This window comes from Euleptes europaea, chromosome 8, assembly GCF_029931775.1.
Source record: "Euleptes europaea isolate rEulEur1 chromosome 8, rEulEur1.hap1, whole genome shotgun sequence".
In the NCBI taxonomy this organism is placed as follows: domain Eukaryota; kingdom Metazoa; phylum Chordata; class Lepidosauria; order Squamata; family Sphaerodactylidae; genus Euleptes; species Euleptes europaea.
The window spans coordinates 1,680,870-1,743,451 of NC_079319.1; the positions used below are offsets into that span (position 1 = coordinate 1,680,870).

General features: G+C 50.4%; 1 protein-coding gene across 1 annotated transcript; it reads right to left on the reverse strand.

The window, feature by feature from the left end:
* Nucleotides 1-4,869: 4,869 nt before the first annotated feature.
* PPP1R16A (protein phosphatase 1 regulatory subunit 16A) lies at nt 4,870-50,425 on the reverse strand. Its single transcript, XM_056854145.1, has 10 exons — nt 50,173-50,425; nt 28,813-28,883; nt 26,655-26,800; nt 20,747-20,850; nt 12,444-12,568; nt 10,202-10,327; nt 8,761-8,836; nt 7,499-7,628; nt 7,093-7,255; nt 4,870-5,235 (listed from the first exon to the last, which is right to left on the reverse strand). Exons 1-10 carry the CDS (start codon nt 50,420-50,422, stop codon nt 4,870-4,872), a joined length of 1,557 nt encoding a protein of 518 aa, XP_056710123.1. The 5' UTR covers nt 50,423-50,425.
* Nucleotides 50,426-62,582: the final 12,157 nt, after the last annotated feature.

A 62,582-nucleotide genomic window follows, 5' to 3' on the forward strand; every position in this document is an offset into this window, starting at 1 on the left:
ATCGTGGTACCCATGAGAACCATGTTGGGGCCCCTGGATTAGAGTTAGGGGTGCCAGGTTTCTCTTTGCCACTGGTGGGAGGTTTTTGGGGCGGAGCCTGAGGAGGGCAGGGTTTGGGGAGGGACTTCAATGCCATAGAGTCCAATCTCCAAAGCAGCCATTTTCTCCAAGTGATCTGATCTCTATTGGCTGGAGATCAGTTGTAATTGTTGGAAAACTATCTCCAGCTAGGACCTGGAGGTTGGCGACCGTAGTTGGAGTGTCAGACTAGGATCTGGGAGTCAGGTTTAAATCCCCACTCTCTTAGCCTAACCTGACTCCCATGGTTCTTGTGAGGATGAAAGGAGAATTATGTAAACTGCTTTGGCACCCCGTCTGGGAGACAAAACGGATATAAATGAAGTAAAAAATAATAATAAAAATCACACAAAAAAATAAAAATAAATCAAAATCTGAAAACAACAAAAGTTTGATGGGAAACTGCAGTGATGTTATGGCCACCTGCCAATCGATCCTTTGAATGTTAGTATCACTGCATGCCAGACAGCACTAAGCTGAGGTGTGTTGTGTGTGTGTTGTGTGTGTGAGTGAGAGAGCACAGCTTCCCAGGGAAAAGCAGCCTCCCCTTACAAAAGCACTCCTGGCAAGGAAGGATCTGCCCCCTGAAAACTGACCGGCCCCCAAGTTCAAGCCACCTCCAAGAGCTGCTCACTGGCCAACGGCCTGCCCCCCACCCACCCACCCCCAGCTTCCCCAGCACCCAGAGACAGGGAACTGGAACCCAGCCCCCTTAGCTGCATGGGTTCTTGGCCCCAAAGGGAGCCTCCCCCTCCCGCACAGCACCACACCGAAGCTCGATGCTGCCCCCTGGAGGCTGCTTCGAGCTCTCTAAGCAGCATCTTGCGGAGATTTGGCCACCGGAGGGAGGGTTGCTCCCAACTCACAACAGTGGGTGATAAAAGGGTGGTCGCTCGGGGGTTTCTCTTCCCTCATCTACACCTACCAAGCCCCCCCCTTTTACCAGTGGCTGAAAGCAGAGCCTCAAGCCTCCAAGGGAAGCCAGACAGACACCTGCATCTCAGGAGGGCTTCGCTTGAGGTTAGATGGAGCTCCCAAGGCCGACCGCAGGATGGGGGGTGGCAGGAAGGCAGCCCCTCCCCCAAGGCATGCAACACCCATGGGTCCAGGGCACCAGCCCTCAACTCACCTCCCCATGTTGGTTCAGGAGGTTGCCTTGGGGGGTGGAGGAATGAATGTCCCAAAGACAGCCTTGCCCCTTGCTTTGAAGCCAGAGAACAGGAAAGGAGGCAGGCTGTGTTCTGCTTACCTGACAAGCCAGCTTCAGCTCCCCTCCAAGCTCTGCTTCTTCGGAAACCCCTTGCAGGCCATGGAGGGGGCACACAGATATGCCCGGTTCTCTCCAGCATCCCCCTCAAGTATGGCAGACTGGCACACTAAGCTCCCCCATGGATTGACGGTGTGTGGGGGGGGAATCTTTGCCTGGTGCATCGTACCTGCCCACCCCCGCCTGCTTCCTCATAACCAATGGATCACTTGAGTTTCAAAGATAGTCTCAGAGGGTAGCCATGTTGTACAAGCAGTAGAACAGCTAGGTTCGAGTTCAAGATAATCTTCGAGACCAAGAAGATTTTCAGGGCATGAGTTTTCGGGAGTGCCTCATGAAGGTCTCAAAGATGCTCCTGGGCTTGAATATAGCTAATTTTAAAAAAATGCTTGCTATTAGCACCCTTCCTAAAAGGTCAAAGCACAGTGCCCTCAAGCCGATTTCACCACCCCACAAACAAAAGGCGTGTGGCAGGCAGGCATATTGCTAAGGTTGCAGCAGAGGCCTACACAGAAGACAGCCAGGTGGTTTTTACAAGAACACTTTTATTGGTAGAAGAGTCCATCAGAAGCCTCCCCTCCTCCCTGCCCCCAAACAGCAACCCTGGGAGAAGCATCCCCATGCTAGAGATGGGGGCAGGCGACATGGCCCAAGATTGAAAGGGCTACCTGTATGTGGTACGATCCGTCAGAAAGCTCTCCTCCTGCGAGAGCCTCACTAGGAATTGAGGGCCTGCTTGGGTTGCCAGCTTTGGGTTGGGAAATACCTGGAGATTTTTTTGGGGGGGGGGAGCCTGGGAGAGTGCGGTTTGGGGGAGGGACCTCAGCTGGATATAATGCCATAGAGTCCACCCTCCAAAGCAGCCATTTTCTCCAAGGGAACTGACCTCAGTCATCTGGAGATCAACTGTAACAACGGGAGATCTCCAGGTGCTACCTGGAGGTTGGCAACCCTATGCTTGCCCTTGCTCTGAGTTTCAGGAGGCCAGCCACGTTGGTCTGCAGTAGAAGAGCAAGATTCGAGTCCAGCAACACCATAGAGACAAAGCTCCCTTCGTCAGATATGCTGGACTCTCAAAACCTCATGCCCTGAAAATCTCGTTGGCCTGCAAGATGTTACTACCGTGGCCCTGGCTCGTGCATTGCTGTGCAGGAGAATTTCCCCTCAGGGCACCCAGTATCTGCTGCTTGAAGCCCTCCAGCTGGAGCCGCTTCAAATGGGGCAAAAGGGAAACGTCCAGGGCCCCAGCATGTACCTAGGGTTGCCAGCCTCCAGGTGGTTGCTGGAGATCTCTCACTATTACAACTGATCTCCAGGTGATAGAGATCAGTTCCCCTGGAGAAAATGGCCGATTTGGCCATTGGACTCTAGGGCATTTAAGTCCCTCCCCTCCCCAAACCCCACCCTCCTTCAGCTCCGCCCTCAATATCTCCAGGGTCTCAGGCAGAGGTCTTTCACATCACCTACTTGCCTCATCCCTTTAACTGGAGATGTCGGGGATTGAACCTGGGACCTTCTGCATGCCAAGCAGATGCTCTACCACTGAGCCACAGTCCCCTTTTCCCAGTGGGTTTGGGAGGTTACCAAGGAGCCCTCATTTCTTTAAGGAGGAAGGTGCAACAGGAAAAAGAGTGGGGCAAACAGGTAGCCATGAGCCATGCCTGGGTATTTTCCTTTATGCCATCTAACCTGGAGGTGGAGAAGACCAGCCCCGCCTGTGACCCAGAAGAGCAACCCTCCTCCCACAATTGATTCTTCTGCGGTCCTGGAATGAGTGAGGATTGGGGGGGGGAGGAATACTTACTTTGGTCCTCACTAGATTGGGTGGATTTCCAGCCCCACCCCCCAGCCCATGCTCTGCGGCCAGTGGGTCGAGGGACACCAGGGGGGAGCAGGCCACTCAATGTATTGCTTTATCAATAAGAAAGTCTCAGGATGAGAAACAAGAGGTTAGGGGGGAAAACACTGACAAAATTTTAAGAAAAAGATGACGCAAAAGAGAACAGAAAATATTTGCTGTGCAAAATCACTTGGGGGGGGAGAGAGAAAATTCTTGATTGGGCTGGGGGAATCCGATGCAACGTGGCCACCTTGCGCATGATCAAAACAGGAATACTTCGTAGAAAACAGTCCGTCCCTCTTCCCACCCCCCACCCCTCCCCGCAAAGAGAAAGTCTGGCTGGCTTGCCTGCAAGGGGGCCCACAAACAGTTGGGAAAAGGACCACCCCAGGAGCACAAAATGGCTGGATGTCCCCGAGTCAAAGTCCCAGGCAAGACCTTTCCTGGGGAGGGGGGGAGTCCAATCTCAGCCAGAAGGGATTCTTCTTGGTGGCTCCCTGCACTGTGGGCAGCCTGGCCCACCACTCCGGCTGCCCCTTAAGGCCGGCGTCACCCGGTCCTGAGCAACGCAGCCCTAGAGGGGGTGGGGAGGGTCACAGCTGCCCCCCCAAAGCCAGAGCGTTCTGCTGGGCAGCGCCAGCTGGAGGAGAGGAAACTGGGCTGTTTGCTCCGTGATGGCAAATGGCTCAGCCACAAACCATTTCTGCCCACTCAGCTGGTCCCCCCTACCCTTAAAAGCCCCCGCAGAAACAAACAGCCCCCCTCCCGTTTGACAGCTGAGCCTGAAGAGAGACCCCCTTTTGAGAGGAGAAACCAGAAAATTCTTCTCCCCAGCTTGACTTCCCAGGAGGCCTTTCTCTGAGGAGCAGAAGATGGAGCAGAGGAGCAGAGGCCTGCCCTTAGGGGGAAGAGGTGCTCCGCTCTGCCCTCAGCTGGAGCAGCTCACCATTCTAGGGAGAGCCAGGGCGGGAAGGAGCAAAGAAGGGCACCCGCGAATCAAACCTGAGAAAACAGAGCTGGTGCCGGCAGCTCACGCCTCCACCCCCAATTGATGCCGGGAGGCAGAGGCCGGGTGTAGCGCTTGACTTTCATCACAGAGCTACAGAAAAGCCCAGACACAGAATCATTCTGCACACAAGGAGACTAGAAAGCCCTCAACCCCCCCGCCCAGGGCACCCTTCCTTGGCAGCCCTGCCCTCCCCGAGTCTAAAGCAGCACAACCACCTGCCATGCTGGAAGGCTGGCCTTCTTTGCCAGTGCCCCAGGGGGCAACGCCAACACCACAGGACTGCCAGAAGCCTGATGCAGAACCACCGCCTGGTCCTTCCCTGAGATCCTTGAAGCCTGCAAGGTTAACCCGATAGCTGCAGGGGACCCTTCCTCAACAGCCAAGGGAGCCAGTGTGCAGCCAAACAGCCGTTGTCCCCCAACATCACCCATGGAGGCGACAGCTCCCAGAAGAGGACGGAATGCTGGGAATTGTAGTCTGGCCAGACATGGCCCTGTGCCTGTAGCAAAAGACACTGTGGTGAGCTTCTATTTTTGCACCAGGAAGGAGCACCGGCTCCCCTACGGATCCGCTCTCGAAGAGGAGGCAGCAGGTGGCAGCAGCCCCTGCCCATGGGAGAAGCAAAGGCCCTGCCCCAAACGGACATTCACAGCTTGGTTGGGAGGCCACCCTGGCTCACATCACGTTGCAGCAACGCTTCTTCTCCACCGGGCTCTCTTCAGCGGGGGCCGTCAGCTTGAGGAGCGGGGGCTCCCCGCTGGCTGCCGTGAAGTACACTGAGTTGGGGGCTTCCCCCGGGCCGGCCGAGGACTCCTCGGTTTGAAGTCTCTGCAGCTTGGCGGCCGCCCGCTGGCGCTTCAGGTCAGCCAGGGTGTGGTGGGCCTTCTCCGTGCTGAGCTCCTCCTGGGTGGCCAGCTGGTAAGAGACGCTGCGGTCCAGCCGCTTGGAGTACAGGTGCTTGGGGTGGGCGGTGCCGTTGCGCTGGGATGCCTCCTCCCCCGGCAAGCCCCCCGGCCTCACGGCCTTGGCTGCAGGAACCTGCTGGACACAAGAGAGAAAGGATAACGAGTCGAGGCTCTCCTGGACTTGTGCTCCCCTTAACCCACAGAAGCAAGGTAAACCCTGGGAGCTCCACATACAGAAAATACTACACCTTGGCAACCAAAGATCAAGTTAATTTGTGCCATTGTATTCCCTATTACTATATATGAATGTGAAAGCTGGACAATGAAGCTCATAGGAACAAAGTAGATTCCTTTGAAATGTGGTGTTGGAGGAGAGTGTTACGAATACCGCGGACCACCAAAAAAACCAAATCAGTGGGTTCTAGATCAAGTTAAGCCTGAACTGACCCTAAAAGCTAAAACGACTAAACCGAAGCTATCATATTTTGGTCACATTATGAGAAGACAAGAGTCACTGGAAAAGACAGTCAGGCTAGGAAACGTTGAAGGCAGCAGGAAAAGAGGAAGACCCAACATGAGATGGATTGACTATAAAGGAAGCCATGGCCCTCAGTCTGCAAGACCTGAGCAAGGCTGTTAAAGATAGGATGTTCTGGAGGACATTGATTCATAGGGTCGCCCTAAGTTGGAAAGGACTTGACGGCACTTCACACACACACACACAACCCCCCAGGACCCACCACACTAGGGGGACTGAGAGAGGCAGAGGCATTTGCTCCCCTGCCTCCCCACTCCCCACCCCCGCTTGGCATTTTTAGGATGGTTTCCTGCTGGGCCCGTTTTTCTCCTTTCCAGGGAGTGGGGGTTTTCTGGCCCATGTCTCCATAGGGAGTGTGACAAGCTCTAGCTAGGACACTGATCGACTGCAGTTTTTTGCTCACTAATCGCCCGATTCTGCCATTTTTGGTTCCAGGGAGCTAAAGAAACAATCCAACAAAGAATCCGGGAGAAAGCTATTCAGGTTGATAACAGCCTGGGTCCTTTCTTAACCGGCAGTAGGGAATCAGTCAAAATTTTGCTCTATCCCTTGGAATTTCCTAAATACTGCAGAGCATTTACTTTGGCCCATTTCAACGTTCTACCTTCAGCTCTGCCACAAGATAAATATCTAGGTTACCTTCATTCATACCGTGTGTTTTTGCCAATTGAATGCCAAGGAAACAGTTGAACATGTATTTCTTCACTGTTCGTTTTATAAGGATATTGGTTCCCTGTACATTACCCTTGTTTTATCCAAATTTGTAGGCAGATGCAATAAATTTTATATATCCATTCTCCTTGCAGATTGCCCTAATGAAATCATGTTTAAGCAGGCCAAATTTTGCACTTTGGCTCAGCTGATAAGGGAGCAGAAGCTTCCGTCCTTTCATTAACTGCCTTGTATTGTCAAAATTAGTGCCTAACTAAGTTACGAATCATAGCATCACAGAGTTGGAAGGGACCACCAGGGTCATCTAGTCCAACCCCCTGCACAATGCAGGAAATTCACAACTGCCTCCCTTACCACACCCCCAGTGACCCCGTGCTCCACACTCAGAAGATGGAAAAAAAAAACAAAAAAACAATCTCCAGGATCCCTGGCCAATCTGGCCTGGAGAAAAATTGCTTCCTGACCCCAAAGTAGCAATCATCACTACCCTGGGCATGCAAGAAAGGGCCTTTTTTATTGGTTTTGTATGTTTTATTTATGTTTAGCTTGTCCCCTTAATTTGGCTGGTTTTGGATTGTAATAAATGAAATGAATTTTCTTGTAATCCCCAGAGAACCAGCGAGGGCCAGTTTTAAGAGGTGGGACTGAGAGTTCACGGCACTTCTGAGACAGTCCTGCTTCCAGCCCCAGTGGAGAAAGATGGCAGGGCGGCTGTCAACACCCACCCAGCAAAAGGGGCTCCCCCCTCCCGTGGCAAGGTCTAGGGTCTGCACCCTGACTCACGGGAACCGGCTGCTGGAGTTCGGCATCCGTCTGGCGGTCCTCGTCTTCCCCCTCCCCTTCGCTCTCGCGCTGCTCCATCCGCTGCCAGACGATGGCTTCCTTCTCATGCTCTTTGCGGTAAAGGTTGGTGCGCTCCGTCACGCTCACCCGCCGCACCACTTTCCTGCGGAGGTGGGAAAAGAGTGCAGCATGTGGGGTTGGGCTGGCCTACGTCCGGGCTCAGCCACAGCCAAGGACCGCACAGCCAAGGACCGCACACTGTGGCTCTCGCACAAGTGGCTGCAGCTGGATCGTACCCCTAGTCCCAACCAGGGTTTGGCCGGTCCTTCTCCCCCCTTCCCCCCTTGGGACAGCACAAAGCCCAGGACCAGCGCACCCCCCCCCCCCCGGTATCTCTGCATCATACCCTCGGCTGCTCGCGCTGGAGGTGCGGCGCTGGAGAAGAGACTTGTGCTTGTCGTGCGACTTCATGATGGCATCATGCTTGTGCTTCAGCTCCAGGAGTTTGGCACGCACCTCCTCGTCTGAGCAGACATCTTGCAAGAAGAGGGAGCACATGAGGGGACCCTGTTACCTTGTGCCTCTGACCCATCTTGCCCTGATCCCCTCTCCAAAAGAAGGCAGAGACTACCCTACGTCTCCCCACCCATCGCTCTTTTGGCTAATATATTCAGCAAGGTACCGCCATCTACTGATAATGCAGTAGAACCAAACAGCAACCAAGCTAGCTCTGAATACCTCTCTCTCCAACCCCTGCCGTCCCTCCTACCTGGCTCATCAAGGCTCAGTTGGTCTCCCAATTCTCCTGGGATCCACTGTGCAATTTATTTATGAAAGACACTTCTATCGGAGCTTTCCTGGATCAAAAATGGGCTGAGAAAAAGAAGGGAAAGGAAAGGAAGGGGCTTCTGGGCCATGCTGTGGGGCGGCGGGGGGGACGGGACGCTGGCATAATCTATGTCACGTCTGCACAGAACAGAATGGGGGGGGGGCTTGCCAACTGCAGCGATGATGTAGGTAAGGGGCATGTGAATGCCATTCCTGCCCTGCTCCTTGATAGTGCTGTGGCAGCAGTCGTACGTTTTTGTCGTCTGGTGTGGAAGCAGCTAAAAAGCACCCAAAAGATACAAAGCACCTGAGCTCTTCCAGGAACTCCTTTTCTTTGCATTACCCATCTTGCTTCTGCTCATCCACCTCTGCAAGGAAACTGACCCGTTCTACCAAAGGCGAGCGAGTGTTAGGGGCAAGCAGCCATGCGCTGCCTTTGGAGATTTAACCAGATGCTGCCAAATTCTGTCTACACAACCACTGGGACTCAGAAACTTTAAAAAAAGAAATAAACAAAAGCAAAGGCTTTGAGTGCTAAATTGTGTCCTCAAGAGCACGGAAATCTACCAGCTCCCCTCACGAAGCCTCTCCACATGGAGTGCTGTGTTCACAGTTGTTGGTAGTGCAACCCAGGACCACCACCACCCCAGCCTCAGGACCAGGCTCAGCTGTTTCTGGAGGAGGAGGCAGCAGCAGCGCGGAACAGCCACATGGAAGTAGCCCAGTAGCCCAGGACGAAGGAGGCCTGCTCCGAAGGTGGCTGAGGCCACTGAGCACAGCTTGCCGGGAACCCAGGGGCCCAAACAGCCACCCCGCTTCTGCTGCTCTTCTCCCACTCACCTAGTGGGGTCTCATCCAGGACAGACTTCCCGTTGAGGTCTGCTCCGTGGGCCACCAGGAGCTCCACCAGATGGATCTGCCAGCAAGAGGGGAAGAGGCTTCAGCCAAGCATGGAGGACATGGCAAGGAGAGAACTGCCCTGCTGGAGCAGCCCATCACCTGGCCCCCAAGCCCTAAGCCTGCCACAGCACTGGCACGGACATGAATGGAACCGGGGAGTGGGCCTGCCCCCAGAGCAGAGGGTGTGTCTCCTGCTCTGCCACCTTGAAAGGTGTTGAAAAGCTGCCCTTGCTTGAGGGCTGCTCCTTTCGCCTGAGCTTCCTCCACGGGAGGCCAGTTGCCGCTCTCCCCCCCCCCCCTCTGGAGAAGGTCAACGGTCTCTCCTTGCCCACCCAGGAGTTTCCTTCGCTGAAGGAGAAGCAGCAAACCGCAGAAGACCAGTGCTAGGAGGCCGGGAGAGCAGTCATGGCGTAGTGGATACAGTGTTGGACTAGGGTCCCTGGGAGACCTGGGTTTGAATAACCACTTCTACCATGGAAGCTTGCAGTGCGAATTTGGGCTTGTCACAAACTCTCCACCTGGCCTACCTCACAGGGTTGTTGTGACAGACTGAAGGAGGGGAGAACAATGAGTCCCAATTGGGGAGAACAGCAGATATAAATAAACTCAAATGCACCCAGCCACTCCCTAATGTGATGCTTGCCTTTAATGTATGTGTGGATAATATGCGGGGGAAGGGAGGCACTTGGCCTCTCCGCCTTGTCTGTTGGCCCTCCAGGGCAGCAGGTTTGACTGCTGTATGAAAGAGGATGCTGGAGTAGGTGGACACCTGGTCTGATCCAGCAGGGCTCTTCTGATGAGCTCCGTTGGCTCCACATTTCCCTACAGGACTGGTAGACACCCAGCTACCAAGTGCCAGCCTGCTCCAGAGAAGTTGCACAGAATCTCACACGCCCTCCCACACTGCCGCTGCCACCACAGCCGTGACAGATTGTCCCTCTGACTGCTGGCTGCTTTATGAATTCCTTTGCTTGGATCCTCACAAGGACCATCTGGTCTCTCAGCAGATTGAACACATGAACACATGAAGCTGCCTTATAATGAATCAGACTCTCAGTTCGTCAAAGTCAGTATTGTCTACTCAAACGGGCAGCGGCTCTCCAAGGTCTCAGGCAGAGGTCTATTCACATCACCTACTTGCCCGGTCCCTTTAACTGGAGATGGCAGGGATTGAACCTGTGACCTTCTGCATGCCAAGCAGATACTCTACCAACGAGCCACGGCCCTTCAGATTAAGGAGACGGCTGCGCAAATATTCCACGAAGCAGGAGGGCCAAAGTCATCTTGACCACAAGGGGGCAGCACCCAACCATGAACGATCAATCTGGGGCTGCCTATTTCCCAGGACGGGGGGGGGGGTCTGTTAAGCCGGACCACTCACCTGGCCCCAGCAAGCAGCCGCATGGAGGGGCTGCCACCCATCACTATCCTGGACGCTCATGCTGGCTTTGTGTTCGAGCAGCAACTCAGCAGCCTCCTGGTAGCCATTGGCAGAAGCGATGTGCAGCTGTAGGCAGAAAGGGAAAGGGGGGGCGGAGGTGTGCTCAGAGGAGAGGGAGGGGCTCATAACCAGCCCTCCTCCGATGCAGCCCCAACCACTGCTGGGCAAACCTCTGCTCACGGAAGAGCAGGCCCGGCTGTGGAATGGGTTAACAGTCCCAACTGGGGTGGTCCAAGAGGCCCCCCCCTCCCCACCAAGCTAACCTCAGTGACTTCTGATGCTCGAGGGCCCCCTCCTCACTTCTAGCCCACTGCTCTAGGAAGGGGCATGCTTTCTTGACTCCCGCCAGACACATTCAGAGCTCAAACGGTGCCCACTGTGAACCTGACCTGGCTCCATTTTCATCTCTAGTTCTTACACAGAGGTAGAGCTGGAATAGGACTGGCTAGATCTGGGGGTGGGAGTCATGGAGTGGGAGTTTGGGAGGGGCCTTCTAGCCCACCCCCCTGCTCCACGCAGGACATCCAAAGCTAGGGCAACCCCATCCAGCCTGTGGTGGAAGACCTATGGCAAGGGAGAGCCCCCTTCCCCTTTCCAGGAAACTGGTTCCACTGCAGAATTGCTGTCACCATTGAGCAGTCACCACCCCATATCTCCCCTCCTCGAAAGTATGGCCCTGAGATCCCACAGAATCCTAGAGTTGGAAGGGGCCATACAGGCCATCTAGTCCAACCCCCTGCTCAATGCAGGATCAGCGTAGAGCACCCCCGACCAAGTGTTCGCCCAGCCGCTGGCAGTGAGGGGGAGCTAATCACCTCCCTGGGAAGCTGATTCTCCTGTCGAACAACTCTTACTGTGAAAAACTTTTCCTAATATCCAGCCAATACCTTTCCGCCTGCAATTTAAAACCATTATTGCAAGGCCTATCCTCTGCGGCCAACGTAACAGCTCCCTGCCCTCCTCTAATCTGCAGCAGCTTTCCATGTCTCGGCCCCCTTCTGCGGGACAGCCCTTCAGAGCGGGACCGTTCCTCAGGCTTTTCTCCTCCAGACTTTTTCTCCGCCCTGCCCCCAACCTTTCACCACAAGACTTGTTTTCCAGACACACACACACACACACACACACACACCGCTGTCTTCCCCATCCTCCTCTGAATGTGCTCCAATTTGCCTGGACCTTTCTTAAGTTGCAGCAGACAGAACTGGGCCCCGGGCCCCAGATGAGCTCTGCAGAGGGGAAATATAACTTCTTGTGACTCAAGACATTAGGCTTCTAGTAAAGCTTCATGGCTGCCTCTCCTGGTACACCCCCCCCCCCCCCCGGCAAGAGCTCTACACTCCACTGGTAATAATCTGCTGGTGGTCCCCGGCCTGAAGAGTGTGCAGCTGACCTCAACAAGGGCCAGAGCTTTTTCGGCCCTGGCCCTGGCCTGGTGGAATAGCCTTCCCAGTGACATCAGGGCCCTGTGAGACCTTAAGGAGTTATGCAGGGCCTGCAAATCGGAGATATTCCGCCAGGCCTACAACGGAGGGCAGCCGCAAGTTTATCCATCATTACAGGCCTTCCCCATCCTCCCCACCCCCCACTCTTGACGTCTGCGGGGGGTTGACCTGCCCAAACCCCGTACACTGTGGCGTCTGAGTTGTTTTTAAGGCCACCTGGTTTACGGTTTTAACATGGGGTTTTAATTATTGTTCCATGGTTTTATGCATTTTAAAGGTTGTTGCCCACCCTGAACCCGGCCAATGGGCAATAAATTTGAAAACAAAATAAAGCTATCTTTGGGACCAGTAGCACCTTAAATCGTGTGTCTCTTAAGGTGCTACTGGACCCAAAACTCGCTGTTCTACTGCAGACCAACACAGGGCCACCCTCTGAATCTAAGCTTCTATGAGGGCGGCCTCAAGGAGGTAAGACAAGGAGGTAAGAAGTGTGTTTGGATATTTAAGTCCAGAAGGTATCGAGGTCCAGAAGCGGACCTCTGAGTCACCTTCAGCTCTCCGCAGTCCATTCTGTGGGGTCAAAAGAAAGCCCCGAGAGCCTTCCTCTAGACTCCGTACTGGGGACAGACCTATCGCTGAGACGGAGGTGGGGGGGGGGGGAGAGAGGATGTCTCCTCCTCATTCCCCATCCTCGGCCAGTCTCTCTCTCCAGAAGCAGGGGCTCCCGGCAGGCCTCTCACCAGAGTTGCTCTGTGGTCCAGCGGCGTGTTCAGATCAACCCCTTCCTTCAGCAGCCGGTGGATGTCGTCCACCATAGCTCGCTCCACCGCCGAACGGGCCTCCTCGATGGTCTCCTGAGTGATGCCTGGGGAGGGACGTTGCAAAGGGGAAGGGGCCTGCCGTGAACAGGACGGATGCCCTTGGCTGGCTCCAGAAATAAATGCAAATTATACTGAATGTATACCAACTGTGTATGAGATTTTTGTTAACTGATATTTTTATATGTAGCCTGCATTCCAGGCCCTCTGTTTTAAACAAATGTATAGTGTACACCTTGTTATAAATATAATTATTTTGTTATAGCAGTTTGCAGCTCAACCTTTGAAGCTCCTTCCAGAAATGAACACATGAAGCTGCCTTATACTGAATCAGACCATCAAGGTCCATCAAAGGCAGTATTGTCTACTCAGACCAGCAGCGGCTCTCCAGGGTCTCAGACAGGGGTCTTTCACATCACCTACTTGCCTAGTCCCTTTAACTGGAGATGGTGGGGATTGAACCTGGGACCTTCTGCACACCACGCAGATGCTCTACCACTGAGCCACAGCCCCTCCCCTGGCCATTTTGCGCCAGGGAGACTAGTGGTTACCCAGGGCTGCTCTCCTCCAGATTCAGAGGCTCTCTTCTCCATCTTCCCCACCTGTCCGGTCACTCTCCTGCTCACCGGCTCTGAGGCCATCAGCTCAAACACCCACCTGCACTGCCCCACCAGCTCCTGCGCAGCAGCTTGCTCAGGCCGGGCAGAAGCCACAAGGGCACGAGCGAGTGCGGCAAGTCTCTGCTCCTTGACCCGATGGCCCACATCCAGCTCTTGCTCTGCACCCTTTCCACACCCAACGGCTGCTAGTGCCAAAATGCCCCCAGCCACGCTTCCTAATAAGCATATAGTATCCCAAGGAAGGAGGGCCCCAGACTGACCTTCCGTGGCCACTAGGAACAGCAGAGAAACCAGTAGAGTGGGGAGGAGTAGGAGAGAGCCACTGTGGGGCTTTGGAGAGATTCCAGAGGCCTCCTCAGGAGTGGCCATTTCCTGCATCCCTCCATGTGAGAGCAGAGGAGGGTCTGTGGCTCAGTGGTAGAGCACCTGCTTGGCATGCAGAAGGTCCCAGGTTCACATGAACACACATGAAGCTGCCTTATACTGAATCAGACCCTCGGTCCATCGAAGTCAGTATTGTCTACTCAGACTGGCAGCGGCTCTCCAGGGTCTCAGGCTGAGGTCTTTCACATCACCTACTTGCCTCGTCCCTTTTTTTTTATATATATAAATTTTATTGGGTTTTATGATAGAAATTTTCCATTGCATTAAACAACATCTATAACAATATCGAATTTCAATTCTAACCTAAAGTTGTTATAGTTCCATATCATATAATAAAAAAGAGAAAAGAAAAAAGAAAAAAAGAAATGGAAAATTTTTTGACTTCCCCATCACCTCTATCTGCCTCTTAATAAAAAGTTCCTCCCGTCATAGGTAATCTAATCTTGATAAAATATCAATACCATATATAAAAAACCATAATCTGTTAGTAAATATAATTATGCTTATTCAATATAAAAAAAAAATCAAAAATAATCCTCTGGATCAGATTAGAAAATATTCTTCCATTCTTCCCAATTTTAACTCATATTCACAATAATGCATCCACGCCCCCCATTCCCCCAAAAACCGAACGTCATTTTCTTCATTTAGAATAGCTGTGAGTTTTGCCATTTCTGCCACTTCAAACATTTTAACAATCCAGTCTTTTTTCTCTGGAGTTTCTAGCCCTTTCCATTTCGCTGCATAAAGCAGTCTCGCAGCTGTTGTGGCATATATCAAAAAGGTTCTTTGTGTTGCTAAGTCGTCTGGAATCATACTCAATAACATCATTTCTGGTGTTTTGGATATATTCTTTTGTAGTATTAATCTCAGTTCGTTATAAATCATGTCCCAGAAGTCTTTGGCTTTGTCACAGGTCCACCACATGTGATAAAAGGAACCAATTTCTTTGTTACATTTCCAACAAGTAGGGGACATCGTTTTATAAATCTTTGCAATTTTCTTGGGTGTTAGATACCATCTATACATCATTTTATAGATGTTTTCTCGCACTGACTGTGCTTTTATTCCTTTTAAATCTTTAGACCATAATCTTTCCCATTTATTTAAAACAATATCATGTCCCACATTTTGAGCCCAATCGATCATAGTTGGTTTAATCGTGTCCTGCTCACAGTATATTGTTAAAAGGAGATTATACATTTTAGAAATCAGCTTTGTATTATTGTCTAGTAGAATCCTTTGAAAAGGAGATTTTTCTTTAGAGAAACCTTTTTTTGCATCTTGTACAAAAACTGATTTGATTTGGTAATATTGAAGCCATTGTAAATCATCCTTAAGCAGTTGAAAGTCTTTTAGTGAGCATTTCTTTCCTTCCCAATTAATTAGATCTTGATAAGTAATAAATTTGTCTGGTCTAAGTGGGCGCAAAGTTAGCATTTCTTGGGGCGATATCCACATCGGTGTTTCTGGTTCCAAAATGTGTTTATATCTCATCCAAATACGAAGTAGAGAGGACCTGATTATATGATTACGGAATGTTGCTTGTAATTTAATTTTATCATACCACAAATAACCATGCCATCCACTTAAGTTATTATAACCTTCCAAGTCTAGCAAACGTACATTTGACAAATTCATCCAGTCTTTTAGCCATACTAAAGCTACCGCTTCAGCATAGAGTTGAAAGTTAGGCAGTGCTAAACCTCCTCTAGTTTTTAGATCCACCAAGTATTTATAAGCAGTCCTTGGTTTTTTTCCTTGCCAGATGAAGTTTGAAATGTCTTTCCTCCAAGTTTCAAAATATTTTGTTTGTGATATTATTGGTAAATTTTGGAATAAGAAGAGCATCCTCGGTAAGACATTCATTTGGATCGTTGAGATACGTCCCATTAATGACAATTTTTTGTTTGACCATATATTCATATCAGTTTTAATCTTACCCCATAACTTGAGGTAATTGTTGGTTAACAGATCTTTATTCTTTGCAGTGATCCAAATTCCCAGGTATTTAACTTTGTTAGCTTTCTCCCAGCCAGTATATGATATAAATTCCTGTTGTTGTATTTCCGATAAATTTTTAAATATTATCTTTGTTTTTTCTTGATTCACTTTAAAGCCTGATACTTTTCCAAAATCATCCAAAGTCTCCTGAAGTATATTCATTGACTGTGTTGGGTTTTCCAAAATTAGCAGTAGGTCATCCGCGAATGCTCTCAACTTAAATTCATGTTTTTTAATTCTTAGCCCGCGGATGTCCTCCATACTTCTTAGTTTCACACATAGCGGTTCCAACACCAACAAAAATAAAAGTGGATACAAGGGACATCCCTGTCTAGTCCCTTTCGTGATTTGGCAGTTATCTGACATTGATTCATTAACCAAAATTTTAGCTTGTTGGGAGGTATAAATAGCCGATATACCTTTCTGAAAACGATCTCCAAAATTCAATTTATCCAAAATCCGTTTCAAAAAATTCCAAGAGACCATATCAAAGGCTTTTTCTGCATCCAAAAATACAAAAGCCGCAGTTTGTTGAATATTATGGTCATAATATTCCAGTGAATCTAGTAAAATTCTTACATTGTCTTTTATTTGCCTTCCTGGTATAAAACCTGCTTGGTCCTCATGTATAAGATCCTTAATAAATTGCTTTATCCTACATGCCAAAACCGAAGCAAAAATTTTGTAATCCACATTTAAGAGCGATATAGGTCTGTAATTAGATGTTTTTTCTGGATCTCTTCCTTCTTTGGGTATCAGTGATATAAATGCGTGTGACCAAGTCTCCGGGGATGTTCCCTCGTCCAAAATTGCATTGTAAAGTGAACCAAAAAATCCAACTAAATTGTCACTAAATGTTCTATAAAATAGTGCAGTAATTCCATCTGGTCCAGGTGTTTTATCCGTTTTTTGTCTCAGTATTGCTTCTTGTATTTCTTCCCTTGTTACTGGAGCTTCAATACATTCTCTCTGGGTCATTGACAAAGCTTTCATCTGTATTGAGTTTAGAAATTTATCTATTTTCTGTTTTGGAGTATTTTCTTTCTGATATAGCTTAGAGTAAAATGAAACAAATTCTTTCTGAATTTCTGAAGTTGAATAAACTGGTCCTTTAGCAGTTTGGATTTTTGTTATAATCTTCTTTTGAAATGAGTCCTTCAGTTGTGTTGCTAAAAATTTTCCTGGTTTATTTGCATATTCAAAATACTTTTGTTTAGCAAGTTTCAGATTTTTATTCATTTCCTCCATTATTACCAAATTTAATTGGTGTTTAGATGCAGAAATCTGTATTTGAATTTCTCTTCTCTCCTCTTCCTGTGTTACCATTACCAATTTCTGCTCCAAATTTTGTAAATTCCAAAGTATGTTGTTTGTAAATTGCAATTGAGTCTTCTTCCAGGCCGAGTGTTTCTGTATCATAAAACCTCTCAGAACAGCTTTGAATGCGTCCCAAACTGTATTTAAAGAAGTTTCCCCATTAAGGTTAATTTCAAAAAAGTCTTTCATTAAAACCTGTAATTCCTTTTGTATCTTGTTGTCTTTTAAAAGTTTATCGTTCATTCGCCATCTAAATGCTTGTTTATTGTTCCAATCAAAGGTAACAGGGTTGTGATCAGAAAAAGTTCTAGGTAAAATATGAATTTTACGTAGTTGCGTGAAAATTGATTTACTGGCCCATATCATATCGATTCTGGAGTGTGAATCGTGTCTTGCTGAATAAAAGGTGTATTCTTTAGCTGTTGTATTCATTGTTCTCCAAATGTCTTGTAATTCTAATTCTGAAGCCATGGCAAAGAAAGTTTTAGGCAAGCATCCATCATTGATATCTTTTGCTTTTGATTTTTTGTCCAGAGATGGGAGAATAATTCCATTGAAGTCGCCCATCAATAAAATTTGGTCTTGTGCGTACTGGGTTATCAGGTCATGTAATTTTTCATAGAAGGATTTTTTCCCTTCATTGGGTGCATAGATTCCAACCACTATTGTCCTTTGTCCCAATATTTTAGTTCTGATAATTACAATTCTTCCTTCATTGTCTTTATATACTAGTTCTGGACAGAGACTGGGGTGGGCATAGATTACCACTCCCTTTGTTTTAGTTTTAGCAGAAGCAATAAATGCTTGTCCAAGCACCTGTTTCTCCAAGTATTTTTTATGCTTTGAAGCTATATGGGTTTCTTGTAGGCAAATTAGGGAGTATTTATATTTCTGTAGATATTTGAAGATTCTGGCCCTTTTAGTTTTCTCATTCAGTCCATTTACATTCCAAGAAATTGCTTTTGCCATAATGTAGTATTTTTTAGCAAAATAAAAAGTCTATAGTTTAGTACCACCTTCTGCACCCTGTACCTCTTCTTCTTCCTCTTCTTCTTCCTCCTTCTCTCCAGGTAATTCTTTAAGGTCCATTTTATATTTTCTCAAAAATTTCCCCACATCTGCTTGGGATAAAATTGTCGTTTTCACTTCCTTATAGGTGAAAGCCAAACCTTGTGGCATAATCCAACGATATTTGATGCCATTAGCTTTCAGTATAGACACAAAGTCTTTGTAGTTATTCCTCTGTGAAAGTAGATGCCTTGGAATATCCTTCAGTAGTATAAGAGAGGAGTCTCCTGCTGACACTGGATTTTCATAATGAATCTTCATAATCTTGTCTTTAACTCTGGTGTCATAGAACACTATCATCAAATCTCTTGGCTTAGATCTTCTCATTCTAGCAGGTAGTGGTATCCTGTATATTCTATGAATGGCTTGTTTTAATTCTTGTTCATCTATCTGAAAAAAGTAGGCCAAATTTGGTATTGCAGATTCTTTATTATCTCCCATCATATCTGGAAAATTGCGTATACGAAGGTTGGTCTCTTTCACTCTCATCTCCATCATTGCCATTTGATTTTTTGCCGCCATCTGATCCGCTTGTATTGTTTCAATCTGTTTTTCTTGGCTTGTTAATTTTTTCTTTGTGTCCTTGTGCTCATCCATCACTTTCTTAATTGATACATCCATCGCTTGCATATCTGTCTTCATAACAATCATTTGAGTTTTTACTTCTTTCAAGTCTCCAGTGACCACATCCAACTTCTGATTAATAGCTTGGGATGCTTGACCAAGATTTGTCATCATAGAAGTCAACTGTGCCATCTGTGTAGACATCTGTTCAAACTGTTTATTTGTTGCCTCAGTTTGTTTAGTTAGCATATCCTGTAACTTTTTTTCCATGGTCGAGGTTTGTAAAGAGTCCCTTAGTTTAGTATAGGCAGGGCTATGTAGTGAGCCAGAGCGGGGTCGAGACATTTACATTCAAAAAAAGCTGGTAAAATACATGTCCACCGACAGGGCCTTTAAGGTGCTGGTTAAAAGATGATAGTTCAAAGATCAGCCTAATAATTTTTTCGGGTTGAAAAGAGTCGAAATTGGCTTTAAAATTGCATTTTAAAGTTTTAAAATACCAGTGAGTTTTTTCGGTCGCTCTAGATCGGATTAATCAGGAAGTAAACAGGAAGTTACTAGTGCTGCAGACCTTCTATCGCCTCTTCTCGATGGTTATTCCTTCAGGAATGATTTGAAAGTAACTCGAGTGCGACGGATATTCAGTCCCGCGGCTACTTCCTGTTGTTTTAGTTCCAATGGTAGAGAGGGTGTTATAGAGAGTCTTCCGTTCCAGGCACTCCCTTACTGCAAACGTGGCAGGAATTCGCCGGAAAATCAGGAAGAGAAATCACCCTCCCCTTCCTTCGGACCTTCTCATTGGTGATAATTCTTGTCAGTCTAAAAGGTATCCTTCCGACTCTTTGTTATGGTTTAGGCTGATCGATCCGATAAGGCTCCTGTCGCTAATCCCGATGACTAACTCAGATCAAACTTTTTCAGTTCGGATTATGGAGGGGTGGGGGTCCCAGAAATATTCTTATCAGCCTCCCGTCTGTTCAAATTTCTAGTAAGTAGACGAAGAGTTCTTTTGTACTCACTTGGGTGTCAAGAGGTGAGGTTCTTTTCTTTATGTAGTCCTTATGTTGGTATTAAGGCGGTGGAGGGTAGAGCTTGCTGCCAAAGTTGCGTTTTGGCGATGTCCTTCCCTAGTGCCCTCGCAGGACCGGCGTCTAGGACTCCGAGGGGCTTAAAAAAGCCCCCTCAGAGTACCTAGGAGGTCAAACCGCGTTTGCGGGCTGCAGGGAGTTCCTGCTTTCCAACCCACTTGCAAGGGTCGGATTGGGGTATCTATGTACCCCAAAAATAACGCAAACTTGGATTTCTCCCAGGACAACCTGGGGAAATGGAGTGCTCTCTCCAACGGCACCACCGGAAGTCCTTGCCTCGTCCCTTTAACTGGAGATGCCGGGGATTGAACCTGGGACCTTCTGCATGCCGAGCATATGGTCTACCACTGAGCCACAGCACCTCCCCATGGCTCTCCAGGGTCTCAGGCAGAGAAGAAGAAGAAGAACGCTCTCTCCTCTTTGAGCGGGGAGGAGGAGTTGGTTGTTATATACCGACTTTTTCTACCACTTAAGGGAGAATCAGACCGGCTTACAATCACCTCCCCTTCCCCTCCCCACAACAGACATCCTGGCAGGTAGACCAGGGAGAGTGTGTGAGTGTGTGTGACTAGAGACTGAGAGTGTGTGACTAGCCCAAGGTCACCCTGCTGGCCTCGTGTGTAGGAGTGAGGAAACAAATCCAGTTCACCAGATTAGCCTCCGCTACTCATGTGGAGGAGTGGGGAATCAAACCCGGTTCTCCAGATCAGAGTCCACCACTCCAAACCACTGCTCTTAACCACTACACTATGCTGGCTCTCTTACACCTCTGCCTGAGACCCTGGAGAGCCACTGCCAGTCTGAGTAGATGATACTGACCTCAAAGGACCAACAGTCCAACCCAGTATAAGGCAGCTTCATATGCTGGGCTGGCTCTGCTTGCCAAGAGGCTCACGGTTGCGGGGGGGAGCGCAAGTGGACAGATGGACACGTGAGCATGAACACATGAAGCTGCCTTATGCTGAATCAGGCCCTTGGTCCACCAAAGTCAGTGCTGTCTACTCAGACTGGCAGCAGCTTCTCCAGGGTCCCAGGCCGAGGTCTTTCCCATCACCTACTACTTGATCCTTTTAGTTGGAGAGGCCCACGGGGATTGAACCTGGGACCTTCTGCATGCCAAGCAGGAGCTCTTCTGCTGAGCCACGGCTCCTCCCCAATTCAGAAACAAGGAAAGCCTCACCTTGGTCAGCCATGGCCGTCTCAATGTAGTCCAGCGTCACGTCATCCTCGCAGAGGTCGTACGGCATGTTCCCATCAGAGTTGACGGTGAGCAGGTTGGCACCTCTGGGGAAGGGGGAGAGGAGAGGTGAGCATCTGTCTCCGCTGCGCCCAACTCATCTGCCCGCACGGCACAGCCAAGTGAGTCGCTGGGTGCCAGGTGTAACAGATACAAGGAGTTATTTTCGCTCGAGAGCAGCCGGGCATGCTTGGAAAACACAGAGCTACGGCCACTAGCTCCTCTGAGCACGTTGCGGATTGGGTTTCTCCCTCTCCTCCTCACGTCAAGGGACAGTGACTGAAACCAGATCCCGCCCCCCTCCACCCAGCACCTCTCCACTCCTTCACAAGCCCCCCCCCCATACCAGCCTTCAGGAAGAAGCAAGACACCAGTCCTCAAGGAGTTTAGCGGGTGTAGGAACGGCACCAAGATGAGTGCCTGGCTCAGAATCGCCTTGGCCTTTAGGGGCTCCCTGGAAGTTGCAGCCAAGCATTCTCTTAATTAACAGTTAGCTATACGTTATGCCACAATGGAAGTTTGGATTTTCCACAGTAATCCACCTAGATTTATTGCTAGCGGGCGGCCATCTGATTGGCTGCTTCTGTTAAATCCTTGAGCATGTACTCCTCTGCAAATACAACTTGGGGCATACAGGGGCAATACTCAAAGGCTACTGTGAAGGCAACCCTTAATTTTCTCAAAAAGGCAAGGGAGTGCATGATGCCTTTAAAGGTTTTTGAAATGTGGTTACCGCACACAGGCAAAGCCCAGGGTGGGTACGGAAACAGCTTTCTTAGAGCCTCAGTCCTTCCACCAGGTAAGGTTTCATTGGCCCTAGGTTTGGGTTTTCTTGGGAATTTCAGGTACAGTAAGATTACTTTGAGCAGATGCCCCAGGGAACTTCACAAGCTGGTCCTAAGGATGACAGCCCCTCTGTCGTTCCCAGGGAGACCATCTGTGAAAATGGCCTCCCCCTCCCCCGAACACACGGCAATAGCTGTCTTCCACCATTGCACATCTGTGGCTGCACACCTCTCTCAGCATGGTGTACTGGTTAAGAGCGGAGGACTCTAATCTGGAGAACCAGGTTAGATTCCCCATTCCTCCACATGAAGCCTGCTGGGTGACCTTGGGCCAGACACAGTTCTCTCCAAACTCACTCAGCCTCACCTCCCTCACAAGGTGCCTGTTGTGTGGGGGTGGGGGTGGAAAGGAAGGTGATTGTAAGCCACTTGAGACTCCTTAAAGGCAGAGAAAAGCAGGGTATAAAACCCAACTCTTCTTCTTTTCATGCATTTGTCAAGCCATTCATCCCAGCAGCATCTCAACATCCTGGGGCCATAAGCTGCTTACCGCCATTCCCTTTTCTCGTTAAGGAACCCATAAGTCCCAAAGAATCTCCCAAACAGTTGAGTTTTGAGAGGGTGAGTACATTTTTCCTATTTCAACCCATTCATGATCTTGCACCCAAAATTTCTACCATGTCCCCTGGATGGTTTAAAGCAGCGGTTCCCAAACTTTTCGGGCCACCGCCCCGTTGGTTCCACAAACTCAACCCCAGCGCCCCCTACCCTATCCAAAAACAGCATTATTCAAAATAGGGGTTTGCATGACTCACTAAAGAAGATAATAACAATAAAATTTTAAAACAGTAACAATTAATTGCACAGCTATTCAAAATCAAATTAAAACTTTTTAGTTGAAATTTATTCAGCAAAACTGATGAACTTGATCCAGTGGTACCAGCTCTTCAAAGCCTGGGGGAAAATTCTGATAGTTTCCACCAAATTTGCCAGCATGGTGCCATAGCTTGAGCTATTGTAAATTAGTGAACAACACAGTTGAAGGGGCCCACCTCTAGAGCCCCCCTGCTGCCCCTTTGCCTCTTATTGCCCCCCTAGGTAATCCCACCACCCCTCAGGGGGTGGTACTGCCCACTTTGGGAACCACTGGTTTAAAGCCTTTCTGTATCACTCTGCAGGAATGACTGATGCTCAGCTAAGTAGTGGAAATCAGCAAGTGGTGCCAATCCACAGGCAGGGAGATCCACACCAAAGGCACAGCAACTGGGGAACTCCCTGCCACAGGACGAAGGCTCAGACAGCTGCAAACTCTGGCTGCAGCATGCACTCATCCTGAGCCACGTGCTGAAAGATCTCTTGTTGCAGAGCCAAAGCCATGCTTACAGGAGATCCCTGCAGGCCTCCAGCAGCACCAAGGACTCAGTTACTGATCAACAATACAGCCCCGTTAAATATTTACAGCCCTACAAGCAGGATCTGAGCAGTTACCCAGAGCCTGAAAAGACGACCTCAATTCCAGGTGAGGTGAGCAGCGGGGCACCCGAGTTCAGGCTGTGTGTTCAGGCTCTGCTGTAATGGCTTTGGAGGGTTTCCTGAGGATGCCGTCTCCTCCACTTTGGGGGGGGGATGTCTTTCCTCCCACAGAGGTGATGGATGAGAAGAAGAAGAAGAGTTGGTCTTTATACGCCAATGTTCTCTACCACTTAAGGGAGAATCCAACCGGCTTACAATCACCTTCCCTTCCTCTCCCCACAACAGACACACCCTGTGAGGTAGGTGGGGCTGAGAGAGCTCTAAGAGAGCTGTGACTAGCCCAAGGACACCCAGCTGGTTTCGTGTGTAGGAGTGGGGAATCAAACCCGGTTCTCCAGATCAGAGTCCACTGCTCCAAACCACCGTTCTTAACCACTATACCACGAGGGCTGTGAAAGCAGATAATTCATTCCTGCAATAGCTGAAAAGCAACGAGAGCTCCCTTGGCTGAACTTCTCAAGAGGTGCCGGTTAAAAGGTATAGGAACGATGGGCCAGAACACAGACCAGAAACTCTTGGGGGTTGGGAGCAAAGAGATGGGGCAAGTCCTGCGGGGTTCCAGTCAAGGCACCTGGCCCCACTGAGAAGGGGCACTCTTAAAAACACGTGAAGCCGTCTTATGCATAGTCAGCCCATCCCAGCCAGTCTTTCCCAGGGCAGTTTCTGGACATCCAGAACCACTGATCGTACTGGCTGGCCTCCACAGAGGTTGTTGCCAGCAGACGTGATGGAGTTTGCTTGGGGCGGGCAGAGACAGCTTCTCGGTGTCAACCAAGCAGAAACACCACAGAGTCTCTTGGCCAATCAGCCGAAGACCCCCACTTCGCTTGCAATCGCTTGCACAGCCCAGAGCCCACTCGTGTGGTCAGGGGCTTCTGATGAACCCGGCTCTTGCCCACAGACACGCATGGGACAGGTACTGCGTTCACCTTTATGGATTTGTCTACAACAAACACAGCACCCAGTTTGAGCATCAGAAGCAGCCGGGCTGGATGAGACCCAGCTTAGCACCCCCTTGAGAATAGCGGCCAACCAGATGCCCCCAGAAATCCTCCCAAAAGAGGCCAAAGCCACCCTGTTGTTGACCCCCAGCACTCAGAGGGTTACGGCCTCTGGACATGGGGTTCCATTTGGGCCAGCGGCCATTTATGGACCTCCCCTTGATGAATGTGTCTGACCTATACTCTCCAGGATCAGAGGAGCAGGCCTATTACATGAGGTGCTGTAAAGGAACACAGGCAGGATGCTGCTGCTGCAGTCGTCTTGTTTGTGGGCTTCCTGGAGGCACCTGGTTGGCCACTGAACAGACTGCTGGACTTGATGGGCCTGGGTCTGATCCAGCAGGACTTTTCTTATGTTCTTATGTGGATAGGGCTATCCGTGGCTACTAGTCCAAATGGATACTAGTCATGATGCATACATGTTCTCTCCAGGATCAGAGGAGCATGCCCATTATATTAGGTGCTGAGGAACGCAGGCAGGACAATGCTGCTGCAGTTGTCTTGTTTAGGGGCTTCCTAGAGGCACCTGGTTGGCAACTGTGCGAACAGACTGCTGGACTTGATGGGCCTGGGTCTGATCCAGCAGGTCTTTTCCTATGTTCTTATCCTCTCTTGAATATTTTATCTGGCTTCTATTAATTGCTTATTTTTTATTTATAATGTATTGTATATAATGTATATTTGTACTCTTTTTACTGGCAATTGCTGTAATAAATCTGACTAATGACTATCCCTTCTTATAATCAGCAAAATTAGCTCTGCTTGCTGCATCCTGTTGCAGAGAATTCCACAAATTAATTAGCCTTTGGACTGGAAGCTGTCATTGTCCATATGTGAACAGGAGCCCATCCGGTCAGGAAAACGCTCTTTCCCAGCCGACAGGAGCTCTGTCCTTGGCTACCGATGAGAGGACTGCCGGGCAATCAATATTCTGTTAAGGGCGGTCAACACCACTGGCACTGCACAGGAGGTCCTAGCCAAGACTGGCTGGATCTGGGGGCAGAATAATTTCCCTGACACATCCGGCCCTATCAGAGCAGGCGGGGGGCTCATGCCCTCCAGGTGGCCAAAGGCTCCTGAGAAAATCCAGTAACCTCTCTGAGAATTACTGGATTCTAGGGTCAGTTCAGGATTGATTTGATCTATAACCCACTCGTTTTTTTCTTTTTGTTTTGAAAGTCCACGATATCCGTAACACTCTCCTCCCAACACCACATTTCAAAGGAATCTACTTTCTTCCTAGACCTATTATGTACAATAAGCAAGCTTTACGCATAAATCACTTGGCTTTTCTGGGCACAGAATTTCACCCCACCCACCCCTCAACTGCTCCTGCACACTCATCTGATGCTGTCCATTAGGGCTGTTGAAAAAAAAAATCAGTATAATTCAGATTCGGCAAAATTGGGCCCGTTTTGATTCGGGCCGTGCCAAAGTCCGAACTCTCCCGCTTCGGATCCCCGAAATTCAGGCGAGATCCAGAGTTCGGGGGAAAATTGCCCCCCCCCCGCGCGCCTTCAGGGGACTCCCCTGAAGGCGCGCAGGGGGCCCTTTAAATAGATCTGTGCCTCCCGGCCGGGAGGCACATCTCTATTCCAAGCCCAGGAGGGCTACTCCCGGCTGGGAGGCGCAGATCTATTCCAAGCCCTCCCCGCGTGCCTTCAGGGGACTTCGTGCAGTGAAGGCACGGGGGGGGGGGCACAGGGGTTTAAAGACCCCCGCCCCTCTTCCCGGGACTCCCGGGAAGAGGGTGGGTGGGTTGTCAAGCCCCTCTGCGCTGTCTGCACAGGCAGGGCAGAGGGGTTTAAAGACCCCCGCCCCTCTTCCCGGGACTCCTGGGAAGAGGGGGGGTGGGTTGTCAAGCCCCTCTGCGCTGTCTGCGCAGGCAGGGCAGAGGGGTTTAAAGACCCCCGCCCCTCTTCCCGGGACTTCCCTGAAGGCGCGCGGGGGGGGCTTTAAATAGATCTGTGCCTCCCGGCCAGGAGGCACAAATCTCCCCCACCCACCTGCCTTCAGGGAGCTTCCCTGAAGGCGTGCGGGGGGGTCTTTTAACAGATTTGTGCCACCCGGCCGGGAGGCACAAATCTATTTAAAGGGCCCCCCGCGCGCCTTCAGGGAAGCTCCCTGAAGGCACGCGCACAAGGGGGGGGAACAGATCTGCGCCTTCCAGCTGGAAGGCGCAGATCTGTTTAAAGGACCCAACTCGCCGAATTTATTCGGGAACACCCCGAACTCGCCGAATTCGGCTCCCTGTTTTCCCTCCTTTTTTGAGTTCGGTTCAATACAAACCGAAAAACCACCGAATCGGGGGAATTTGGCTGTTTTTCGGTTTGGGCCAAACCGAATCGACAGCCCTACTGTCCATGGCAAGACCAGCCCCTCTGGATCAGAGCAAAGTCCAACCAGGATCCCCCTACAGAGGTTGGCAAACCACACACCCCGCCCTGCAACGCTGTTGCCTGATATTCAGCATTCTTCTGCCTCTGAGCCCCAGCACAGATGCCACCTGCCCATCCACACCCTTCCTCTTACTTTTCAATGAGGAGCTCCACCAAATGCAGGTGCCCACAGGTGGCGGCGGCGTGCAGCGGGGTCCAGAGCTCACTGTCGCAGGCATTGACATCGGCACCGGCTTCCAGCAGCAGCTGAGCGATGTCCCCGTAGTCATCGATGCAGCACTGGAGCAAGAGAGGAGAAAGGCAGGGGGGCAAGATGGAGAGGAGGTACTCGATGCCCAGAGCAGCAGAGAAGACTGCCGGGGGCTCCAAGGGCAGGAGCTTTATCTGAACCTTTAAGAGGGGAGTGGACATATTCATGGAGGAGAGGGATATTCATGGCTATTAGTTAGAATGGATACTGGTCATGCTGCATACCTATTTTCTCTAGTATCAGAAGAGCATGCCTATTATTTTGGGTGCGGTGGAACACAGGTAGGATGGTGCTGCTGCAGTCGTCTTGTTTGTAGCTTCCTAAAGGCACCTGGTTGGCCACTGTGTGAACAGACTGCTGGACCTGATGGGCCTTGGTCTGATCCAGCAGGGCCTTTCTTATGTTCTTAACCCGGAGCTCAACTAGCTGGCCAGCAGGAGCAGCAATTCACGGTGCTGCTCTGGAGCTCCCGTGGCCAAGAGCTGGCCTCTGCCCTGCCCTCTCTTCATGCAAGAGCCCTCCTCTGCCGTCAGCCTATCCCAACACATCTGGGCCCAGGGTCCAACTGCCAGGGCACGTGGGGAAGCCCTCTTGGCAGCTTACCAGCCAGTGCCAAATGCCCTCCTCCCCCCTTCTGAGCATCTCTCAGAATTTCTCCAGCCTGCCTTCAGAATGTGGGACTCTGCGTTCCGTTTTGATTTATGTGCTGACATGGTGCAATTGACATGCAGAAGATCCCAGGTTTGATCACCAGCATCTCCTGTTAGAAAGGACCAGACAGCAGGTAAAGGACCTCTGCCTGAGACCCTGGAGAGCCGCTACCCCTCTGACTAGACCATAATGGCTCTGATGGATCGACGATCTGATTCAGTGTAAGGCTGCTTCAATATGATCAACTGGGGGGCGGGAGGCAGCACTGGTCAGCCTAGCAGCCCACTCTGCGCAAGAGTTACAGCTGTAGCCCCTCTCCCTCCACCTTCATTTTGCAAAAGGGGGGGAAAGAAACAAGAGGGTCAGGATTAAAGGCTCAGTGGGGGCCTCTTCTGAACAAGAGTTCTCAGCACGATGGGGATCAGTGGAAAGAAACATTCCAGCCATTTGGCAGGGAGGCTGGTGCATTCCGGAACTCTGCGTGGCAGAGGCAGCAAGGAGCCAGCGGGAAAGTAAACAAAGCAGAGAGGGAGGGTCGGGGAGCATCCCTGGCAGGACTGGTGTGTGTGTGTGTGTGGGCACGAGCGCCATGATGGGCATTAGAAGGCTGAGGAGAAGACCCCTCAGATGGCATGCAGCCAGCCCCTGGTGCGACACAGCAATCTCCTCCTCAGAACTACCTGCCACTAGCATAAGAGCATGCATACTTTTGAGCCCTGCCAGGATGAAGAATTGAGCACGAAAAGGGGCCATGGCTCAGTGGCAGAGCCTCTGTTTGGCGTCTCCAGTTAAAAGGACCAGGTAGGAGGTGATGTGAAAGACCTCTCCACCTAAGACCCCGGAGAACAGTCTGCGTAAACAATACTGAGCTTGATGGACCCATGGTCTGATGAAGGCAATTTCATGTGTCAGTGCTCTGCCTCATGCCAGAGTTCGCATGCTCCTGTGCCACTCTAAACTGCCCTGCTCATTTTTCTGCTCCTTGGTTCTCAACGGCAGCCAGAACCAAACCCATTCAGCAGCTCATACCTCTGGAAAGAGCCCAAAACACTCCTGCGGGCAATTTGGAGCTCCAGTGCACCAGCCCATTCACTGACGGTCGTCGCTCCTATGCGAAGAGGAGCCCTTTGCCTGCACTGAAACCCCCCTGCTTTGACTGCCAGGAGGACTTCCGCTGTCCCCTGAAGCACAGCCCCTGCTCTTCTGGAAGGGGAGTGTGCTGCGGTTTGAAAGAGGCTCCCCTGGGATCGTGGCAGGCAGACACCACCAACACTGCTCAATGGGGAGGGACAAAGAGCTTCCAAAGGAAAGCGCTCCAAGCTCTGGGCACACAACCCCCGACCAGAGGGGGCTGGTGCAGAAGAACTGGGAAAGTAAGCCTTCGACTCACCTGGTGTAACGCGGTGAGGCCATCTTCGTTGCACAGGTTGGGATTGACGCCGCTCAAGAGGAACTGCCGAACTGTGAGGGGGGAAAGAACTTTTGAGAAATGGAGCTGTGGACTCTCTGCTCAGTCAACGGGCTGGGAGACAGGGTGGGCGAGAGGGGGCTTTGACAGGAAAGACAGTGGAGAGCCCCAGCCCCCAGAGACTCTGCACCAGGGCTGCCTTTCGACCAACACGGGGGCTAGGCAGCCTGGGGAAGGCCACTGAGCGCCACATCAGCTCTCTGCTTCACCCTCCACAATAAAAGTGACAGGCCGTGGCCCAGCATTTCATCCAAGGGCCACTGGCCCTCAAGAGGAAGATGGTTTTTAAAAAAAACACACAACAACTCTGAAGCATCTGGTGGCGGCCACACCTTCGTGCAGGTCTGTTTCACCCCAGTGAAGGAGAAGCCCTTTCCAGAGGATTGCACCCCTGCTCCAGTTTGCTCTCCCCACCCCCACCCCCTTTTACGGCATCTCAAATTCACCATCGAAATGTGGCTGCATCACCTGGCTTCATAGCAGGCCCGCCTCTGTCTTTCAGGCCCTGCCGCCCCACTTCAGCTTTTGACAAGGCAGCTTTGCGTTCCTTTTATTCCCTCCACCTCTTTCCCTCCCAAAGATCTAGAAATGCCCAGCCCTTCCCAAATGGTGCACATGCGCGTGCGCACACACACACACACACAGCACAACACCCTTGTTGTCTTCCCTGCCACAAGTCATGGTAAGACATGGCCTAGTCTGCAGCACCTCCAAGTTGACCTCCAAAGTGGTCTGCAGCACCTCAAAAGTGGTTAATGCCCTTGTGGGGTCCTGCTTCTTCTCCACCCAGCCATGGGCACACTGTTCAGACCCCTTGAGGCTGCAAGCTTTGGCCAGAAGAGCCCAATCTCCCGCATGGGCTGTAACTGAAGTCCCAGGTTGGGGTGGAGACAGGCAAGGGCAGGGTTTTAACTGAAACATCAGCCACGGAGAGGAGGAGGAAGAAGAAGAGTTGGGTTTTATACCTCAATTTTCTCTACCTTTTAAGGAGACTCAAACCATCTTACAATCGCCTTCCCTTCCTCTCCCCACAACAGACACTTTGTGAGGCTGGTGGGGCTGAGAGTTTTCAGGGAGAACTATAACTGGCCCAAGGTCACCCAGCTGGCTTCATGTAGAAGAGTGGGGAAACCAACCAGGCTCACCAGATTAGAGTCCACTGCTCAAGTGGAGGAGTGGGGGAATCAAACCCGGTTCCCCAGACTAGAGTCCACCTCTCCTAACTACTACACCATGCTGGCTCTCTGGGAGAAAGAAGCCAACAGTTTAAGATGCATTTAACCAGGAAATTAGGCAATCAGGCTCCACCTGCAGAACCAGCGGTTCTACCTACAACAAAACCAGGGCAGCTTGCCAGGGCTGAGCGAGCCAAGGGAGGGGAGGGTGAAACTTAGTCCTCTTGGGGAGTGGGGGAGCAAGCTTCATCCAGGGCAACACGGGGCAGGCGTGTTTACTTAAGAATGACGCGGCAGCTCTCGGAGGTGCAGAGCAACAGCCTCGCCAGCCTCATCACTGCACAGCTCCAGGAAGGAGAGCTGGAAAGGCCCCGTCTCGTCACGGGTGGGGGTGCAGCTCTTTGTAAGCGTGCAATATGATCTAAGGTGCTGGATCCGGCTTCTTGGAAGTCACGGTCCGTTTAATTTTAAAGCACAATTCTGTTATCCATGGCTGAGACGCAAAACTTAGAAACCCACAAGCAGGATTCGGTGACAAAAACTCAGCAACCCTCAAGGCCGCCAAACTCCAGCTTCTGTCCCCTCCTGCCCTTCAGTCTCCCCCCACCCAACTTTGCAGGAAAAAATCCCAACTGTTTAAAAGCCCAATTCGCAGGACAGTGCCTGCAAATTAGATTAAGCCTGCATAATTTATTTTGAACGCAGCACCTGCAATTCCAAGAGGCAACCCACCTGGCAGCCTGGCACTCCATGGGGAGGGGCCGTGGCTCAGAGGCAGAGTATCTGCTTGGCATGCACAAGGTCCCAGGTTCAATCCACGGCATCACCAGTTAAAGGGACTAGGCAAGTAGGTGACGTGAAAGACCTCTGCCTGAGACCCTGGAGAGCCGCTGCCGGTCTAAGTAGACAATACTGACTTTGATGGACCAAGGGTCTGATTCAGTATATGGCAGCTTCACGCGTTCACTCTGTGAGGCATCCTCTGCTGTGTATCTTCGGAGAAGGCAGCAGGAAACTTCCCTGACCCCAGACACATACCACGAAAGCAAACACTACCCGTGGGCTGCTTTCTCACCCTGTTCTCAGTTTGGGGGTCACCCTGATGAACTGGCTTTGGTGCAACCAAGCAGCCCCCCTGCACAAATCAGTTTCCCTTTGAGCAGACAGGGAGCACCGCAAGTCAGTCCTCTGGTTGCTGGTTTCTAAACTGCAGCTGCATTATTATTTTTAGCTTCATTTATAATCCACCTTTCTCACTGGGATTCAAGGCAGATTACAAACTAATGAGTATATTTGGTTCAAATGGCAGAGTTTTGCCCTGTTATGGGAGCATGATATTGAGTACAGTAAATAATCCTTCCAAAAAGTAAATCGCAAAAAGTAAAGCTTACATTTATTCAAGTAGATTCTGTTCACACTCTTGTGGCAGTCAACAGAAAGCTAGAAACCTAATCTAAAGAGTATATTTCCCTATCACAAGTGGCCAGCTGGTCCGGCATCATGTGTGTGCAGTTATGGGATATTGTTTCTAAAGGTAAGACCTGCAGAAAAGTCTGTCTCCATTCAAGTCCATGTGGAGAAGGGACAAAGAAACGAGGCTACCGAGAGAGGAGGAGGGGTCAGAGGGCAGCTCCCAGATTCAGACAAAAAGAGGAACATCTCATTCACATACTTATACACTTAGAGCGGTTTTGGTGCCCCCCCCCCCCATGTCCAGGCCTGCTGAGTCGCTCACTCCAACATGAACATGCTAAGAACTATGCAGTCAATCAACAAACTAATTACAAACAGCAAAGATTCCCAGGAAGATAGAACAATGCAGTGGGGCTGGACAGATTACAGGATTGAGATAGTCTCTTCAGTCAATCAGTAAGCAAGACACAAAATAGGATAAAGCAATTCAAAGATAACGAAATGAAATAATGCAGTGGGGCTGGGATTTATTTACGTTGTTTATTGACCACCTTTTTTGAGGAGACAAGGCAGACAGAGTAAGTCAAATACAATCAAGAGGATGGGATGGCCAATGAACGGCATAAGAGGGATTGGACTACAGGAATCTGAAAGCAAACGAAAATCTAAATCAGAGCTGATTCTATTATTCTAAGTATTTAAATGTGACGTGTTCAGTAGTGTAGAATGACCTAGTCTGGAACACACCCAAAAGTGATAGGCAGCAACACAGTAGTGGAGGCCACAGTTCCTACCCCTTTATGAATGCAACTTTCAGAACCATTTCATTACAGTACAGTCCTATTTACCTATGCAAAAAAGCCCTCCTGGATAATTCCGTTTTGCATAGTTTGCGGAAAGCCAGGTGGGTGGGAGCCGTCCTGACCTCACACAGCAGGCCATTCCACAGGGTGGCGGTTGCAAAAGAGAATGCCCAAGTACGGGCAGGTATCGATTTTGCCCGTTTGTAGGGCGGCACCTGTAGAAGAATCTGCTGAGATGAATGAAGCATTGATGGTGGAGCATAGGGAGAGAGGCAGCACTGCAGGAAAGGAGGCACCGAGGCCGCGGGGGACTGGAAACACAACACAAGCAAACAAAAAACTCTCTAAGGCAACAAAAACAATTCGTGGAGGTGACATTTATCCCTGATATAAAACAATTTGACAGCAAGATTCTGACTCACACAAAATAATGCAATGGACTGTTGACTAAACTACTGTGTATAGTACATACTGTCTGTTGCTGTAAGTATAACCTTGCTATGTAAATTTCTACATCATTTAACGTGTCACTTTTAAATGTTTATGCTTTGTTTCAGCTGTTTCCAAACGTCTGATTGGTTTCAGATTTCAGCAATCCAAAACTTATTGCTGGTTTATTGGATGTCCCGTCCTGTTGATTGTATTTGACTCGTGTATGTGTGTATGTGTGTTAAGTGCCGTCAAATCCTTTCCGAATTATGGCGACTCTATGAATTAATGACCTCCAAAATATCCTATCATTAACAGCCCTGCTCATCTGTTGCAAACTGAGAGCCGTGGCTTCCTTTATAGAGTTGATCCATTGCATGCTCGGTCTTCCTCTTTTCGTGCTGCCTTCTACTTTTCCTAGCGTTATTGCCTTTTCCAGTGACTCTTGCCTTCTCAGAATGAGACCAAAGTACGATAGCCTCAGTTTAGTCATTTTAACCTTCAGGGAAAGTTCAGCTTGATTTGATCTAGAACCCATTTATTTGTCTTTTTGGCAGTCCACGGTATCTGTACAACTCTCCTCCAACACCACATTTCAAAAGAATCAACTTTCTTCCTGTCCCCTTTCTTCTTTGTCCACGCCTTGAGACTCAGTGAGGAAGACGGACTTCAAATAACATTAAATAAATAAACAGATGGGGCTGGGACTGAAGAATTGTTGTCTAGGGCAACAAGACAATTAATGTAGGAAAGGTTTATCCCTGACAAAAATCCCTCCATTACCCTAGAGGTCTACTCTAGTATAGCTCTGCTCCTTTTATAAGAATGCCCCGCTGAACAAGTCATAGAATCACAGAACCATAGAGTTGGAAGGGGAAATACAGGCCATCTAGTCCAACCCCCTGCTCAATGCAGGATCAGCCTAGAGCATCCCTGACAAGTGCTTGTCCAGCTTCTGCTTAAAGACTGCCAGTGAGTCTGTTTCCTGCAAAATGACAGATAGATTAAGGCAGGCCATTCCATAGCGTGGGTACCTCCACAGAGAATGCACGTGAGCGGGCAGCTGCTGATTTTACCCATTTGCAGGGTGGTGCCTTCAGAAGGCTTTGCTCAGTTAAGAGCAGCAATGGCATGAAGGGCCTTGTAGGTGACAGCTAGAACCTTGAACTGGGCCTGATAACTGATTGGTAACCAATGGGGCATCTGCAGAACTAGAGTGATATGAAGATTCTGCTCAGCGTTCAATAGCAGCTGAGCGGCGGCGTTTTGTACCAACTGTAGCTCCCAACCTGTCTTTAAGGGCAGACCCATGTGCAGTGCATTACAGTAGTCTAGCCTCAAGGTCACGATAGCGTGGAACCACATGGCCGGGTCAGCCAAATCAAAGTAGGGGGCCATCTTCTGAGCTAATGTCATTACTGGAAGGGACCCTCCCCATCTGGAGCACACATTAAGGTTACTCAGGGGTTCCAAAAATTCCAGCAGGATTGACATTAGGTAGCTTTCTACGACAACAGTCTCTGAAACACAAGTAGCTGGATAAAGTGGCATTTCCTAAGGGAGGCTGCTGGTCTTCAAGATTAAAGAAGCGGCAGCAGCCACATTCTCATTACACTGGGGACCAGTGAACTGGCTCTGAGAACCCAAATTCAAGGGCCTGCCAAGCTTCTAACCTGAGCAATAGCATTGAGCAGGTCACCTCCTTTCAGCCTCAGTAAAACGGAACCTAAAGCAACCTACCCCACAGGGCTGTTGTGCAGAAGTGCAAAATACTTACAGCAAGCACTCTAAAATGCTGCATAATAAAACGAGGGCTTTCATTTTTTTACAAGAGAAGCATTAGATAGACTAAGGGGGATGGGGGTCAGGAAAAGTGGGAGTATAATGCCAACACATGAAGCTGCCTTTGCTAAGACCTGCTGGTCTACCAGGGTAAGTCTTCCTGGCAGTGGCTCTCCAGGATCTTATGAACACATGAAGCTGCCTTGAAATAAAGCATTCCATCAAAGTCAGAACTGACTTTGAGTCTGTGTTGGCTCAGACCGGCAGTGGCTCTCCAAGGTCTCAGGCAGAGGACTTTCCCATCACCCACTACCTGATCCTATTAACTGGAGATGCTGGGGATTGAACCTGGCACCTTCTGCATGCCTAGCAGATGCTCTACCGCTGAGCCTCTCATGATCCTTTTAAGTGGTGATGCAGGGGATTGAACACAGGACCTTCTGCTCGCACAGCAGATGCTCTGCCACTGAGCTACAGCCCTTCCCCAGCAGCCAGGATGATTAAGGCTACAACTGCAGAATAAGGCAGCTACTGAAATTAGCAGAAGGAATTCAGTGGTAGAAAGTGTGCGTGCACACAAACACACCCCAGTGACTGCTGCCAAAAAACACAAGCCTGTATGTGATCTGCAGGGAAGAAGGTCACAATCCAAGCCACTAGCTGATCTAATGTGGAGAGGAGCGCTGCCTTTCCCAAGCCAAGCCCAGGGTAAGACCAACAACTCTTCCGCAAGGTGGGAACCACTCCCAGCTGCTAGAAGCTTGGCAGACACCAAAGGAAGAGGCGGCACCAAGGCAACACACCTGTGTTCACAGCCTACTGGCCGTGTTGATGCACCAAAGGCACCTGTCGACAGGAACTCGGCTTCCTCTTCCGATCTGAAAGATTCTCAAGGGTAGAAGAAGAGTAGGTTTTTAATACCCCCTTTTCTCTACCTTAAGGAGTGTCAAAGCGGCTTACAATCGCCTACCCCCCCACCAACAGGCACCTTGTGAGGTAGGTGGGGCTGAGAGAGTTCTGAGAGAACTGTGACTGGCCCAAGGTCACCCAGCAGGCTTCATGTGGAAGAGTGGGGAAACCAACCCGGTTCTCCAGATTAGAGTCCACCGCTCTTAACCACTACACCACGCTGGTATTCAGCAAGCACTCAAGAGGGCCAAATGTAGTGGTGGTGGGAAGTCAACAGGGGCCTTAAAGAAAGCAATGACTGCAGGAAACTACCTGGTAGTTTTGTGGCTCCTCTTTGGTCTAACACGTTTCAATCCTAGCATAAGCTTTCATGGGCACTTTGGACAGCACCAATGCTCTGATCAAATCAAGCCTGTACTTTTAGTTTCTAGATCAAATCAAGCCTGAACTCTCCCCTAGAAGCTAAAATGACCAAACTGAAGCAACTGTACTTCCGTCACATTATGAGAAGACAAGAGTCACTGGAAAAGACAATCATGCTAGGAGAAGCTGAAGGCGGCAGGAAGAGAGGAAGACACAACATGAGATGGATTGACTCCATCAAGGAAGCCACAGCCCTCAGCTTGCAAGACCTGAGCAAGGCTGTTAATGATCAGACATTTTGGACAACACTGATTCATAGGGTCGCCATAAGTCGGAAGCCACTGACACTTAACACACACAAAACGCCCTGAGGCCAAGGGGGCAGCACCATCAGAATGCGAGTCTGGAAGGCCGCTGCAGGTCACACGGCGAGGAGAAAGGCACAAAAGGTAAAGGTCCCCTGTGCAAGCACCGGGTCATTCTGACCCATGGGGTGACGTCACATCCCGACGTTTCCAAGGCAGACTTTGTTCGCGGGGTGGTTTGCCAGTGCCTTCCCCAGTCATCTTCCCTTTACCCCCAGCAAGCTGGGTACTCAGGAAGGCACAAGCCACCGCAAAATGCATGGGAGCTGCACAGGAATGCAACAGCAGGCAAGCGTGTTACCATTTGGGATCTCTAGACAGGCATGAACGCTGCTTTGGCTGACCCTTCTCTGACAACTACGTACAGGTGGGCTGAGAGGGCAAAACGGAGAAGAGGCTGAGCAAGAAGCTCCCAGTGCAAATCTCGCTTCTGCCATGAATTCACCACGAGCAAATCACTCTCTCTCAGATGCTGCCACTATGAGTACACAACACTGACCTCGATGGACTAATGGTTCGATTTAGCATAAGGCAGCTTCATGTGTGCGTGAGTGTATCCAACGCACATTAAAATCACACTATGCTGAGGTGCTTTGTTCCTCTCCCTTCATGTGTGCTTTGTTCCTCTCCAGCTTCATGTGTGCGTGAGTGTATCCAACGCACATTAAAATCACACTATGCTGAGGTGCTTTGTTCCTCTCCCTGCTGGCAACCCTCGGCTAAGGCTAAGTGGTCCCCCTCATCGTAGACGTTCAGAAAAAGCTTGAATGCGTCAGGTTAGAGCCTCAAAGTTCCAGGGTTCAGCAGGTAGGCAGGCAGCTGGTTCCAGCTCTACTGCCATCTCATGAGAGGGAGGGCAGGAAGGTTTACATCAGTGTTTGACTCTTGTGGCCCTTTCTTGCATGCCCAGGGTAGTGCCAATTGTCACTTAGGAGTCAAGAAGTAATTTTTCCTCCAGGCCAGAGATCCTGGAGGTTTTTGGGGTTTTTTGCCATCTTCTGGGCGTGGTCACTGGGGGTATGGGGGGAGGTTGTTGTGAATGTCCTGCATTGTGCAGGGGGTCTTTACTGCCCTCCTCCCGCCCAGCTTGCTTGCTGCAGCATTCCAAGGGCAGTCATTACAAGCAAGCCAGAACAGCATGTTCCGGCCATGGTGCCATGTGTCCACTGTAAACTGAAGCTGCACACCCACGCCCGTGCGCTTGGAGTGTGCCTAATTGCCAGGGATGTCCCTGTTTTGAACACAGGCTTTCTTCATAAAAACAAACAGCTACATTGCTGAGATCCTCTGTTTGGCTTTCATAGAATCATAGAGTTGGAAGGGACCACCAGGGTAATCTAGTCCAACCCCCTGCACAATGCAGGAAATTCACAACTACCTCTCCCCCACACACACCCAGTGACCCCTACTCCATGCCCAGAAGATGGCCAAGGTGCCCTCCTTCTCATGATCTGCCTAAGTTTACAGAATCAGCATTGCTGACAGATGGCCATCTAGCCTCTGATTAAAAACCTCCAGGGAAGGAGAGCTTACCACGTCCCGAGGAAGCCTGTTCCACTGAGGAACCGCTCTGTTAGAAAATTCTTCCTAATATCTAGACAGAAACTCTTTTGATTTAATTTCAACCCCTTGGTTTTGGCCTGACCTTCTGGGGCAACAGAAAACAACTCTGCACCCTCCTCTCTATGACAGCCCTTCAAGCACTTGAAGATGGTTATCATATACCCTCTCAGTCTTCTCTTCAGGCTAAACATATCCAGCTCCTTCAACCTTTCCTCATAGGACTTGGTCTCCAGACCCCTCACCATCTTTGCTGCCCTCCTCTGGACATGTTCCAGCTTGTCTGCATCTTTCTAAAATTTTGGTGCCCAAAACTAAACACAATACTCTAGGTGAGGTCTAACCAGAGAAGAGTAAAGCAATACCATCATACTTCGCGTGATCTGGACACTAAACTTCTGTTGATACAGCCCAAGATCCCATTTGCCTTTTTAGCTACCACATCACACTGCTGAGTCATGTTCAGTGTTTGGTATACTAAGACCCCAAGATCCTTTTCGCACACACTGCTGCTAAGACAAGTCTCCCCCATCCTATAATTATGCATTTGATTTTTCCTACCTAAATGCAGAACTTTACATTTATCTCTGAAATGCATTTTATTGGTTTTAGCCCAGTTCTCCAGCCTGTCAAGATCATTCTGTATCCTGGCTCTGTCTTCTACTGTATTTGCCACCCCTCCCAATTTAGTATCATCTTCAAATTTAATAAGTATCCCCTCTATTCCTTCATCCAAATAATTTGTAAAGATATTGAACAGGCTTATGTTGCAGGCTCTCCCATTCTGGTCCCAGACAAACCCCAAGGAGATCCTCCCAGGTACCCCCAACCCTTCCCAGCTCAGGCACCTCCTCCTTGCTGGCACAGGAAGTCAGTGCCAAGAGAGAGAGTGCCCCAAGCTCTGCCTTGCCCCTCTTGGCTGGGTCACCAGAAGGATAGAGTGGCTACTACAGAAAGCAGCTGCCAAGACGGGTGGAGCTTCTGGGCACTGGAGGCAGAAAGAAGCTGTCGGTGGAGGCTCCTGGCACTGCACTACAACTCAGGACAGGTAAAGCAGCCAGAGGATGCTCATCTACCCGGTAGGTAGCAGGACCAGTTCAGGTGCCACTGTAGCCCACAGCAGCAAAGAACTTGCCCTTCCCAGGGGACCCACGCCTCCCCCTGCCCCAGAGGCTGCCGCGACATTCCAGGCGTTACTCCGAGCCCTAATCGCAGTCGCCTGACTGCAGTCCCCACTGGGAGGTGGCCACGCAGCATCAGCTTCTGCAAAATAGCTCCCAGGATTATCAAGAATGGGCCTCGGTATTCCCCTTCAGTCCTCTGTGCAAGAAAGGGCCAGGCTACTGCCATGCCTGTGGCTGCAGGGAAACCCCCCACATCCCGGATTAACACCTGACAAGAATTTCAGCCCCACGGTGGCCTCCACTGCAGCACTGAGAAAGGGCTGCCTCCATGGTGGGGGAGAGCCTCAGGGAGAAGGGCCAAAAGGAGGCAGAGTTTCCAACTGAAGGGCTGCATGGGGCTAGTCTGTTACAGGAACATAAAATGAAAAGTCCAGGGACCAGCAACATTTATGTCAAGTAAAAGGCTCAGCCCATCCAGGAGGTGTCCTGTACAAGCCCCATTGAAATTTCAGCATAACTTGTACAGGAGAACTACCTGGGGAGGGGCCATGGCTCTGTGGTAGAGCATCTGCTTGGCATGCAGAAGGTCCCGGGTTCAATCCCCGGCATCTCCAGTTGAAAGGACCTGGCAGTAGGTGATGTGAAGGACCTCCGCCTCAGACCCTGGAGAGACATTGCCAGTCTGAGTAAACAAGACAGACTTTGATGGACCAAGGGAGGGGCTGCGGCTCAGTGGAAAGCATCTGCTTGGCATGGAGAAGGTCCCAGGTTCAGTCCCTGGCACCTCCTGTTGAAAGGACCAGGCAGTAGGTGATGTGAAAGACCTCCTCCCGAGACCCTGGAGAGCTGCTGCCAGTTTGAGTAGGCAATACTAACCTTCATGTGTACCTGCTGAATCATGTTCAAGGGCTACATGTACTGCTTACATTTTATGTCACCCATTGGCTTCTCTCTCTCTCACACACACACACACACTTACTTACTTTGCCCCTACAACAACCCTGGGAAGCAGTTTAGAGTGAACAAGAGTGACTGGCCTCAGGTAATCCTATGAGCTTCATAACTGAGCAAGGGTATGAGCCCAGGTGTCTCCAAACCAAGCCGTCACACTGCACACTGGCTCTCTACCATGAGCAGCATGAAAGCAGGGAAAGCTCTGCCACCACATAGAAGCCCCTGAGACCGCTCTGCAGGGCTGGCAGCATCTGTAACACCCAAGCACCCTGTTTCCCACAGCGGCCACACAGTTGCCCCGGAGGGCTAACAAACAGGGCAGAGAGGCCAAGGCCTTTCCCCAATGCTGCTTTTGAGCAGCAGCATCCAAAACCTTTGGGCCCCATGGCTAGTGGCCACTGATGGCCCTCTCCTCCATACATTCTTCTATACTCATATATCAGAGGATCATGTCTATAATTTTGGGTGCGGTGGAACACAGGCAGGATGGTGCTGTTGCACTCGTCTTGTTAGTAGCTTCCTAAAGGCACCTGGTTGGCCACTGTGTGAACAGACTGCTGGACTTGATGGGCCTTGGTCTGATCCAGCAGGGCCTTTCTTATGTTCTTATTACTGCATGCATGTGCTTGGTGGAGTGGCGCACAGAGCCTACAACAGTTCACATGGCTCTTTGTGTTGATGGAAATTGTGGATGTGGCTCTCTATAAGCCACAGAGTGAGGACTACTTTGTATGATCGAAAATGCTAGAGAATGGACCAGATGAATCCAGCATTTGCTACTTCATCTCCCTAAGATATGCAATCAAACTACGACACAGAAACTGCGTAAGAACCTAAGAAGGGCCCTGCTGGCATCCAGCATCCTGTCTCACACAGAGCAACACCATCACTTTGTGTGATCTGGACACTATACTTCAGTTGATACAGCCCAAGATCGCATTTGCCTTTTTAGCTACCACATCACACTCAACCTTGGAAGCTCCTTGGAAGCTCCTTTGGGCAAAGGCAGTCACTGTTGTGATCTTTCCCAGACCATGCTGAGGCTGGCAGAGAGACCCTTCAGTCACTAAGTGCGCACACACACACACACACACACACACACGTTAATGCCCAACTCTGGCCACATCAGCAGCTGATGGAGTCTTCCAGGTGGTCTTGCACACAACAAGATGCGGGAGAAGATCTTCCGCTCAGCTTTCGGTCTGGAGAGCCTTGGCCGCACAGCCAACAAACGGAGCTCTCTGGGACTAGGCCACTGGCAACGCCCCCCAAAGCCACACACAGCTCTCCCCTCCAACCTTTCATGAGAAGCCACAAATCACTTTGAATGAGTCCAGCTGTTTGACATCATTTCTATTCTTAGCTCAGCTGACTCTGCAGTCTCAGAGGCCATGCTCAACTGCCTGTCCGCACAATCCCCAGCAGACTGCGAGGGGCTGCCCTCCCAAGAAAGGTGCTGAGCAGAGAGGGAGAGAGAGAGAGAGAGCAGGCAGCCAGGGCTGCGTGGAAGCTCCAGGAATTGGAGCATGGCACAAGCTCGGCCGCAGCTGACCACTGCTTTGCTTGCCTGTTCTGGGTTTTGCAAGATGGGGGTAAGGGGGTGGGGATAAAACTGCTTGATTCCTTTTATCCCACCCCTTCTTTCAAGGAGCTCTGGATGTTTCCAGCCCCATGCACCATTTTATCCTTACACAACAGAGAGCCTGAGAGAGATTGGAACAAGAACAGTGAGCTCCTCGGCCAAGTGGGGATTGGAACACAGGCTTCACTCTTCCAATGTGCTAACCAGTGCACCACACATGCACTCGGATATTATGTTCCTATTGTGCCATCAGGTGTACATCATACCTTACAGAGCAACATAAGCAGAAGATGGGTTCCGAGCTCCGGAGGTTTTCAGTGGGGTGGAGCAGGGAGATCCATGAATACACAAAGCTGCCTTTGCTGAATCAGACCTTTGGTCCATCAAAGTCATAAGAACATAAGAAAAGCCTTTCTGGATCAGGCCAAGGCCCATCAAGTCCAGCAGTCTGTTCACACAGTGGCCAACCAGGGGCCTCCAGGAAGCCCACAAGCAAGATGACTGCAGCAGTATTGTCCTGCCTGTGTTCCACAGCACCTAATATATTAGGCATGCTCCTCTGATCCTGGAGAGAATAGGTCTGCATCATGACTACTGTCTATGTCAGTACTGACTATCCAGGGTCCTCGGGTAGAGAGGTTTCCCACATCACCTGCTGCCTGGTTCCTTTAACTGGAGATGACGGGGGTTGAATCTGGGACCTTCTGCATGCCAAGCAGAGGCTCTACCTCTGAGCCACAGCTCCTCCAGATGAAAATGAGGACAAGTACACATATGAACACACATGTGAAGCTGCCTTATATATGAAGTGGCTTTATACCCTTGGTTCATCAGGGTCAGTCTCGCCTACTCAGACTGGCAGCAGCTCTCCAGGGTCTCAGGCAGAGGTCTCTCCCATCTCCTACTGCCTGGTATTATTAACTGGAGGTGTCAGGGACTGAACCCGGGACCGTCTGCATGCCAAGAAGAGGCTCTGCCATTGGGCCACAGCCCTTCCCTGACAATGCAACCAATAACTGATCATGATTTGAGTCTGGTTTTATTAACAAGAACTAACATGCTGAATAAGATGCATTCTGTTTCCATCAGCAACAAGCCAGGTGGGAATTCCCAGAGCACGTTTAATACACCAAGCACTTCACTCCCTCCGCCTGCGCAACCACACAGAATACATTTCACCTGCTCCCACTGGAGAGATGCAAAGAGTTGACTTGGGTGCCACATCTCTAAAGTGGGAATGCGTGATCTCAGAAGTGGTACAGTCCCTGCAGTCTACAGGAGATGTACTATGGAAAGCCAGAGAAGGGGACCAAAGAGTCAAATGGCAATGAAAGGGTCCAGTTAGGCAAGGACGAGATCACCGAGGAATGGCTTGCAGGTCGACAGTGCCGCAACCTGCTCCAGTCACCCCACAGCAGCAAGTGCATTTGCCACAGCCGGCTCTGAGTCACTAAAGCATGCACACCCATCCTGCAGATGTGGCTTCAAATGTGACTGCTGTGCGCACAGTGTACTTTTACATGTGTGCTCAAAACACTGCATACAGATGCAACCCCCCCCCCCAATTAACATGCAACTCAGGCCTGGGTCTGCAGTGTGATTCTTGTGCTCAGGGGCAGGTAATCCCATTTCACAAAGGCAACAAACAAAAACCCTCTATATGTGAGAAGCAAACAGCCTCGGGTTCACAAGCTTTTGGAAGGCTTTGAGAGGAAAGTGGAAATGTTCATGGAGGAGAGGGGCATTCATGGCTACTAGTCAAAATGGATACTAGCCATGATGCATACCTATTCTCTCCAGGATCAGAGGAGCAGGCCTATTGTATGAGGTACTGTGGAACACAGGCAGGACAATGCTGCTGCAGTCGTCTTGTTTGTGGGTTTCCTAGAGTCATCTGGTTGGCCACAGTGTGAACAGACTGCTGGACTTGATGGGCCTGGGTCTGATCCAGCAGGGCCTTTCTTATGTTCTTATGAAGTTCACAAGTATTTATATAATGCTGGAAGCTGCCCTGAGCCCTGCTTGGTTTGGGAAAGGGCAGGGTACCAATTGAATAGAATAAAAATAAGAATAAATAAATAAGAATGCCCGCCATTTCGTGAGCGTCAGCATAGGTGGGAGGAACAGCAGCAAGCTGACTAGCTTAGGCAACTGACAAACAAGCGTAAGAATTGAGAAAGGAACTAACGCCAGCCTGAGAGCCCCGGGACTCAAACGGCACCCTTCCTCCTCTGAACTGATGGTCCCAGAGGAAGGGGGCTCTGGCCCAAGTCCCAGAGAAATGAGCTGGATCTGTTTAACGGTGCAGAAGACTTTCCCCACAGATTGTGCAACATCAATCAGATCTCTCCACCTCCCTATCTGCACTCCTTTGTGGTGAACACATGAAGCTGCCTTCTAGTGAATCAGACCCTTGGTCCATCAAAGTCAGTATTGCCTACTCAGACTGGCAGCAGCTCTCCAGGGTCTCAGGCAGAGGTCTTTCACATCAACCTACTTGCCTAGTCCCTTTAATGGAGATGTCGGGGATTGAACCTGGGACCTTCTGCATGCCAAGCAGATGCTCTACAAACTGAGCCACAGCCCCTCCCCAGGTGCCTGAAAACCTTCTGCCCAGGTGCCTGAAACCTGCTACCTGGGTTTGGCTGCTGTGCTTTGCCTGGCAGAGGGGCTGCCTCCAGAGAGCGGCGCCTCTATCCTTCCTTCAAACGCATTCCCAGACAGCTGCTTCCGAGATTGCTTCTCCAGCTCCTGTGCCGTTTCTACCCCTGAGAGCCAGTCTCACCTGATATACCACTAATAGGCAATTAAATAATCCACTGCGGCCAGAGGGAACTGCCTTTTCCTCTGCCGGAGACATTTCCCAGCCCCAGGCAGTGCACCACGGAGGCTGAACAGCTCGCTTTCCTAAATGTGCACATCAGATCAGATAAAGGAGGGGGTGCTTATTTCTCATTGCTAGTTAACAAAAACAACCCAAGAGAATCTCCCCAATCTCAGGTTTGCAAAGAAAATGTTGAAAATGCCATTACCTCTCTGTTCTACTGCGCCCGGTTCCATCAAGGATCAAAGATGTGCTTTATTTCCCTCTTTACAGGAGGGCTGCAGCCAGCGACTGAGCAGGTGTTTTGCACCCAGGAAGTCAAAGCCCTGCCATCTCCACTTCAAGGGATCTCAGGTAGTGGGTGAGAGGAAAGGCAGCCTGTAAAGCTGCTGCCAGTCAGAGCCAGGAGGCAACACAACTGGGCTAGATGGCTCGGTATAAGGCCACCTCCTCGTTTCAACCCTCTTTGTTCATTCATTTATTTACTTAAAACTTTTTCCTTGCTGCCAGATAGGGTCCCTAAGAGGCCAAACATCAAAACACTAAAATATCTCAACACCAAAGCATTTAAAATGAAGTATATATACAATATAGGAGCCCCGTGGCGCAGAGTGGTAAGCTGCAATAATGCAATCAAAAGCTCTGCTCACGACCTGAGTTCGATCCTGACGGAAGTTGGTTTCAGGTAGCCGGCTCAAGGTTGACTCAGCCTTCCAGCCTTCCAAGGTCGGTAAAAATGAGTACCCAGCTTGCTGGGGTTAAAGGGAAGATGACTGGGGGAGGCACTGGCAAACCACCCCATAAATAAAGTCTGCCTAGAAAATGTCGGGATGTGACATCACCCCATGGGTCAAGAATGACCCGGTGCTTGCACAGGGGATCTTTACCTTTTACCTTATATATACAATAAACAATTCCATAAAAACACATCAACACACAGGGAGGAGGGCAAAGAACAGTCATTGGGGATACGCCAAACAAACCATTAAAAAGTCTTTACCCGCTGGCGTAAGCTAACAATAGAGGTAGGCAAACAAATTCCAAAGGTTCCGTGCCACAAACAAGAAGGGCCTCCCCTGGGTTGCCACCTGTCCAACCTCTCTCTCCCTGCACTTCTGTTTCCCAGTTTGCTCACTAAAAAGGCCAGGCCGCTGCGGCATGCGACTTTGCATACAGGCTGATCTCTGAGAAAGGACAAAGAGGCAGGGGTAGGTATAGACTGACAGGAACAAAGTACAGGGTGGAGGCGGGCAGGGGGACAATACCCAAAGCAGGCAGGCTCAGGTCAAAGTTAAGCAATTCCAGTTCCCACTGATTTCCCTGCCAAAATGTATATTAAGCACGGACCCGTTCTGAACTAGTACTGCCACTTTGTAGAAGCTAAACGGAAAACAGGCAAAGGAAGACCTCAGAATGTCAGAAAAGCTACTGAAGCCAAAAAAATTCAGCAGATTCAAAATGTGAGCCATGTGGACTGATGAAGAAATCGAAACAGGGGCCATCAGCCGGCATTCTTGTCTTGTATTGAAGAATTATTTGTTTGGTTGAAGAACTCTTTGTAATTTGGCTATGTGACTGCTTATATTTGTTAAGAATCATCACTTACTGTGAATCCATTTCTTGATGTGTGACTTTGTAAATAGCTGCTAAGTATTTTCACACATTAGGTATTGGTGTACTGAGGAATCTTCTGTCATATTGTCAAAAATAAACTGATATTTATTTTTGTATTTAACTTTTCACAAATTTCATACACATTTTTTGCAAAAAAAAAAAAAATTCTTTGAATTATTGTTGTTGACCTCTGGTACTGTGTACCTTTGCTTTTCTGACTTTGTAGAAGCTGACAATGATGCTCCAAGCCAAAGTGGACTTCCCACGTGTGCTTCCTTCCCAGGACTTAAGCTCCACTGAATTCAGCTCCACCTCATGTTGGCTCACTTTACACCAGCTTTTTAAAGTCCATTTTTGTTAGTGCCAAGAGCAGCTGCAGCTTTTCTTCGAGCCAGCTGCTGAGTCAAAGAGGGTACCAGAACACAAATCCTCACATGTAATCAAGGCCGGATTTTGGGGGTAGAAAGGGCAGGTGGGCCTGGCAGCAGAAATGGCTGGGGGTTCAAAAGGAGGTCAGATTAGGCACACACCCAGATCCCAACATAATGAGCATCAGTGAAACAGGCAGTGCGCACAGAAGATCAACTGGGGAGATCACAGAAGTGATACCTGGTCCCCAAGATCCATACAGCAACCTACAGTTGAGGCAGTGCCAGCCTGACAACAAAAGGCAGAGGTTTCTTGGCCAGGAAGCACCTGGAGGAAGAGCTCTAAGCACAGGAGGATCCACCACAATCTCACCATTACAGAGCAGGTACTGCGAGCCCAGCTGGCCCAGGATCTTCCGCTGCTCCTAATGGCTTGCAGCATGTTCCAAGAGGCAGCCACCTCCACCAACTGGCAAATAAGGCCACATTTAAGTTGGGGAAAGAGAGCCAAAACACAGAGGAGGGGAGAATGAGGCAAGGTGAGAAGAGCTACCTGGCTGAGGACAGAGAGGCAGCGAACAGGTTTGTGCAAAATAAAACTCACTGAACCAGACTGGGGGGGAGGGGCTTCAACAGTCACCCACCTTCTGCTTTCAGACAAATGAAACTGCCTTACAAAGACTTACCACTGACCCAGCTAGGCAAGCGGCTGCAGCTCTCTGGTCTCAGGCACAGAAGTGGGGAAGAGCTGTGGCTCAGTAGTAGAGCCTCTACTCAGTGTGCAGAAGGTCCCAGGTTCAATCCCCAGCATCTCCAGTTAAAGGGACCAGGCAAGTAGGTGATGTGAAAGACCCCTGCCTGAGACCCTGAAGAGCCGCTGCCAGTCTGACAATACTGACTTTGATAGATTAGAAGAAGAATTGGTTTTTATATGCCGACTTTCTCTGCCACTTAAGGGAGAATCAAACCGGATTACAATCACCTTCCCTTCCCCTCCTCACAACAGACACCCTGGGAGGTAAGTGGGGCTGAGAGAGCTCTAAAAGAGCTGTAACTTGCCCAACATCACCCAGCTGGCTTCATGTGTAGGAGTGGGAAAACAAATCCAGTTCACCAGATTAGCCTCCGCCGCTCCTGTGGAGGAGTGGGGAATCAAACCCGGTTCTCCAGATCAGACTCCGCCACTCCAAGGGTCTGATTCAGTATAAGGCAGCTTCATGTGCTCATGTGTCTTTCCCATTCCTGGATACTTTCACTCAAGATGCCAGGGAGAAGACCAGGGACCTCCTACATGCAAATCAGGTGCTCGGCCCCGAGTCACATCCCGCCCTTGACCTTTCCGGTCAGATCTGCACCTGCCAGCACCCAGCGCTCACGCCTCATATCCACAAGGCTAGACTACCACCGTGCCCCTGTGTGAGGTTTATACCCTGCCTTTCTCCCCAATGGGGACCCAAAGCGGCTGACATTGTTCCCCTCTCCTCCAATTTATGCTCACAACAACCCTGTGAGGTAGGGTAGGCTGAGAGTATGTGATTGCCCCAAGGTCACCCAGCGAGTTTCCATGGCACAAGCAGGGATTCAAACCTGGGTCTCCAAGATACTAGCCCAACACTCTTAACCACTACACCACACCTACTCTCCCTACATCACACTGGCTCTTCAAGGTGCTTTTTTGTCTCTAAGGTGCTCCTAGACTCGAATCTAGCTATTCTACTGCAGTTCAACCTCGGCTACCTGCTGAAACTGTCTTCCTGAAAATCTCATTGGTCTCTAAGGAGCTCCTGGACTCCAATCGAGCCGTTTCCGCCTTAAGTCCTCTTGGCTGGGCTGAACCGGTCACGTGTCTCTCAGCCGTCCTCAAATGCCACTGAAAGAGATGAGCTCCACTGATTGGTACAAACAAGCAAAATGCAACCTGCCTGACAGGTGCGCTGCCCAGAGAGGGGAGAGCCAGAGGCGGGTGGGAGCCGTCCTCAAAGCCTGCTTCTGGATTCAGCCCCTCCCAACAGCCACAGTCTTCCAGCGTCCCGGAAGGCAGGCAGGAAGGCAGGCAAACAGCCAAGCACTGCAGGGCACGGAGCCCCAGGTGATTTCAGGCAGAGGGAAGTCCTTGGCAGGCCTACCCTGCCCACCCCCTTAAGAGTGTTCAGCAGCAGTCGTGCGCTCTTAAAATTTCGAAGCATCTTTGCTGCTGTCCTCCAAGGGCCCTCCAATATTACTTCCAGCTTTCTTAAAAATGTAAGGAGCTGCAGAGCACAGAGATTAAAAGGTAGTGCCACTCTGACAGAAGCAACAAGGGAGATATTTCATTTCCCCCACCCCCATATTTCCACTGAAAATATATGCACACAATTTAAAAAAAAATCTTTCCATGGCTTCAAACTTTCCAGAAACCTTTCCTCTCTAAAAAGCAGCAGAGGGACTGGGGATGGACAGAACCAAGGAAAATGAAGAAACTGAGGTAGAGCCAGAAATGGAGAGGGCGGTGAGCAGGCAGAGATACCGAAGCCTGAGCTTGAGGATTTATGGCGGAACACAGGAAGCACCTTCATACCAAAGCAATACCTATCAAGGGCAGGGGGAACTCTCCAGGAACTCAACCAGAGGCCTTTTGCATTACCAGCTACTAGAGATGTGATGGGTTAAGGGAAGGGAAAACAGAACATTTTTAGGGGGAAGTCCCCCCCCAGGGGGGGCTTCCCCAAGGCCTTATTCAATTTTTCCAATGGAAAAACTGGAAAATTTAGGAGAGCCCTGAAAAGAAAATTCTATGAAATATTTCTGTTTTAACACGTGTAAAATGCTTCTTAAGGCAAGGTTTTTCACACTCAAAATGTATAGCATGAAAATGTTGGAGGACCTTTCTGATTTTTTCAAATGTAAAACTGGACAATCTGGATATATCAGTGGGGGGGTGGAATCTCGTGCAATCTTTTCTTTTTTTCAGTGGGGAAAAAACTTGTCTTACAAAGCATCTCACACATTCCAAAGGTACATTATAAAAAAGTCTCAGGACTTTCTCAGTTTTTCACAGTGGGATAATTGGAAAATTTTGGGGAGTACTGGAAAACTCTCAGGTTATAAATATATTCAATATTTTAAGGATTTTTGTTTAAACAGGAATAATTTTGGCAACAATTAATACACTGTAATGTTTTTACAGATAATGCATTATTAAAGGGTACAGTGTTTTCAATGTTATAAAGTCTAGCATAATAACCACACATGATGGCAGCCCTACCTATAGTGACTCCGTGAGAGTTTCTGCCCAATTAACATACTTTATTTTGTTTGTGACAGAATTTGCTTTCTTCCTTCAACTTTTATTATCCCTAAATCTCAAATGGCAAAAGAGACATGTGCTACATGGCAGCCCGGAGTGCAGCAATGTGCAACTCTTACAATTCTTCGTGCAGAAAACAAAGACATGTATACTTTTAAATTCCATATATATGCCTAATAGTAAACTTTTATATGTTGACTGTTGTTAAATCAGTAAAAGAAGCTTTGGTTTAATAGGAAATGTAGGTACTGCATATATTTCAATTTTTCCGAAGAGTTCCAGGTGTTTTTTTTTCCAGAAACAAAATTCACCCGCAACCATACCTGGGGCTTCAAAATTTCAGTTTTTACACCTCTACCTGCTATCTAATCCTTTTAACCTGAGATGCTGAGGATTGAACCTGGGACATTCCCTATGCAAAGCAGATAGATGCTCTCCAACTGAGCCTCACCCCTAAAGACCTAATAAGTCCACACAACTATCCACAGTTGTGGCCAAAAGCATCTTGAGAAAACCTGCTTCACACCAAAGAGATGACCCAAGGGATTGTCTTAACCCATTTGGTCCTTGTGGCTGAGTGCGCTGGACTCCTAACCAGCGCCAGAGAGGGTACAGACGTTTTCCAGGTCCAGCTTGGCTCCATCGGTTTCAGAGTTTTGCTGGCCAGCTCGTCCAGGGCGACTGTGTCATGGCCACACACCTCCCCCACCCACCTCCCCCAGCCTGCTTACCTTCTTCCACATCATTGCGACAGGCGGCCTCCAACAGGCGGACGTTGTCGGGAAATAGCACACGCCTCTCTTTGCTGCTCCCCTTCTTCTTCTTCTCTGCTTTGGCCCTCTTGCCCAACACCTCCTTCTCAAACTGTGCCCACTTCTTCAGCTGCTGGGCACGGCGCTTCTGGGCATGCTTCAGCCGCTCCTGCGTGCCCATTTGGCCCACTGCCGACATCTCGGCCAGCAGTTCTGGGTGGTCAGCCATGGCCGGGCAGCCTCAGACGCCCACCTCCTTTTCAGTCAAGGGTTCCCAGAGGGGCTTGAAAGAGACCTGGGAGGGAGGGGGCCGAGAGATCCCGGCTTCCCCACCAGCATCCCCAGCAGCTCGTCCAGAGGCTGGATCTCCCTACTTCTCCCTTGTGGCTGCTTTCTCAGACAGCAACACCCCCGCGGGAAAAGAAGGGGGACCTTCCATAGCCCCTCTCTGGTGTGAGTCACAAATCGGTCCTTAAACACCTGAAGTCTCCAAGTGGGGAACCTCAGCCAAGGGGGGACCTGTGCAAATGAGCTCACACATTGCAAACTACTGGCAGGATTCCCCACTGTCAGTGCTGAACCTCTCCAACAAACATCCAGGCAAGGAGAAGGAGCAAACGGAGTAGAACCGGCTGGACCAAGGCTTGTCTGAGTGGAGGCACTCCCGCCACCAGGTCGGCTTTGCAGTCTAGGAGCTTAGGGACCGAGGTCTGTCTTCCACAGCACAGTGAACTCGGTCGCTGGCATTGCTGCTTCCCAAGGAGAAGCCGAGCAAATCCGAGCCCTTGGTCCTCTCCCAGCCGCCCGGCTTCCTGCACGGCTGCTCAGGATCTCCAGGGCAGGGTGCACGGGACTGGTTTCTCAGGAGCACTTGGAATGCAGCGATTAGAGCTCATTACCCAGATAACGCTCCGCCTGGTGCCTCCTCTCCGCGCAAAGCAAAGCCTCAGAGGCTGGCAGCAAACACGGCCAGGCCTCTGCAGATTGCCACCCAGTCCCAAGCGACAACTGCGGAACGGCGCTCTTCCCAGGTCGAGAAGGCTACGGCGTGCCTGCCAGAGCTGCCCATGGCTCCACCTTCTTCCCGGGACACAGCTCCAAGCCGCCCCACAGACCGCTTGACCCACTAAGCCAATGGCCCTCGGTAGACCTCCAGTGCTTCGGATGGTTCTGATCTTGCAGCCGTTTCACAGTGTGATCCTAGGAGCTGCTGCTCCCCTCGGGCCTCGGCCGCTCACTCTCTTCCGTGCGCTCAGTGACACTTCCACAGGCGGCAGAGCGGCGGGGTGTGTGTGTATGTGCTTTACTTGGAACTCTCCCAATGCCTCCAGCGAGGAGACGGTCCACCAGTGCTTCCTCTCTGCATCCCGTCCAGGACTCGGGAGCGCAGCAGACGGAACTGGCAGGGTGTGAGCCACCCTGGCTGGAGACTCCTCCCTCCGAGCAGAAGGAGTTGCAGAGAGAAGCGCTGGGGAGAAGGGCTGAGCTTCCCACCGCCTGCAGCCAAGCACGCTCTCGGGAGTCCTGCAAAAGAAGAGGAAGCAACTCAGAAGGGGAGGGGTGCGAAGCGTCGCCCAGCACTGCCAGCAAGAACCCGGGCCCCGCTCTCCACCCCACACGGCGCTGGTCTTAAGCCAGGATTAACCAACAATCAGCACTTCAGCCAACCACTTGCAGCTTTAGCTACTCCAGGCAGCTCTGTTCTCTCTTCCTTTCCCCCCAGCACAGCCCCGCTGCGCTTGCTAGCCCTGCTGAGCCACCTTGGTCCTCTCAAGAGCGCTGAAAACACCCAGCAGGGAGCCCACACAAGTGAGCAGCACTTTTTGCCAGCCGAAGGGCAAAGGGCTGGGAAGACTTCTCGGCTTCTCTCAACCCCTCCCCACTCCCCTCGCCCCCCTGGGGAACAAAGGCCACTCCTTATCTCTTCCCCTTGGTATCTAAGGACCCCAAGCGCCCATGCATGATGCGGGGGGGGGGGGCTTATGGACAGGTCTAGCACTTTGTACCCCACCCTACAGCGGGGCTGCTTCCCTCCCATCCAATATCTATGAGTGGCAGACAGAAGTATTTGTCTGCAAAGTGCTTTCGACACTTATCTCATTATCTCTCGCCAGGTCAGCAGGACTGTCCCGGCTTTTCTCTTGTTTTTGCAGCCAAAGACCAACAGCGCTGCCCCTCCAGAGCGGGCCTCATTCGGGTCAAGAATGCTCTCCTTAGCACTTTGAAAGGGCAACAAAGTCCCGCCCCGGGAGGCCGCTACAGCTCCTGTCTGACAGCCAGCAAAGGGAGGACGACGCTGCTAGGCCCGCACGGAAGCCCAGAGCTGAAGCGGACCTGCACATGAGTCTCGGAAGTCCAACACTTTGCCTCCTCGTCAGCTTGCATCTCTGTGCCAGAGGCACTAACGCAAGTGATGGCTTGTGCTGCCCCAGTGGCTGCAGCAACCACTTGGGTCGAGCCCAAGCTCACATCAGCAACCAGGGTAGAGAACAGAGAAATTCCCACACAGCTCAGCGTAGCGATATGTGGGCAGACGAACACACCAAGAGGCTGATAGCCAAAACAACAGCTAACTGCGACAGCCAGGAAGCCCCCAGCCCAGAATTCAGCTGGCAGGGTAGCCTTTGCAGAGACACCGTTAGCCTCAGCAGCTACAACGCACTGCAGGTAAATTCATCACTACTAAGGTGGGGAAAATAAAGATCAGCTCTGGCTCCGAAGGGATCCATTGCAGTCACATCTGGGGCACAAAAAAATGGGGTGCTGAGTAGATGCCCCCCCCCCATGCTCATTTCTGTACTTGTGCAGTGTGGTCCTGGAGAGGCAGAAGGCACACAGCCCTGGCAGGCACGTGGGGCTGTGCCAGCTCATCTGTCAGAAGTGCGTGTGAAGGATCTTGGTCAGAAGGGATCCATCACAGTCAGCCTGCAGGATCAGAACTGGCTGGGCCAGCCCGGAAAGCCAAGAAAGTATTCGACTCAGACCCTGGTGGCACCTGGTTGATCAGCAGACGGCACAGCCAGACGTCTTCTGGGCCGGGTCATTCCAAGGGAGGGGCTGTGGCTCAGTGGCAGAGCAAGTGCTGGGTACGCAGGAGGTCCCAGGTTCAATCCCCAGCATCGCCAGCTAAAAGGATCAGCTAGTCGGCAATGTGAAAGACCTCCACCTGGGAGACTGGAGAGCCGCTGCCAGTCTGAGTAGAAAAAAGTGACCTTGATGGACAAATGGTCTGATTCAGCATGCAGCAGCTTCATGTGTTCATGTAAGCTCCAGACAATCTGCCTGCCCCCCTCCCCCAACTACCTACCAGCCAGGCCTTCCTTGGTCTGCAGACCTGCATCTCGCAGAGCCCAGGCCATGCAGTAGAAATGCCTCTTCTGCGTCCGTTCACTTCCACCAATAAATCAGCCATCAGTGTACAGTTTGCTGCCCAGGGTATTCCTGACACTGATTTCTGCTGAACATGTGAAGCTGTCTTACATAGAGTCAGGCCATCCATCTATCTAGGTCAGACTTGTCCACTCTGACCAGCAGTATCTCTGCAGGGTCTCCAGAAGTTGTCTTTTGCACCACCTACTACCGGATTCTTTTAACTGGAGGTGCCACCAGGGATAGAATCATAGAGTTGGAAGGGACCACCATGGTCACCTAGTACAACCCCCTGCACAATGCGGGAAATTAACAGCTACCTCCCCTCCACACCCCCAGTGACCCCTACCCCATGCCCAGAATATGGTCAAGATGCCCTCCCTCTCATGATCTGCTAAAGGATGGAGACTGGGATCTTCGGAAGAGGAGGAAGAGTTGGTTTTGATATGCCGACTTTCTCTACCACTTAAGGAAGAAGCAAACCGGCTTACAATCTCCTTCCCTTCCCCTCCCCACAACCGACCCCCAGTGAGGTAGGTGGGGCTGAGAGACCTCTAAGAGAGCTGTGACTAGCCCAAGGTCACCCAGCTGGCTTCATGTGCAGGAGTGGGGAAATCAACCGGTTCACCAGATTAGCCTCCGCCGCTCATGAGGAGGAGGAGTGGGGAAATCAAACCCGGTTCTCCAGATCAGAGTCCACTGAGTCACAGCTGCTGGAAATGTACCTCTGCCCAGCAAGTCTCTTGGAAACTGGGCCTCACGTCACCGCTGAGCACTGGAGGAATCGCTTCCAAATAGCCCGAGAGAAGTGCCGTCCAACTGCGGCTTAGCAAAGAAGGATTTCTGTGGCACCCTAATCCCCAAAGAAGAGGAATGTGCACTGTATGTTCCAAAGCTGCCGTTTTCACTGTGGGAGGGAGGTAGAGGTGGGCCTGCCCCCACAGTCCCCAGCTTTGCTAAGCATTGCACGCTTTCACTGTGGCCTAAGCCCCCCACCGAAGACGGGCTATGTTAGGAAGGAGGAGGAGTCGCACTGCTATGAACGCAGAGAGATTCTGGCCTGCAGGGAAGGAAGAGTCCTGGAGCCCTGCCCTAATTCCTGTGGCAACCCACATCCCTCACACAACAGCGTGGAGAAGAAGTCCAAGAAGCTGCCACTTCCCTGAGCATCTTCAAGCTCTCAAAATGGCTGGGCTGATGAGGGCCTGAAGGCCAGGACCAGGTGGAGGTCTTTCACATCACCTACTAGCTGATCCTTTGAGCTGGAGATGCTGGGAACTGTACCTAGGATCTCCTGTGTACCAAAAGCAGACGCTCTGCCGCTGAGCCACAGCCCCTCCCTCGGAATGACCCAGCCCAGAAGACGTCTGGCTGTCCCATCTGCTGATCAACCAGGTGCCACCAGGGTCTGAGTCGAATGCTTTCTTGGCTTTCCGGGCTGGCCCAGCCGGTTCTGATCCTGCAGGGCTCAGTGCCCCAGATGTGACTGCGACGGATCCCTTCAGACCAAGATCCTTTACACACACTTCTGACAGATGACCCGGTCCAGCCCCACGTGCCTGCCAGGGCCGTGCGCCTTCTGCCTCTCCAAAACCATACTACACAAGTACAGAAATGGGCAGGGGGCGGGGGGGCATCTACTCAGCACCCCATTTTTGACTCCTGGGCTCCAAAAGCCTCATGTTTCCAGTCCCTGAGATTTGAATGAATGTCGGTGATTGGAGGGAGAGCAGATCAGAATTCCCAGGAGCGCTTTGTGCCTCCCCTCGACTACTGTGCAAAATAAGGTCCCTGACAGACGCATGAGCAGATCTCCAAAGAGGCTGTGTGTTTACACTGGTGTTGCTTTTCTCCTGCCCTTTTCTCCTGCTTGTGAACTCCTTCTGCCAGCAAGCCTCAAGCGGCATAACCACACTAGTATTCACTTATTGATTGCGGAATTTATTCATTGCTATTGATACAGAGACCAGGCCTTTCCATGAAAACACCATCCAAGGCAGTCTGCAGAATAAAACCAGTAAAACCAGTAAAAACAACAATCCACATTAAGATGATAAAGCAGAACCAGCAACAATCTAGTATAAATGTATTTTAAAAGCAGTTCCGCATTCAGAGATCAGCAGAAAAGGGTTCTCCAGCTGCCCCCAAAGTGAGCGGCCCCTGCGGGTTATAGCACCAGTTTGCCAGACTGCCCGCTTCTCCCCAAGCCTCGCAATGCCTCTCCAGCCCCCACTGTACTGCATTCCAGGCCCATTTCCCTGCCAAGGCACCCTTCTAACCGGGGGGGGGGGGGGGGAGGCAAGCAGGAACTCCCGAAACCTCCAGGAAACAAGGAATGCAAAGGAATGCAAACAAGGAATGCAAACAAGGAATGCAAAGAAACAAGGAATGCAAAGTTGCCAGGCAAAAACTTCAGCAGAATCTTGTGCTGCTAACGCAAGTTCCTTCGGGCCTTGGTGCCAGGAGCACGGCAAAGCATGGCTGATATTGGCCCACGAGACACCAGCGGATGTGCAGCGGCGCATGTGGGTGGGAAGAACCGGCACTGGCTGGGGCTCTCAGCTCCCCATCTCACAGGGCAGGAGCTCACTTGGAAGCTCCCCACCTTCCCCCCCCCCAACCACTCAAGGTTCTCAGGGTTCATCTGCCCCAAAGGACAGGCGTAGGACTCACCCTCATGAACCCGCTTCCCTCACAGAGGGATCAAACGCTCCTCCAGGACTTCCCCCCTACCCACCGAGATCACACACAGCCTGTCCGCACTTCCTCCTCTGGCCTGTCATTTACACATCTGCGCTAATCACCTGAGCAAAGATCAGTTTTACAAGGCCCAATAAAACAGAGCTCCCATTCACCTCTCGGGCTGCAGGCCGCTGAGAAAGATGGGAGGAAGCAGGGTTCCCACCACTCAAGCCTCATAAGAACATAAGAACGGCCCTGCTGGATCAGACCAAGTCCCATCAAGTCCAGCAGTCTCTTCACACAGTGGCCAACCTGGTGCCTCTAGGAAGCCCACAAGCAAGACGGCTGCAGCAGCATTGTCCTGCCTGTGTCCCACAGCACCTAATAAATGGGCACATTCCTCTTATCCTGGAGAGAATAGGTATGCATCATGACTAGTAGTCATTTTCACTAGTAGCCACGGATAGCCCTCTCCTCCATGAACATGGATAGCCCTCCTCTTCCATGTCCACTCTCCCCTTAAAGCCTTCCAAGTTGGCAGCCATCACCACATCCTGGGGCAGGGAGTTCCACAATTTAACTCTGAGTTGTGAGCACCAGCTGTTAAAAAAGAAGCAGCAGCGATCTTATGTTTAGCTACTTGGTAGAAAAGATTCCCACTCCAAGAGCTGGGCTTGGAAGTCAAGGCAAGTAATGTTAAGTAACTTCTGTTCTCTTGCAGAGCAGACATGCCACAGAAAACCTACAAGAAATTTAGTCTTAGGACTGCTAGGCCCAACTTAATGCTATTAAGTCTCCAGGTCCGTATGGCATACAGTCAAGGATTCTTCAGGAATTCAAATGTGAAACTGTTGATCCGCTAACTGGTATATTTAACATTTCACTAAAATCGGTCTCAGTACTGGAAGAACAGAAAGTAGCGAATGTTACACTGATTTTTAAACCAAAAACTGGAGTTGCTCAGGGAGAGCTGGGCCAGAGGTGAAGGGCCTGTGGCAATATACTGGGCAACAGGAAGGAGGATGCCGCTCCATGCAACACCAGCAAATCCTGCCATGCCTGGCTACTGATAAGGAGGCCGCCTGCTAAGAGGGCAGGGCTGCTTCCACCCCTGCGGAGCAGGGGAAGCTGCGGCAGCAATTTCAACCAGGCAACTATCTCTAGTGTGTCATCAGACAAACCAGAACTGCTTTTTTAAAAAAATCAGACGGTTCAGACCTTGAGTTCCCAGCAGTATTTTGTGGAGGGGAAACATAGAGCTGGGAGCCCTAGGGTCATCTAGTCCAACCCCCTGTACAGTGCAGGAAATTCACAACTACCTTCCCCCTCCCCCAGTGACCGCTGCTCCATGCCCAGGAGATGGGGAAAACACCCTCCAGGATCCCTGGCCAATCTGGCCTGGAGGAAAATTCCTTCCTGACCCCAAGGTGGTGATCTGCATTTCACTGGGCATGTAATGAAGGGCCTGGAGGGCTGAGCACTGGCTCACCCCTTCCTGCCCTCTCTCTCACTATCTGCCTAAGTTCACGGTGAGTCATAGAATCAGTACTGCTGCCAGATGGCCATCTAGCCTCTACATCCAAACATGTATGGAGACATCTAAAAACCTGGACCTTCTGAGCTGAAATCAGGGGCCTTTCTGGGTGGAGTTTGCCCAGGCCCAAGAACTGCCAACAGCTTGCAGCCCAATCCCACGGGGCACTAAAGCAGTAACCGAGAACATCAGGGGCATGGCTTGGCCCCTTCCTCAGTCATGGGCTCTCAGCTGAGCTTGGTCCAGGCCGGCAGAAGCTGTGCTTGTACTACCTTCGACCTTTCTCGCGACAGCGCCTCAGCTGCCTGAAGCTCTGCCCTCAAGTCCTGGAGCGGGCTGGACAATGTCACTTCCGACACGGACAGGAGAGAGATACTAGCAGGCGGGCCTACTGCTCTTGCCCAGCCAGAGCAGCACCTGTTGTACTTCAGGCTTTGGTTTTCCTACACATGAAGCCAGTTGGGTGACCTTGGGCTAGTCACAGCTCTCTTAGAGCTTTCTCAGCCCCACCTACCTCACTGGGTGTCTGTGGTGGGGAGAGGAAGGGAAGGTGATTGTAAGCTGGTTTGATTTTCCCTTAAGTGATAGAAAAAACCAACATAGAAAAACCCACTCTTCTTCTTCCTGCAGCTTAGTTTCTGGCACAGCCATCCCCGGTTCCCAGCCTCACTCATTCTCTAAGCACAATCCACTGCTGTGGAAGCAAGCTCTTTTCTCCATTTACAGACAAGGAGAGCCGCTGCCCAGGAGAGAGTACCGGACTTAAGATTTGCACTGAACAGCCTTCTGCTACACACGGCTGCCCCTCACCTGCTTTCATTTCAATAAGATGCGCATGGGAGTGCCACACAAGCCCTGCTGGTACCAACGGAAGGAGCAGGACTTGGCAGGTGGCTTCCTCTGGCCCTGTGCTCGATTTCAGATCCGAAGAACCAGCCTGACCAGGAAGAGAGCCTTGTGTATACAACCAAGGGTTCAGAGGGCGTCTGTGCAGCCTTTTCTCCCGGAAATACCTGCCCCGGGCCCTTTGGCGTCCGATCTTGGTTAATTTGCACATCAAAGTGCTCTTGTAGAGAACAGCTGCCTTGAGCCCAAAGTAGCAGCAGAGTTGCCTTCACCCACCCAGGTTCCAAGATCCCTCTGAGAGGGATATTGCTGTGGGGATCAAGCGGAGGGTCTTCTAAGCTGTGGAACTCCTCCCTCAAGAGGGGCAAACAGCATCACCCTGCAGGCCTCTAAGGGCCCTTTGAATTAGTTCCAGAAGGGCTCTGAGGAAATTTAAAGTTATAACTAAAGGTAAAGATGGTTCCCTGTGCAAGCACCAGGTCATTATTGACCCATGGGGTGACGTCACATCCCGACATTTCCTAGGCAGACTATGTTTTACAGGGTGGTTTGCCACTGCCTTCCCTAGTCACCTTCCCTTTACCCCCAGCAAGCTGGGTACTCATTTTACCGACCTTGGAAAGATGGAAGGCTGTCAACCTTGAGCTGGCTACCTGAAACTGACTTCTGTCAGGATCGAACTCAGGTCATGAACAGAGCTTGGACTGCCATACTGCAGCTTACCACTCTGTGCCATGGGGCTCCTAATGTTATAACCTGGAGGGGGGTATTGTTCTCCCTCTCTCTCTTTTTTTTAAATCACTTTTAAAAAGTTGTTGCTGTATTTTGTGAGCCCCCTTGGGTGATTTTAACAAAGTTTTGCTAAATAAACCCATGCCCAAACCAACAATGCTCTCCCATCTCTTTCTGCATATCAAAGGAAAACTGCTTTACTGTGGTTTCCTGGTCAGGAGGGAATGTAAGAGGCTTGAGTTTGACAGCAGTCTCAACCTGCTTCTGTCTCAACCCTTGAAAATCCAATCAGGGGTTGTAGAGAGTCTATGGTAATTTTCTAAGAATAACCAACTGCGTAAACAGAGGTAAACAGAGGCAGTCATCTACATACTCAACCTGCTGAGCACAAGAGCAGAAGTTTTGGAATCTGAATAAATGCCACCAAGTCCAGGGAACAGCTAGAACTTTCAGAAAGGTAAGCAATTTTCAAAGGTAGAAGGAATTAAGTGCCACTGAAAATCACTGTGGAATTTAACAGAGAAGTAATCTAGTTACTCGAATTAACACAGCCTCCCCTGGGCTGAGAGTAGCAACGTGACTGCAGTGAGCAAGGGCCAACCTACCCAGTAAAACAGGTCGAATCAGCTTGCTTCACCACATACTTCGATTGTGCACCGCAAGCCGCTGTGCGCTGGCTGCTATGGAAATGCACACATACACGGAGGATAAATAAGCACAGCGCTTACATTGCAAAACGTAAGGCACGACAATCAGGAAAAAACTGCAGGAGATATAAGACACTGATATGTAGTGTCTGTCTCTCAGTGGTAGAGCATCTGCTTGGCATGCAGAAGGTCCCAGGTTCAATCCCCGGCATCTCCAGTTAAAGGGACTAGGCAGGTAGCTGATGTTTAAGACCTCTGCCTGAGACCCTGGAGAGCCGCTGCTGGTCAGACAATACTGACTTTGATGGACCAAGGGTCTAATTCAGTACAAGGCAGCTTCATGTGTTCATGCAATCAAGTCTGAGAGCAACCAGCAGTTTGAGAAACAAAAGCGCAAACTCTTGTCTCTCTTTGCCATGACCATGGCGAGAAAGGAGGAGGGAGAGATGTTCTGAGAGGGTTTCTGCCCTGCGCAAAGAAACTGCAGGAATGTCCTCAAAAAGGGTGTTCACATTACGAAGAGGCATGCAGTTGAGATCAGAGCATCCGTTTCACAAAGAGGGTCTTTCCAGTGCTAGCACGACTACTCTGGATTAAGTGTTCTCTAACTGAGTCCCCATTCACTCGTCTTCAGCCTAGAATGAGACACAGATACAGACTTTTCTTCTGTGTACCAAGATGCAATGCAGAGCAGAGAGAAGATAGCTTATTTGGTGAAGGATACAAAACAGCCAGAACGATGACTGCCATTTCTATCTGATCAAAGCATGCTTGAAAATATTGTCTAAGGCTTTCACGGTCAGAGTTCATTGGTTCATTGTCCTGCAAAAAGTATCAAAGGTAATGTGCTAATCATTGTCCTGTAAGTATCAAGACAATGAGTCAGCTCAAACCCAACCCCTTTCTGACTATATATTACTCTTCCTACACACTTGACACTGAGAGACACTGTCCTTCAGTGTTACTCCTCTGAAGATGCCTGCCACAGCTGCTGGCGAAACGTCAGGAAAGAAAATACCAAGACCACAGTCACACAGCCCGGATAACCTACAAGAACCAAAGCATGCTTGCTTTAGAGTTATGCAGAGCCCTCCATTCTGTGCACTGATTAAGAGCTTTATTTTATTTACTTCATTGATTCCCCACCTTCCTATCCAATGGGAACCAAAAGTACCTTAAAGTGTTCTCCTTTCCTTTATTTCATCCTCACAACAACACTGTGAGGTAGATCAGGCTGAGTGTGTGTGACTGGCTGAAGGTCACCCAGCAAGTGTCCATGGCAGAGTGGGGGTTCAAACCCAAGTCGCCCCCGATCCTAGTCTGACACTCTGTACACCACACCAGCTTCTGATGTTCACCCAAGATCCTGCATACGCCACCATCGAAAGACAATGCATGGATGGAAGAACGCAACCCATTTCTCATCCACACAACATTCTCGCTACATCAAATGATTCAACAGGTCAGTTTCTGCCTATCAAATGTATTGCTTCTTGAGGTTTTCCCCCAACACTACTACGGTAAAGTGTTGTCTATCAGTGGATGCTATGCCAAAAAGAGCCCTCTGGAACCTCCTCTGAACCACATACGTGACAGAGCTGGATGGAGAGGCCACAATACCTTCCCTTCACTGCCCTTGTGCAGCTGGGGGCCATCACCTCCTCATCGACAGATGAAGCTGCCTTATACTGAGTTAGACCATCAGTCTATCAAGGTCAGCACTGACTGGCAGCGTTTCTCCAAGGTCTCAGGCAAAGGTCTTTCACATCATTTTTTGCCAGGTCCTTTTAGCTGGAGATGCCAGGGAGTGAACCTGGGACCTTCTGCATGCCAAGCAGATGCTCTGCCACTGAGCCACTGCCCCTCCCTTCCCACCAGTACCTCGCCAGCCCAGAGACACGCTTGGCAGGACCAGCCTAGGGCCTTTTATCACTCCATGCAATGTTCTCATGGTCAACGTGGCAGCAGCATCTCCAACTTCTTCTGTGGAGACAATGGTCAGATTGCACGCTGCCACCTTTGAACGCTTACAAACGCAGCCACCCCAAGAGAGCGCCTGACTTGTCTGTGCACGTGTCGTGAGCCGGCAGCAGCCCCCCCATTGCTCTCAAGGAAAAGACCAACCACACACCCCTCCTCCATCCATCTTTCACCACAGCCGGCACAGCCCAAGAAAAACAGCCCTGCTCAGCCAACCACAAGGCCCAGCCAGTCTCCGGAGAGACCACAAAGGAGAGTACAAAGGCCGCAGCCCTTTCCCACAGCTTCTTCAGCCCAGCAGATGGCATTCTTTACATCAGGGGTCCCCAGCCTGCATACACCTCTGAAATTCTGGATGGTGGGCACAGCCACAAAATGGCTGCCACAAGAGGCAGAGCCAACCACAAAATCTCAGGGAGTGAAGTCATGAATCATTCAGGCAGAAGCGGTTAAAACGCTTAGGGCTGTTCAGCTTAGAAAGTAGGCGGTTAAGGGTAGACATTATACAGGCTTATAAATTTATGCATGGCATAGAGAGCGGACAGAGAAGCTTTCCTCCCTCTCTCATAATACCAGTCTGCGTGGGTCATCTGCTGAAG

Coding starts and splice junctions, on each gene's coding strand:
- PPP1R16A (XM_056854145.1), bottom strand. CDS start 50,422: ATGGCTGACCACCCAGAACTGCTGGCCGAGATGTCGGCAGTGGGCCAA. Junction 20,851..26,654: donor GTGGAGCTCCTCATTGAAAA/GTAAGAGGAAGG, acceptor CCCCTTCCCCAG/AGGTGCCAACCTGCTCACCG. Junction 12,569..20,746: donor GACGGCCATGGCTGACCAAG/GTGAGGCTTTCC, acceptor GTCCCTCCCCAG/GCATCACTCAGGAGACCATC.